The 72,089-nt window shown below is 41.3% G+C and overlaps 1 protein-coding gene across 1 annotated transcript; it reads left to right on the forward strand.

The window, feature by feature from the left end:
* The first annotated feature begins 15,711 nt into the window (after positions 1-15,711).
* WASF1 (WASP family member 1) lies at positions 15,712-44,175 on the forward strand. The gene is made up of 8 exons (XM_059835553.1): positions 15,712-15,868; positions 27,274-27,408; positions 35,976-36,129; positions 36,825-36,942; positions 37,744-37,916; positions 40,033-40,215; positions 41,674-42,311; positions 44,018-44,175. The coding sequence occupies exons 1-8, from the start codon at positions 15,736-15,738 to the stop codon at positions 44,173-44,175; spliced, it is 1,692 nt and encodes a 563-aa protein (XP_059691536.1). The 5' UTR covers positions 15,712-15,735.
* Positions 44,176-72,089: the final 27,914 nt, after the last annotated feature.

Raw genomic sequence — 72,089 nt, forward strand, 5'->3', positions numbered from 1 at the left:
TTTACTACGTCTGCCCTTCCTCTTGGCTGGCTGGGCTAATCTTTTTCCTGTATTGTAGAGAATAAACAGATTCACCTTCTTTTCTTTTCCTTTTCACATCTGTAGTCCCTGAACTCCCTCAAAGGAGCCAGCAGAGATCTCTGTTTACTCAGTGTTTTCCTTATCACAGAAGATATTATGCTTGTCACATGTAATGGTCCTGAGGGCCATGGATGTTTTCGCTGCAGACTGAGAACACCTTATTTTCCCCAGTAAATATGTACATGCAGGTTTTTTGGTCATAGTGATTTAATAATGTTGATGCTATAAGCCTTTATTAAGACATCTGATGCAAGAGGAATGCACAACTGAAAACAGTCTTCTGACGCCGTGAAGATGAGTTCCCTCACAAAGCTTCCAAATATGAATAGTTTGTCTCTGCTTGAAACTGAGGTGGCATCTCCAGTTTAGTGACTGTGGTTTTCATTCCCCTGGATTTTGTATTTCCAAGCCTAAATCAGAAAGTACAAGAATGTGTGAATTTCAAAATGTTCTTGTTTCACGTTTGTGCCTCCACTTATTTAAGCTAGTAACTTTAAATAATTGTTGTTTGAAGCATAGTACAAAACCAAGTTACTTTAAAAAATCAAGTTTCCAAACCTGGGGTCAAGAAAAGGAGGTGAATGGAGTTGTTCTTCATCTGTTTGTCTGTGATTCCTATTTCATCCCAGTGACTTTATCCGGGGAACTACAGACCTGTCAGCCTGACCTCGGTGCCAGGGAAGATGATGGAGAGGTTCATCTTGAGGGCACTCACAGGGCACGTGCTGGACAACCAAGGGATCAAGCCCAGCCAGCACGGGTTCATGAAAGGCAGGTCCTGCTTGACCAAACTGATCTTCTATGACAAGGTGATCCGCCTAGTGGGTGAGGGAAAGGCTGTGGATGTTGTCTACCTGGACTTTAGTAAAGCCTTCGACACTGTCTCCCACAGTATTCTTCTGGAGAAGCTGGCGACTCGTGGCTTAGACAGGTGCACTCTGCTGGGTAAAAAACTGGCTGTGTGGCCGAGCCCAGAGAGTTGTGGTGAATGGAGTCAAATCCAGTTGGCGGCCGGTCACAAGCGGAGTCCCCCAGGGCTCAGTTTTGGGGACGGTCTTGTTTAATATCTTTATCGATGACCTGGATGAGGGGATCGAGTGCACCCTCAGCAAGTTTGCAGAAGACACCAAGTTGGGCGGGAGTGTTGATCTGCTGGAGGGTCGGAAGGCTCTGCAGAGGGATCTGGACAGGCTGGATGGATGGGCCCAGGCCAATTGTATGAGGTTCAACAAGGCCAAGTGCCGGGTTCTACACTTTGGCCACAACAACCCCATGCAACGCTACAGGCTTGGGGATGAGTGGCTGGAAAGCTGCCCCACAGAAAAGGACCTGGGGGTGTTGATTGACAGCCGGCTGAATATGAGCCAGCAGTGTGCCCAGGTGGCCAAGAAGGCCAACAGCATCCTGGCCTGTATCAGAAATAGTGTGGTCAGCAGGAGCAGGGAGGTGATCGTGCCCCTGTACTCGGCGCTGGTGAGGCCGCACCTCGAATCCTGTGTTCAGTTTTGGGCCCCTCACTACAAGAAGGACATAGAGGTGCTGGAGCGTGTCCAGAGAAGGGCAACGAAGCTGGTGAGGGGTCTGGAGCACAAGTCTTATGAGGAGTGGCTGAGGGAACTGGGGTTGTTCAGTGTGGAGAAGAGGAGGCTGAGGGGAGACCTCATCGTTCTCTACAATTACGTGAAAGGGGGTTGCAGAGAGGTGGGTGTTGGTCTCTTCTCCCAAGTGATGAGTGACAGGACAAGAGGAAATGGCCTCAGGTTGTGCCAGGGGAGGTTCAGGCTGGATATTAGGAAAAATTTCTTTACTGAGAGAGTGGTGACACACTGGAATAAGCTGCCCAGGGAAGTGGTGGAGTCACCCTCCCTGGAGGTATTCAAGGAATGTGTGGACGTGGCATTGTGGGACATGACTTAATGGGCATGGTGGTGTGTGGTGGGTTTGTTTTTGTTTTGTTTGGTTTGGTTTGGTTTTGGTTTTGGTTGATGGTTGGACTTGATGATCTTACAGGTCTTTTCCAACCTTGGTGATTCTGTGATTCTGTGACTTCTAAACTGCTGTCTGATTTGAGCCAAATTTCATAGGGGAACAGATATTTGAAAGATTGTTGAACTTCTGCACATATTATGAAAATGTATGTCTTTGCAAATGTTATTGGCAATGGAAAGGCGACAGTGTTAGTTTACATGTAAATAGAGACAGGAAACCAGAGAGGAAAGACATCTTACAGATATCCCAATTGTGGGAACAGCTTTAGTTAAAGTTCACAATCACCCATGACACAAAAGCCTTGAGAGGACTAGCTTTAATTAGTTCCAGTGTTCACAAAAAAGATTAGTTTTCTTTGCAATATTTATTTCTTTCCTGGCAAGAATATTTCTCAGACTCGGACATGGACAGTGAAAGTAAATGCTGGCTAGAATTAATTTTAGTATTTAAATTTAGGGAAAAATGCAGATGTAAATATGAGGTCTTTAAATGCTGCTTATGAAATTATGAAGAAATCTAATTTTGTCTGGAAAATAAGTTTTTCCTTATTATATATTTTAAGGTGTTTAAATTATGGCTTGCAGAAATTATGTAATATTAGAAATAATTTATTAAAATATAACAAGTTTTAAAACTTTCATGCCGGTAATCCCTACTTGCTACATAAATTTGCTAAATGAATACTGATTCTTTTACTGGGTAAAGGATGCAGCCTTATTTATCTTTCACCAGAGTGTTGTAACAGAAGGGCAAATAGCATCACATTTCTTGTTAGTAAATATTGGCATGAGTAGTTTCTTTGATTTTCTGTAAAAGATTATTACTCTTTGGAAGTCATATAAATTAGGCTAATAGAAAAAACTTCCTATTGCAACTTCTAAATGTGGTCCTGCAAAGAATCTCATTTAACTTCAGAATAGCTACCTAAAGGACCAAGAGTTTGAGAGTCTGGACCTTGGACCTCAACCTTCAAAGGACATCCAAACTAGAAACCCACCTAACTTGCAAAATTGAATTTATGCACGTGCAAATTTGGAGTAGGTGATAGCAACAAATAATGGTATAACTGAAAGAATTCATAGAAACATAGAATGATTTATGTTCAAAGGGACCTCTAAAGATCAGGGACAGGGCAGGGACATCTTCCACTAAATCAAGTTGCTCAAAGCCCTGTCCAAACTGACCTTGAACACTTCCAGTGATGGGGCATCCCCAACTTGTCTGGACAACCCGCTGCAGTGTCTCACCACTCTCATATTAAAGAATTTCTTCCTTATGTCCAATCTAAACGTACCCTTGTTCAGTTTAAAACCCTTGTCCCTTGTCCTGTCAGTACACGCCCTGGTAAAAACTCTGTCTCCATCTTCCTTATAAGCCCCCTTTACATATTGGAAGGCCTCAATAAGGGTTCCCCAGACCCTTCTCTTTTCCAGGCTGAACAACCCCAACTCTTCCAGTCTTTCCTCATAAGAGAGGTGTTCCATCCCTCTGATCGCTTTTGTGGCCCTCCTCTGGACCCACTCCAACAGGTCCATGTCTTTCCTGTGCTGAGGACTCCAGAGCTGGACACAGTACTCCGGGTGGGGTCTCAACAGAGAAAAGTAGAGGGGGAGAATCAGTTCCCTCGACCTGCTGGCCACGCTGCTTCTTATGCAGCCCAGGATACAGTTGGCTTTCTGGGCTGCGAACACACATTGCCAGCTAAACACCATCCTGATGTTTAGACTTGTTTAGTGTATGCTCATGTAACACAAATGCATCCAGAATGCTGTTTTCACTTTTGGATGCCCCACTGCTAGAATAATGCTGATAAATTAGATGGTACTTGAGTAAGAGTAATAAACATTACGGGAATTAGTGACACTTTAATTTTTTTTCCCTCCTAAATAAAAACAAAAATGTATAACTTGGTAGAATTGCTAGCAAAGAAAGGATACAACATCTATAAATACCTGAAGGTTACAAACAACAAGAAATAAGAACTAATATGTGTAATCTGAAAGTAGAGGGGAAGAGAACTGAGGGGGGAAGGAGAGAGAATAGCCGCATTTTCCTGTGTACGAGATGTAGTTGGTTGTAGAAGAGTCTACGCAAGAAATTGCTGGAAACCCCCTGCCTAAAATGGTGAAAATTGAATGGGAAAAATACTGGAAAAATTATTGTCCCAAACAGCAGTGCACTGGGTAGGAAACAGGCACATCTGAGTCCTCCAGTCTTTACTTAGCAAATCTTGTATTCAATTCATTGGGGAGTTTTGACATTACACCAAGTGAAGGATGAAATGATCAGTTTCTAGCCTTCAACAATCTAAATCATCAGTGTTTCTGGACTGTTGAATATTTAATAACCTTTCTGTTCAAAAGTAAACAACTTCTCTGTGAATGTTAATACCTTTTTCCTGCAGCATGTCTGTTCAAACATGTTAAGTGGCATAAATGGCAGTAGACAGGGCAAAATGTTGTTTATGCGCATACACTTTTTTTACAACAAATCCTCTTCTGAGGAATTTTATCATTCACAAGGGAGAAAAATTAATCTACAAAGGATCTCAGCTGGTAATGATAAGGAGATTATTGCACATCTGTACATCCCACTTGATAATTGGCATATCTTAATTCTTCCTTCAAAACTGAAAAAGAAAATCAAACCCAATAATCTGTCGTTCATGGGTTTGGTATCATAGCACAAAATGCATTGAGGCATTTGGTATCATAGCATGAAGTGCAGTGAAAATTTTATTTTTTAAAGACGTGGCTTACCTCTGGCTCTTGCAGTGCTAACATCAGTTCTTCAAATCTCTAGTAATGTTTTGAGGCATGAAAAGCTTCTGATAGTCATTGTTGACACCTGCTTTTAGTTTTGCAAGTGAGTACTAGTTAGTATAGTGTGCATCACTGATGGATTAATATACGGGAACTGCCTAAGTAGCTCCTGCATTGTATGAGGTTTCTTAGTCACAGCCCTCTGTACATTTGTTTCGTTACTCCTGTAGATTCCCAACATTATTTATTATTTCATTAGCATCCAGTTTCCTTCTCGGATTCAGCAGTAAGGTCTACACGATGAAAGGCCCAGAATGTCGTACTCCCCTTCCTTCCTTTCCTCAGCCATGCACAGCCACTCATTTCTTTCATTTTTGGCACGTCATAATTTAATATTTACCAGTTGTAGCTTGGTACCAAAGGAACAATTATTTTTTAATTACTTTGCCTTCAGGGGGTTCTCCACTTGTGTCTGGGGAAAAAGGGCAGGCTTTGGTCACCGGCGGTGAGCGCTTCTGTGTTTCCTTTGTAAGGACAGCTCTGTTGTTAAGGCAGGACACTGTGCGCTGAATTCTAATTCCCTTGTGCGAGGGCCAGCCCGTTTCAAAGCAGCCCAGTGCGGGAGGTGTTGGCTGCGATTAATAGTGCCACAGCTCGGGGGCTCCCTCGGCGTGGGGCATTCTGGAAGTTGGCGATGCACCGCTGATGGGGAACGTAGCAGTTCAGTGCTGCAACCAGGGTGGAACACCTTATCCTCCCAGTACCCACCGGGTTACTTTTCTTAGCAGCTGGGAAGTTCAGGTACCTTTTCTTTAAATATTTATTATTTACTGCCATGAAATGCTGATCATTCAAAAGCAGGTGGTTGTATCCGTGCAATAGAAGTATATTGGCATTCATTTTACATGCATTTGGTAAATCTTATGAAATTAAGGTACAAAATTGACATGTGCATTTAATAGTTCTTACCCTGAACTGGTAAAGGACTATGTAACAAAGGTGACTTAATATATAGAATATACATTTTCAAGAAAAATTGTAGAAAATTTTCAAAGGTAGTATGTTATGATAGATAGCCTAAAACCACAGAAGCTGTACCCTTAGTTCTGGTACTAAGGTTTTGATTTTAAATTAACACTGGATTAGTTATCTGTCTCTGTCAAGACTATAATAAAGAGCTTTTGTTGCAATCCATCATAGGGCTTTTGTGTTATACACCATACGTAGAAACTGTTAACAGGAAGACTAGATTAATGCTGAGAGAAAAAATGTCATCAGATAAAACATAGGTCTCAAAAAGCAATTTCAAATCACATAGTATGTTATGCATCAATACATTTTTAGCCTTTGGGGAATGGAGGAAAACTTGTAATCAAAAATCAATTTAAGCATTCTTGGCTGTACCTAAATTGGAACCCAGGATACTTCCAAAATTGTTTTTAATGAAATGACCTGACAGGAGCTCGCTAGGAGAAAACTAATGAGTACAGGGTAATCTGAATAATATTTAGTAATGCTGGTAAGAAATTTTGCAGCTCTTTTTTCAAATCTTACATGTAATAAATTAAAAGATTTCTATTTAGAGGTGGCAGTATGTGTGTCTGCATGTATGTAATGCAAATACATTGTGCACGTTTTGTATTTTTTAAGTTAACTTCTTCAGAAAGCTTAATAGAAATACAAGTCCAAGGAGTCACTATTTTTTTTTTTTTTCTTGATTAATATCCTAGCAATAAAGTACAGTGTGGTTCCACGTGACTGAAATATTTCTCCATTAATATATGGATACATATGATGAATTTCATTATTTTTTTTTTTTTTTGTAGTAAGGTATCATTAGAACTTGTGTCTGTTTGGGGACAATGATTCTCATCTTTTCTGTGAACTATTCACAAGATTAGTTTTGTAAGTCTTCACTGTAGTTTAATATGGTAGTTTCAATATTGGAAGGAAAAGAATTGATGATTAGTATTTTGTACCTTTAAGATTTGTATTTGGATTTGAAGAATGCAATTATATTCTATTCAGTTTCTGATTGTTTACTGTTTTGTAAACTTAAAGTATCACAGGTCATGAAGGGATTGGATCATCATATATGTAACAAAAGTTTTAGTTTAAAGATACTGAGAAGTAGAATTGTAAGGAGAAAAAAACCCAAATACCAATTAATTCTAATCTAACATCTGGATGTCTTTAGTGTTGGGGGTTTTTTAATATACTTATTGATTTTTTTGGATCAGAAATCTTATTCTTCATGTGTTCTGTGTTTTTTATGTTATATATATTTTGGAAGTGAGTTGTTGTACCAAAAAAGTTCACTATTTTTTTAATTTCCATTTTTGCTTAAAATACCTAATGTGAAGGAAGTTTGTATGTCTAAATGTTTCTTGCTGTAGACATGCTAAACAGTGTCACGTCTAACTTCGTTCATTGAATTTTGTCTATGAGCCAGAAATGCAACTGGCTTAGTGCCTTATTGCCCCAGCAGTCCTACTGTTCAGGGTAGGTAGTGTTGAACCTGGTTTTTTTGGTTTTGGTTTTTTTTAGAAGAGCAATTTGATTTAAATACTTTCTTTATTAAGACAAACAGAAATGTTTTTACAATTATTAGCAAGACACATCAAATAACTGCACGTCTGGTGGCTGGATTTTTTTTTTTCACTGCAGATTTGTTAAATTTGATATAAACAACTTATATTTAAAAGCCACTTACCATAAGATAGAAGCTGTTAGTAGTGGGGAAAAATGAAGGAAGCAACAAGGTTAAAAGAGTCAATGCTTAACAAACTGACAAATCAGTAGGTACTTAACGTTCCAGAAAATCAGAGGTGAAAACGAAGGAAAAAACGTCAGTTATGTGAAATCAAGCTGAGCGTAGCCTTGTAGAAAGAAACTATCTAAAAAAGCCACAGTGTGTAAGTGGCAGTGCTCTGAATTGTTTGTTTGAATTCCACTTCATTAATAGGAATTCTGCTTAACAAAAGGGATGAGATTTGCAAAAGCCACATGCTGTTTATTTAACATTATTGTATTTTGCACCTGTATTGGGGAAAAGAAACCAATATTGAGCTGAATATTCTCTCCTTTTATTTAGGATACCTTAGGTTTTTGCTCTGTACACATGATCGGAGTGAAATCTTTCATTAAGGCTTGAGGGGAGGAGAGGACTGTATAAATGATGGTGACAGCCTCTGTCATCTGCGTACTTGAGACAAGAGGGGCCAGTGACAGCGCAAACAAAACACAGGTTGGAGGAATTTCAGACAAGTGTGTAAGGACCCTGAGGAAGCCCAGACACATACAATGGGTTGTAGCTAGAGTCAAGCTCTAACGATCTTCCCCAACGAAATGGGAAGTGGTATGGAAGCCCTGAGGGCTGGACTCACTCAGCAGAAAGTGGTTGCTGCATGCAATGCTGCTATATTTTGTTACACGTAGCTCATTGAGTCGACCCAGATTACAGTGTTTCACTGAAAATATGCTGTTGCCTCCTCTAAAACTTGAGGTAGCCCCTGTAGTTATGAATTGGTATGTCAGCTTCCTCCCCCTGAAATACTGCTGCTATTTCTGTTAATGAAGTTGTACTTGCTGCATTAGCAGTATTACTGTGCTGTTACTAGGGGGTCGTATTTTGCAGTGTTATCTATGCTGGGAATTCTGCTGTTGCTGCCATCACTGGAGTTCTCTCAGTGACAGTAAGTATTTTAGATTTTTTTGGAAAAAACTAATTATCATAGATAAAGCTCTTAAAAGTCAGCATACCAATAATTAATCATTCCATTTCTTCTCACCCATAACTTTCCAAAATTGCCTTCATTTTTATTATACTGTTTCATGAGAGTCACAACCAATATAGAACTGAAAATATGAACTTGGTTTTTTCCAGTGTAAAAAATCACTGCCACTTTTTTTCATTTATTTAGCTGAAAAAAGGTGAAACTTAGACATTTTGGCAAGGAAGTGTATGTAGCTGTGGTTTGTATCTATAATCAAAGCCATAATTTTGAAATGTTTCTTCCACGTGCTTTAAAGGTGAGTATGCCTCTGTGTGTGTGCAGGCATGTATGCGTGCATGGGGGAGAGACTGTAGTCTTTTGATACACATCTGGGAGAAAATTGGCTGGATTGTAGTAGCTGAAAAGTAATTTTCTTTTTAGCACTGTCTGTAATTATGCCTTAGAGATTTAGTAGAACTCAAGTCCTACACACTTTTTGTGACGGCGCTGTCTGTTTTCTGCTTATCTGACATGATAGATGTACTGAGATGGTTATAGATTGTTCTATAGGAAGAAAATAATTGTCACAGACAATTAAAACAATACAGAAGTCAGTCCATGTTAAATACAGAATAAAAATTACAAGTGTGTTTTAAAATACATTTTATAATTTTATGAGTTAGAAAACTGTTCATTATTATCTTGCAAATCAAATACTTTCCTATACATTGTTACTGAGATAGAAACTTCAGTGGCCCATTGACATATTAATCCATCCCTGCATAATCTTATCTTCAGTTCAGCAACAGAATATTAAGAGGACATTTGAGAGACTTCTATTGGTATTACTTCAGGAACAGTTTTTTATATTTGTGGCTACAAATAAAATGAGAAATATTTTATTAATGACTCTGTGGTTTAATAAAAGAAGAAATTACCAACTTCCTTTATGTACCCAAATGACCAGATGTGTAACAACTTTTTTGAATAGACAATCCAGTTTAGGAGTTATTAAGATGTAAACAATTCATTTTACACTCATTCTTAAACAGCAGTGATGTCAACATTGCTTTCTAGTAATATATTTTGCATTTATTTTGTTTGACACTGCTTTTTAGTAACAATAAGGTCATCTTTTCCTAGTTGTGTGCAGTTAGAAAAATTTTTGAGAGCAAGTTGCAGAAAACTGAGATTTGAGGGAAGTGTTCCAAGGAGAAGGTCTTTTGTTCTGTGACATGGTTCATAACAGAAAGGATTGCAAAACTGTAATTTTAACAGATTTCTGTTGAATTGTCAATTTGTCAGTTGTCATCTTCTCAGTTCCAAGATGTATCTTCTAAGGGATGTTAATTGCCTTTCGAGTCTTAAAAGCGTTATGTTGACTCAGCAGTAGGTGGTAGTGGCCTACTTTCTTGAAGGACACCATACTGCTGGTGTCGTGGTTTTTTTCAAACTTTTACCTGGACCTTGATCTTGCAGTGGAAGCTGCAGAGAAACAAGCTGCATGAAGTCTTTGCACACTTGCCTTTTCATAGTAGAGGTGTGTATTGTAAAATCGTCATCTTTGGATTTTCTGCAACTAGTATAACATGATGTCTTGTAGTATAATTAAAAGAAAATTTGACAAGAGAATGAGCTTATTTTGTTAACTGTCACAATTCTGATTTTACCAATTTCGTTAATATATTTGAGGATTTTTATTAGCTAATTTCATTCTGTCCTAAAGTCTGTATAGCGTAGGTGCAGTTAGTACATGATTATATAAGCAAATATAAAAACTATTGTATATTCTATTTCTGTTTCTAAGGGTGGGTGGGGGAAGTGTTAAATTGATTGTTGCGTTTCAAACTGGTCTGTTCTGCCAGCAGCTAGAACGTGATCAATTAAATGAGGCATATGAAAGGCATTGCAGTTGCACATTGTTAAAGGAAAATGACAAGAAGTATGGTAGTATTAAGGCATAAAGATACGCTATAGAAGTGGTTGGAATTAAATTTAACCCCGTGAAGGCAAGGGCATTCAGTGCTGCATTATTGGTATATTATGTAAAAATTATAGATTCATGTCTTCCATTAATGCTAAGAAAATAATGTCAAGTTTAGTAAGGATGAAATGTAACCTAATCAGAAGTAAACTTTCATTAAAAAAGGCATGTCATCATGAAATTTCATTAGTCTTCTGAAGGGAAAACTGGAGTATAGTTTAATTACCAGTTAAACTGTTGGGCAGGTTAGTTAGTTAGTTTTCCCCACCTTAATGTTGTGCTTTCATTCCTACTTGTCTTACTGTACTTGCTAGAAAACCTGAATCATTACCTGGACAACTGACATCTCAAATTTTTCCCAAGCTTCTAGTAATGTAACATTTCTCCACACATCTTGCACTCCTATTTCTACAGGAGAGTGTTGAAGGGAAAATGATGGCTGTTTCCTACACTGGTGCTGCCCAGGGCCTTCTCTTGGCACCAGCAGCGGGGTGAAACAGTCCTGGTCGGAGCCCTGGGAGCAGTGCTGCTCCGGCGGGGGCTGCAGTGTGGGCACAGGGGCAGATGCCCCGAGAGCAGGTTTCTCGGCTGCTGCCAGCAGCGTCTGAGAAGTATGAGGGAGAGGTAGAAGTGTGTCACCCGTAAGGCCCCTAATAGCTGAAGAGGGCTGTGCAGGACACTGAACAACTTGCCTTTTGGAAAGAAGTGCAGTCAAATCTCATGAAGGCTGTTCTTCTAAAAAGATAATTAACTTTCATTAGTGCCGTTGTTCTGCAGTTCTTTAAGTAATAAGAATTAATTGGAAAAGCAACTGGAGCATTTTACCTAATTCCTAAAAAATCATGTATCGAAGCATGAGAGATTGAGAAAAACATTAGGTACTCAGCATGTACACGTATTCGTATTCTGTACTCATACTCACAGCCTATGTGTGGGGGATGAGGTTGTGCCAGCCATTGTGCAACTGAAGTAGCAGAGGGGTTTTTAAAGAAGATTAGAGTTGGCTTCTCAAGTGGATTCGGAGTGCCTCAAAGGATGCATAGGCAGTGAGGGAGCAGAGTCTTCAATAGCGGCTCTGCAAAAGAGATCGGCATCTCTTTGTAAAGAGGAGCTTCAGTTTAAGATCACTATAGAGTAAAGCACTTCCAGTTAACTTGAGTGTAAACTAATGCCGCTTCTTAAGAATTGCCTCAAAGACTTGCATGGGACAGTAGGGAAGAAGAGATACTTGTCTTTGAGGATTGCCTTCCCTTCCCCTGAGTTTTGAGCTGGGGAGCAGTGGGGCTGAGGGGAGGGAGAGCTCTGAGACCTGTGCAACAGGAGGAGAACTGTAAGCCTCTGAGGAGGTGTCATGTAACCTCTTAGCCTAGGGATCCTCTTATGCTCTGACAAGCATCTTTTCTCTTCTGCCTGTTTGGGGTTATGAACAGTTTCCAGGGCTTACTTGGGAGCAACATGGTAACAGGATTTTATGATCTAGGAATGAATTTTGCCTTTGCTGCCCAAGTGGCTTGGGTAATGTATGGTTTGGCAGGGAGGGTGGTGGCATGTTTTTTTTTGCTTTTAACCTAAAGGATCTACGAGATTGTAACAATGCCTTTTTTGTTTTTTCCTCTTTCACAGCTCTAAAGCTGCATGATAAATATAGTTATTTCAAAATCTTTCAGCTTTCTTGTTAAGAACTGCATTAGGAAAGACGTCTTTTATAGGAGTGAAGAAATTGTTTGGGTACGGTAAAGTTCAGTTTGCTGTTGCACACCCATTTTCATGAGCGAGGGCTCCCTGTGCTGGGATCGCTAAATACAGTTGGGGAATCATCAAGATCTTCTAGTGGTTGCAACAAACTGCAAAGAATATGTGGTCTGTGGTGGACAAATTACCAGCAGGTATTTTTGTTCTATACAGCGTCCTGTGGCAATGAGTTCCACAATTTATTAAACATTGTGTAAAATGCCTTTTGCTTTGTTTTAAGCATGGTTGAATGATGTTTTCCTTCATTGCCTCCTTGTTCTTGTTTCTGTGGGAAACAGGGAAATATTCTCCGTTCAGGCTTTGCATAATTTTCAAACATGATGCATAATTTTGAAGGTGTCAGTTGTATCTTCTGTCATTTGTTTCATTTCCAAGTTTATTCTTGTTTTAAAACTTTACCTTTTACCATACTTACTGTTTCTTCTGCTACCTTTTCTGGTTGTACTGTATCTTTGGGTAGGACAACCACAACTGTGTTATTCAGATATTAGAAAATGGTATTTGTGGGTTTTGGGGGATTAAAAAAAGGTCAAAGAGTAGATTTTCTGCAAATTCTAGAGAGGTCAATGCAAGAAAATTTCTGTTGTCTTAAATTCAGGTTTGTCTTTTATTCAGGTTCAGAGTTGTACATTTTGAGGTCCAGGAAGTTCAGGCTCAATTTCTGCTTATGCAGCATCTTTTTATGCCTGTTGGAGAAAATGTTTGGGCCAACATTGCGTCTTTTCAGCTATTTTGTTGTCTTCTATCCTAGACACAAATCAGACCAGTAAAGGGCAGTACACACTCAAATGCTGTTACTTATAATCTAGCTAGCAGTTGGCTGGAATTACTTTCAAGATTTTTTTCTTTTCTATTTATTGCTATTACACACAGTTTTCTGAAGAATCTGTCACAAGCATCTGAAGCTTTACGATCTTTACATGCTATAAATTGGGCAAGTTTTTTCATGAATGATACAAAATGAAGGAGGGAGAGCAATATCATCACTTACATCTTGGTTATATAAGAAAACAAAAGAAAAAGTGCAGTAGCCATCAGCTGCTTTTATGCTTGTTATTTACAGATTTTATTTAACCTTTGAAACCCAGATCTATATTAGATAAATAGAAATAAGGACTATTTCAGTTTCTTTTATACTTAAATTTTTAGTTTTTCTGTGAAAATGTTTCTTTACGTATTTGTGGACCTCTTTTTAAAAGACTTGCCCACTGTGCTCTTTATGCCACAGTATCATTAAAGCAGTATCAAGAAAGGGCTTAACTCTGGAATTAATATTTAATTGCTTCTGTAGAACATTGCTCACATATCATTTGTTGTGTTTCTTTTACAGTGACAGAATGGTTCCATTATTTTCTGTTGGGGAATCATGATAACGAACCTGTAGTTAAGGGTTTCTTTGGGGTCTTGTCACTGGGGGAAGAGGGGTTGCATGCTCCTAAGACAGTAGAAGCTCTGCTGGTGGGGCCCGTTTGATCTCCCTTACTTTGTGCTGTACCTGTGTCTTGTATCAGCAGGTGTAAAGTGTCACTTTAACTATAAACACTTTCTCATTGCTTCTGGCTGAGACAATATTCAGATTTGCACTTTTTATTTCATTTAGCTTGTATGTAGCAGCTAGCTTTTTACTACTTAAGTAATTAGGGACTAGAAAGACTTGAGATATTCCTAGAAAATAAAAATCTGTTCTTATAATTTACCCCTGCCCCATGCACACTTTCATAATTTTTACTGTTAACATTGAGAAACTAAATTACAAATTTTTAATAGCTGTATAATCTTCCCCTTAAGCCAGTGACTAGAAAAATTATTTTCATTGGTTTTTATCCCTCACAAGCGTAAAATAATTTTGATTGTTCTCTCAAGAAAATAAGGGCAGTAGACCTGGTGTTTAAAATGCAATGAATAAAGTCTAATCAGATCCTGGAAACACAGAGCTGTTTCTCAGGTAGACTTAAGGATCCTGCCTGGATCCCTCAGCTATGAGCCCTGGCTTCAGTGAAAGAATATACTCCCAGGAAGAGTGGCAAGGAGAAATCTAAGCAGTGTGGGAGAGGAAAACACTTCATTACAGTCATCTTTTACTCTTTTAATTCCCTATGCCATTCTAGGTCAGCAAAATTTCAGCTCTACCACCATGGCCTTACGTTATCCAAAAAATCTCTCCATTTCAACCAAGCAGAGATAACAGTGGCTAAATACATACTGTAGGGAAGATGCATTCTGTGGCGCAACATGAAGCCCTAGCTGCATCCTGGGAACATTTTGGGATACAGCTGCTAAGCAGAGGATGGATGAAGCTGTGACAAGCTGTCCGGTTGAGGGACTAGGACTGCAGGTTGCGTTGTGGAAAACTTCTCTGCCTTGCTGTCTGGAGAAACTGCGATCTCTTCTGCACTGGCAAAGGAGACTAAGTTATACTAATATCAAGTGTATCTGTTCTCTGCATATCAAATGGGAGTTTTGCATTGGTCATTCAGAGTTTTACATGACAGATGATGGAAAAATTACAGAATTTTAGGGAATCTATTTTTCATGAAAAAAAGTTTTAGTAGACAGATCTTAATAAGCAACACTAATAAGATGAGAGGCATAACTTGCCCCCTGGGAAACTCCTTCCAATCAGTGCCATAGGTGCAGAAAATTACAAGCCTGGGATTCACAGCCTGAGATGATTCTTACACTGTCTGCAGAGCTAGTAAAGACCTTGATTAATTTAGATTCTTGATTAATTTAACATACGTGGATTTGGAAAGGTGTGGAGGGGTAGGATTTCTGAGTTGTGGAGGACTTTGCACTACAAGTTTACTGAGGAGACTTTTGTATTTGGAAGATGCGTTCTTAGCTGAATTTATTGCCAGTAGCAGTGTAAGTGGAAGGGAAACATCTCTTCTCTTCTCTTACCTTGATCAGGTATGATTTATAAGTGACATTTAGACTAGAAGGGTGACTCCTACTAGTAACATGATGTTACATAATGAATGGATCATACCTACCTTTCAGGTGGAATAGACAACTAGTTAGACTTTGACCTCATAATAAAGGGAATTAAGGGAATTTGTTGTTGGACTTTGCCTGGCTTGAATAAGGAAGTAGTCCATCAAGAAGTAAAACATTCTTTAATGTTTTTTACTGTGAAGATTTTCCTGTATTTTTTTTCAGGGGGAAAAAGAAAAAATCATTAACTATAAAAAATTATTTGTCACTTCACTGGCATCTAAGTCAGGTAAAGGTTTAAAGAGAGAGAATGAAATAGTCTTTCATTGGGCAAAGAAGATAAAATTTATCTAATCACAGAGCAATGAATTCCATCAGTACTATGGAGGTATTTTTATCATGTTAGGATTAGCCGATTTAACTTTAGACATAATCTGAATTTAAAATATAATTAAACTTATAACAGTATTTTGTCTCCTTTCTTTACAGGTTTGCTGGTCCTCTGGTACATTTCAGAATGCCACTGGTAAAAAGAAACATAGACCCCAGGCACCTGTGCCACACAGCTCTACCCCGAGGTATCAAGAATGAATTGGAATGTGTCACCAATATCTCCTTGGCAAATATAATCAGACAGCTGAGTAGCCTAAGTAAGTACTTTGTCCTAATAGCTGTATTTAGAACTAATATATTTTACAGTCATAGTTTTTGTGGTTGAAGTAGGAACACCTTTTCAAATTATCTGAGCCTTGAATGTACTCCTTTTGTGGCTAGTGACTAGCATGGACTTGCATGAAAGAAAGCCAGGAATTTTTCCAAGAGCACGTCTTAAAACTGTTTAGCCATATATTTCTGTTACCAGTGGAACATGACAGAAAAAGGTATCTGGTAGTTAATGAAGTCAGTAATTGCTAGCCTTAAAGCAATTCTTGAGTAGGGAATATGATATAATGAGGAATGTGTCACTGGTTGCTTAATTCTCTTAACTTAAGCCCTTGGTCATGTTGTCGTCATTCAGAAAAAAAGTAGTTGCCTTTTAAGATAGTAAACCTAGAAATGTAATTATTACCTAGTATTTCAAACAGCTAAAGATTTTTTTTTTTCTTCCTTCTTCTCCCTTCTGTCAACAATTTTTCCCTCCAGTGCATTTGAGAGGAGTGATGCTTCTCAAGCTCTAGAACTCTGAAGGAGTTTTTCTCAAAAGGCTGGTTTCTGGGTTGTTTTTTCTTTAAGTTACAGCAACTTTAAAAAGTTGTCAGATGAACCAGCATCACAGCATTTTGAATTTCCAATACTACAGGTGCTTTTTAATTACTAGGACATTAGTAAGACTACCAACACATTAAATATTAAAATGTGCATGTGTATACATCTACAATGTGAAAGCCTTTCAGCTCTGTCAGTATCTTAGGGTCACAGGTGATGTAGCCTAATTTGTTAATTAGATTGATTTTAGTTATTGGTTTGATGGTATACTGTATGGTGACTCTGTTTTGGCAGCCTTTCAAAGCTGTTAGGGTGCTATTAGGTTGAAGACTCTAATTGAGGACGCTGAATTATGCAATTGAGACAGGAACGCTTACAGCACATAAATATGAACATTATTAGAACAGCTGCTGCAACAGCAAGGAAAATAACTTAACTATTTAAATTGTTTTCAGTGAATCAAGAGCATATCAGATTAGGATGCAGTATATGATCACCATCTGTGGTCTTGCTTCATTCTGCCAAAAGCCCTTCTCAGACTAGCCGTTCGTGTACTAGCCTCCCCTTCCAAGTCACTCTTATTAATATTGTATTAATTTATTTTAGTTTGTTTGTTTTAAAAATTCTCACTTGATTATATACTCCATCTGGGGAATTTCCTTTCGTAGGTAGCATACCAAATTTACATTCTATATTTTCATTTGGAAGTTTCATTTGACCTTTTAAAAAAAAAAAATCACTTGTTTTTTCATTTTTAAAGAACACCAACCTCTAACTCAACATCATGGTCTCAGTGCTTTCCTATTGAGATTCGTCTGCCTTTGCTATGTTTTCTTGGTATACAGAGCTTATGCCTGACATTGTGTATACAGCTGCTCAAGAAGAGGTCGGGATGAAGCAATACCAGAACAGAAAAAAATTAATTAAGGGAGAAAAAAAGGTATTGAAGAATACCCACTGAATGCTCCCACATTTGGTATATGGTTTGCCTAATGTATAGCATAGTTAGTTACATTCCCTTGAAAGTGTCTCTCTGTAATTATGCAAACTCCTTTTCTGTAAAAGGAATGTGGTTCTATGTGAAGCATGCATTCATAGGGATGAGCCCTAAATTAGCTGTTTTCACTTGAGAGGAGTTTCTGTCATGAACTTGTGACTCACTAGTGGTCAAAAAGGCACGCAATGTTGGAAATGCAAGGAAGGTAAAAGAGGAGGGAAGATGCACTAGTTTACTCTGCAACAGCAAGCTCAGAGTAGGTCATTCAGAATTTTTTATAAGTTAAACACTGATGAGCAGGACCTGGTACTTCAATCTTTTGTTTTTCCCTCTAAACAGCATCATGGTGTTTGTAGGTTTTCTATGGGCAGTGTTTATACCAACTGAATTACTGAATGACAAATGTTCATTTTCTGAGTTTCATGCAGTCAACTGACTTAGTTCTTCAACCTGTAAGTTTTTGGGTTATGCTGTGTATGTTTTCAACAAAAAACATTTTTTCCTACAATTAAATAGACCATTGCAAAATAATCCTTGTTTCTCAGCAATGTTAAGGATTGCTCTATAAAAATGGAGATCGTGTTACAAAGGTATGAGTACCTGTGAAAGTATTTTGCTTCAGAATTCTTTAAGCTTTTCTGCCTGTTCGTGCTAGTAGCAATACAAATTCAGTAAGATTTGGGAGTTCTGGTGTAGGAATTTTGTCTCCCATGCGCTTAAACCCAAATAACCAGTCTTCGCTTGGCGTGTTACTATAACCGGTGTACAGCAAGGCCTGCTGACATGCAGATAAATTTTAGTAGTTGCCTGTGAGTCACAGCCAGCAGGCATGGTTTCGCAGCAGTCCCCTGGCAACCAGCTTCTCTGCAGTCCTTCCCTTTTTGTTTTCTGTGGATGATGTGTATGTTTGAAAATCAACCTTTAAGTTGTAGACAAAATGAGGCTTCACTCTGAGAGCGGAAACTGAGTGTTGTGGTAGGGTTTAATTTCCTTTAAACTAAAGCTGCTTTTGCTTTTGATGGTAAAGTTATGCAAATTTAAATGAATGGTCTTTGACCTGATTAGCACTTAGTCATTTCTGCCTCTAAGATTTTTCAGTTACCGGCCCTCAAATAGAGGATTTATCTCATGCCATTATGACTCTCAAGACCAACCGCTCTTAACCTTTCTTCTGATATGATATGGACAAAGAGTGCTGTGATGGAATTAGAGCCTCCAGTACTTTAAATGATACCAAAACCCATTATTTAGAAAAGCTAAGTGTAGAGTTTTGTCATGTATGTGGTTAGATCTCCATTCTTGGACATACTAGTAACTCGACTGGATTAGTCAAGCAACTGGATCTAATTGGATCTGCTTTGAGCAGGGTGTTGGACTAGATGACTTCTGGAGGTCTTTTCAACCTGAACAGGACTGTGTTTCTATGATCTTGGATACTATGTGTAAGTAGGACATGCCTGCAGAAACAATACCTATTAAATGTCAGGAATTCTGTTTTCCTGTGTTTTAATATAAAATGAAAAGAGCCTTACATCAGTATGTCAGCAATAGCTGCTATGTGTCTCCATACAAATTCTCAATCCTTTCATAGTTTATTTGATGTGTTGCTTTTAATTGTTCAGTTTGAGAAATTTTTTGACCTTTAAAAGAAGTAGAGATGAAAGGATGATATATTTATTTCTGCTTTGAGTGATAGTCCTTGCCTTTCTCCCTGGAGCATGAAAACACATCATTCTGTCTTGATACAACAAACAAAATTGCCAGTAAGTAATTTTTTTTCCCCTCTGTCTATTCCCAGTCTTCTCTAACTTCACAAAAGGATCTGTCTTCTGACAGCTTTTCTTAGCAGTGTGGCAACAGAAACTCTCTGGACAACAGCAGCAGCTGGTTCAGTTTCCTAGCCATTCTTCCCTGTATTTCTTGCTTTCTGACTGTATCTGCTTTGAAGAAGTGCTTAGTTATGGTTTTTTTCAGCAATACTGCAGATACATTAGCAGTCCAGGTACTGCCTGAGTTGGTGTATGTTGGTGTATGTCAGGCTATAGCATTCCAGCATATGTGAAACACAACTGATAGCACTGTGCAGCTGTGCCATTGTTAGAAGATGGACAAATAGTTCTCTTGTGCATGTAACCTCCTCATTTTGTTCACAGCTATTGACTAATCTTGTTTTTCCTTTTATTCAGCTGTTCCCTGTACACAGAATCTCAGTACCACATAAGAAACCTAACTGATGGGGTTTGTTCTTGGCCCTGGTCTCTGACAGATCCATCTGGGGAGGAGAACATTTCTCCTTTTGAGTATGTTCCTTTAATGAATATTTATATTGCAGGCATTCAGACCAGAACTTTTATTCAGCCATAGCAAGATGTCATTTCCCTTTTTTTTTTCTCCTACATCTGTATAAAGAAAGAGAATGCTGTATAACTCTGTTTGCTAAGCTGGAGTGCCTTTTATGTTAGTGAAAACACTTTCCAATTAACATTGAACCTCCAGTAGCCTTTCCCCTCTTTCTATCTTTTCTTTGTACTATTTCCTATTTTTACTATGTTGTCCTAGTTAGTTATTTTCTTTCCTCACCCCTTATTTGTTAGTTTTCAGGAATGAAACGCTGACTTTCGAGCATATTATTTTCCCCCTTTTTTTCCCTCTTAGACGCTTTTAACTTTTCTTCTTTATTATTTGGTTACCATGCCATCCCCTAGAGGGTTTTAAACACTGTTCATCTTGTGAGAGACATTTTCTCACCTCAGGAAAACCTTCAGTTTGCCATGGATTAAGGTGTTAGCATTCAATAAGTAGGAAATGTTTCTCCAGAAAGGAGAACAAGGTGTACCAACAAGGTGTCTGGACTGCAACTAATCTTTAGAACCAGCCATCTTCAGCTCAAAGACCAGCCTCTCTCTCTTCATCCTGTCTGGACAACATCTTCAGCACATGGTGAGGCCCCCTGCATCTTGCGTGATCAGAGGTAGGTCTCTGCAGATCTGCAGCTAGAGCTTCAGCCAGTAATAGAGAACCAGCAGAATCCCTATGGCAGGTCCTGCCCTGGGAATACTCCTTCTCACTGTGCTCACAAGCATATTCAATATTCTCTGTGAATTTTCTTCATTAGTCACCCTTCTTCCTTCATTATTACTGTGATTGCCAGGGAACACTAAAGAAAGTGTTCTTCGACACATGAGATAAGGGAACTAATGGACTTGAAAACTAAAGGCTTACTCTGCTTTTCAGAGACCCCCATCCTCTCAAAGACTTCTGTCTGATTTCTTGATGTTGTCTCCTTAGTAGTGGCAGTATTGGTGATGTGATGCTGTTTCGTCTCCACCTCAGATGATAATAAGGGGATGAACAAATGGTCAGTAATTTCTCAGTGAAAACAACCACGTGTTAGCAGAACAAAGTCCTATGGGTCGTTAATTCCTTGCGTAGATAGAGCAGTGAATTCCCGTGATGTTAAAAAAGGAAAAGAAAAGCAAGACTTCCCTGTAAAATGATCTTTAGGACTGGTGCCTTCAACATCAGGTTCAGCTCTCAGCAGTCTCTTTCACAGATTTCTCAATACCTAATGGCTAATCTCAGCCAGTTTACTTGATCGTGTCCTCAGTGGGAGAAAAGACATCTCAGATCTCCATGACTGGAGAGTTTTGAAGGCTCACGACTTCTTGGATGTCAACAAGAACGTTCAGACCTGCTCCAGAGCTGACCTTTACCAGAGTGCTTGATACTTTTGATGCCCTGGTCAGGTTGTTTGATAAATGCCTGCTTCCAATTTTGCTGGCTAAAGAAAACAAATTATCTCATCGGTACTCTGATGTTCCTGTTACAATCCTTAAATCCAGTCCTTGTGGACTGCGCTTACACCTTCATAATGGTAGGTTCCTAATTAGCATTGCTGAACTATATTTAGTACATCATTTTTCAGAGCTCGTTCAGCCATAGCCACTGAAGTTCTCAAGGATCTCCCAAGGTTCTTATCTCCAAGCCTGGGAGACAGTTCAGTCTCCTAGCTTTTAGTCCGTCTCCTAGCCACTGAGCTGTGAGATTGAAATGATCCTGATGAGAAACAAGCCTAGTGTTTCAAGTGGAACTCTGATATACCTTGATTTTTGCTAAAACATTCAATTAAATAAAATTAACGTAGTGAAGATCTGAAGCTGAATCAACAGGCAATGGGTATGTTAAATTATGTGTCAGAATTAATGGAGGAGGAAAAATGTGTTAATAGAATAACTTTCTTGTTTTGCTTTATAAAGGGACCCTGGTTATATATTGTTAGCGGCTTATGTGATAACTAATCATCCTGAAAAATTATTTTCTAATATATACACTATATTGTGTAGGAAGGAACTATTCAGTAGTGAATAATGTAATTTTGCATAGTGTAAGTGTATTGGGAAGGGATTGTACAGTAGGACATGAGACAGGTTTTACATCTGCTTTTGTTCTAGGCTTTTATTTTTTAGAAAATGTACGGGGCAAAAATATTGTTTAGTGTGTGAAAGGGTTGGAAATAATAGAAATCAAGCAATGATAGTGTATAGGTGGGTAACAGACTGAATTCTTAGCTTATTCTTTCTGGTGTTTTATCAATTTCTACACCTTTTAAAAAAATCAGATTGCCAAACCTATGTTTTTAAACTGTAATAATATTTTGAGGTTTGTACGTTTCAATATATCAATGTTTACTATTTTAATATTAAAATAACATTTAATAATATGAAATTTAATTATATAACGCTTCATTATATATTGTGTTTAATAATGTCATTACATATTTAATATATTAAATATTTTTATAATTAATTCAAATTATAAGTATGTTGGATTAGATTTTGTTTCTGTACATGTTAATCCCGCCCCCTCCCCCCTCTGCTGAGTTCCAGAAGTTTGACAGAGTACTTAAGGCTAAATTAAGATTAATACTTTTGGCAACATTGAACAATTGTCTCATTTTGATTGTCCCACTTGATGCATCTCACATTGGCTTGAGATTTACCAGTCATCATCTTGAATTTCCAGAATTGATGTTACTTATGGCATTGAGCACTTTAGGTGCTCAATTTATTTATCCAGATAGCTACTTAAAATTTAGACCATGGTTCCCAGAGGCTGCTGATGCCATAACCGATGTGCAGGATGCTGTTTCAGCTTTAGGTGCAGTTGAAGGGTTTGGAATTCTTTTTCTTTAAAAATGGAAAAGCATAGTAAAGAAGTGTCTTCTTCCATAAGTCCTGCTTCAAGACTCGTGTCCTGCTCCTTGTCTGAGAGCCTGTAACTAAATCTCATGGTAACTGATCTGGTGTTATAAAATAATTAATTTAAATGCCCTTTTCTTAAGGTTTCCTAATGGACACAGCATAGAGAATGTAGTTCAGGTGAATTTAAGGACTGGAGTTTTGAGGGGACTGCTAATTTATGCCCTGATCCTGCAGACTGTTAGTGTGGTTCAAGGAGTTTATACAACACAATATATGATTTACAAGACCTCTCTTTGCCATGCTTTGTTTAATTACCCTGAAATGAGGTTCAGAACCTTATGTGCTGATTGTAGTTGACTGCAGTTCATCTGATATATACCCAGTCTCCCAGAACAAGACAAACATAACCTTTCTTTTACCTTAGTATCCCTTAATATTAGCGTATTTGAGAGTTAGAAATTATTCATTTGTGCACAGAAGCCAATGCTGAACACTTGTTGAAGAAATTATGGGGGAAACTTAGGAGATAAAAGAAATTAAGAGAAACAAATGATGAAAGGGGAGAACTGTAAAACTGATAGCTGCTTTTTCATATCTTATAAACTATTGTACACTTACTGCCACGGTAATGAACAGGAGTAGATGATACATGTTTTGGTAGTTTTAATTTAAAAGAAAAGAGGAAGACTGTGAGCAGTATTATTTTGATTCTATTTTCAGCTAGTAGCTACTAGCTAGTATTCTATTTTCAGCTCATTAGGTTTGTTTTAAATGTCAGGAAAATAATTGTTCAAAAAAGGCTATCAAAACACACGCATGGTCTTAGGGGAGGAAGGACAACACGTTGCTTCCAAGATGTTTTATTTGGCTGTCACAAAAAAGGGCATTGACTGACACCAGAGGGAGCTGCATTCCTGTATCCCTTTCTTACTGAAGGGTTAATTGTAAACAGAGCCTTTTGAGACAAGAAAAGTGGAAAGAATAATAAGGTGATTAATACATTCCTTAATTAAAAATAAATAATAATGTATCCCCTCATTTAAATGAAAAACACTTGTGCTCTGTTAATAAAAATAAATGCCAGTATGATGGACTGAGAAGAACAGCTAGTAATATTGGAGGGAGTATGACTTGCCTTTTGAAAATGGCAATTTTTTTTATATTTCTGGTCAATTAAGCAAGTTTTGCAAATGCAGTAAAATAAGCGTTTCACAGATGTTAAAATAATTTATTTTCAGAAGTCTATATTGTCATTTAACTTAATAGGCAAACAAGATCACTGGTCTTTCTAATCTGGTATTCTGTATCCAGCTGTGACCAAGATCCTAAGGCATTATTATTTTAATTGTCATAGTCAACTGTCATTCTCTTAGTAATAATTTGGAATATTCATTCTATATAATAGAATTAATTTTGATTCCTTACTGTTCTAACATATTAACCATAAATTAAGTGGAATGAGATCAGCTTTGCTTATTAATGTATTTTTTCTCATCCTTTATTTTTTTTTAACTTATTTGAGTTTGTGACTCTTTGGTTCAGTGTAATCATCTGTAATCTTATCTTTTGTAATCCATTCAAAATTGAGGAGACATTCATATAGAGCACACACAGAGATGGCAACATACACAAATACTGGATTACAAATGTTGTATACATATATAAATTCACATAGAGTATTCTTTTGAATGGAAGTTGTACATTTCACTAAAAGCAAACATTTTGCTTTGCTTGAAAAAGCATTTAGTTAAATATACTTCAGGCTAAATAAAGAGACTGCCAACAGGCATGTAGGTAGAGACATTATGGTTGGCATACCACTTCAGACGCGACAGGTTGTTTTTAATGTATTTTCCATTTGAGGATTAGTGTTCATAAGCATAGGCAAATTATTCCTTGCAATATGTTTGTGGCTGTATGCAACATAATGAAAAGATTTTTGAGACAGGTTATTTGCAATTGGAGCTCATTAATGAGGTAGGTAAGCCTGATGAAATGATACAGCTAAAACAAGCTGTAGCCTTATAGTACACCTATAAAAGGGAAGTTTTTGGATTTTAGAGCCCTGCAATTTATTTTTTTATTCTACACATGAAATTTTACACTTGATTTTAATTTTAATTTGCATGTCTCTGAATATTACGTGAGTTGTCTAATTAAAATGAATACTATATCTGAATATATTATCTGAAATACATTAAATTTGTAGTAAATGTATATTAAAAGTTTAGTGGATCACATTTTTAAGTAATTTCTCTTGCTTCAGATACAGATTAAAGAACATAAACTTTTCAGACTTTCAAGACATATATTAGAAAGTCTTATGTTAGATGAGTTGCCAGCTAAGCAGACTTTACTAACTTTCCATCTCTATTTTATTGCGGACTGGTACTTAAAGACAAAGGTTCTAAGAATAGCTGCGCCTTTGATCTGCTTCTCGCTGTGTCTAATAGCAGATGCTCCAAGAATGAGAGCAAGGCAAGCATGTATGATACTCCTACTAATCTCCCAGCCTCCAACTCTTTCCAGCGTGGAAGCCTCTTCAACCAGTTGGGGTTTCCGTGTATTTACTAATGCTCAGTGTGTTTCTTTTCCATGTCTTAGTATTGCTGGCAAACCTTAATCTCATTTTTTTCAGGTTATTTACAGATATCTTGAGTAGCATAGGTCCCAGTACAAAACCTGTGAAAACTCATCTTTCTCAACTGTGAAGACTGGTGATTTACTCCTATCCTCTGTTTTGTACCTTTTGAGGAATTATTTATCTGTGCCATATTGTTTCTTTTTTATGCCCCATCTGTTAAGTTTTCCTAAAAAGCTTTGATTAAGGACTTTCAAAACTCTCTTGGAAATCTAACTAGATCATAGCTCTCCATCCATGTGCTTATAAACCCTTCAGAGATTTCACTTTACATAAGCTGTGTGGTCTCTTCTCTAACAAGTCATCCAGGTGTCTGCTAATTCAGTTCTTCCTAATGATTTATACTAATTTTTTTGGATGTCAGGCTTACAGGCTTGTAGCTCTCAAGGTGTTCCATGAAAAAATTTTTGAACCTTACTGTTGTGTAATACACACTTTTCAGTGTGTATTAAGGAGATTTACAAATTGTTACTAATGCTTTACTAGTCATTTTGTCGATTTTAGTTTTGTAATTTTTATACAGTCCCTTCAGTTTCTTTGAGCCTCCCACAAAGAGTTCTGGCACAGGGGTCTCTCCAGTTCCTTTCACTGAACACCAGTGGAAGGTGTTAAATTAGCTTGTCTGCAGCAGTCTCGTCTTCTCTGAATACTCCTTTATACCTTGATTACCAGTTGGCTCTGCAGACTCCCTGGCCGGCTTTCTTGCTCCTCGCATCTTTGAGGGAATATTTATTATTAGTTTGCTAGTTGTTCCTCAGGCTAGTTTTTTTTATTTATATTTAATATGCCAGAATTTATGATCCTTTCTATTTTCTTCATCTGTACATTTCTTCTGATATCCCCTTTTATATTCTGTTGTTTACACTTGTGCTGGTTTTCTGTTGCTATTACCTAAATGTTAATAAATGGTATGCACTGGCCCTGTGCTTAGTACATAGTATCTCTAAGTAGTTTCCACAGTACCTGTAGCGATTTTATTTTTGTCCTTTTGATGTGTTTATTTAGAAGTGTCCTTGTTTTTATGTATACTTCCAGATGTATTGTTCACCACAGGCAAAATTTTTATAACTATCCTTTTCTATTGTACCTGTCAGAACTTGTGTGCAAACCAGGTAGTTAGAAATTTGTGAGATTTATACTTCCAAAACCAACGTAAGTGCACAAACAGTACACAAATTACATATGCACAGTATGGTAGAAAGTTTTAAAAGCTAGCAGGTGGTACTTCAGAAATGTGGCTACAAATTTTGCTAGGCATTCTGGTGGTTCTTTTCAGTGGCATTGGCAGACTACTCGAGTCCGGGGGGCATTAGAAATGCCATATGGAGTATTCTGTCTGTAGAAGAGAAACTCATTGCTGATCCTTTTCTCGGGATACTTGAACCTCCTGCTCTTTTGGCCTAAATGTGATGTTCATTGAAGTGAACAAAGGAGATTCTTCTTTTACTTCAGTATAGATTGGTCAGTTACTAGAATTTTGATCCTTCAAAGTAGGATTTATTATTTTAGTGTGTATTTTTGAATAGGCTGGTTCTAATTAACCTACATGTAAATATTTGATCTTCTGTTTTTGAAAGGTCCTCTGTACAGTAGGAGTGGAGGCTGTGCTTCATTTTGAGAAATATTGAGATAAATTTCACTTGGAAAGATTGGTTATTGCTCATACAAGAGCAGCTTCAGATGCTGGAAATCATCCTTTTATACATGTCCAAGAGACTAATCAGTCTAGTTCCTTGCATACCAGCATAGTTACATAAATTTATACCAGCTGAATATCCCTCCTGTAATGTATTAAATTATTTCATTTCTGATAAATCAATTACAAATGAAATACTTTTAGTTACTTTTCTGAAGCATTCTTAATGGGCTCAGTAAGTATACGTTGTTACAAGGGATACTTACGCATCTTAGATTTACTTACTCAAACAAGAGTTAGAAATCTTTTTCCAGGCAAACTCATTTGGCTGTGTTGTGGTATGCTTGAACATTTCTTTTTTTTTCGTATTTCAGGTAAATATGCTGAAGATATATTTGGTGAACTTTTCAATGAAGCACACAGTTTCTCATTTAGAGTCAACTCCTTGCAAGAACGTGTAGATCGCTTATCTGTCAGTGTTACACAACTCGATCCAAAGGAAGAGGAATGTAAGTTAACTCCTGCATTGAAGATTTTTTACTTTGTCACCCAGGCACCACTGATACATGAAATAGAAATAAAAATAGTTTAAATTATATTCATAAGAACACAGAGCAAAGCATCATGAGAAAGAGGTCTACTTCTATTTCTGCTACAGGTTCTTGTATAGCCTTAAAGAGCTTTCTGATCTCAACATTTTCATGGTTACGGAACAGTACTATTACCAATGAAATTACATAAAAACTGCTACAGAAGTATATGTCACTTCAGTAGTGTCTTTAACCTTCCTACTAATTCCCGTAGGATGTAACCATTTGTCCAAGTAGGGTTTTTGTATTTAACTTGTTAGCATCTTACTTTCTGTATGAAGTTATAGTTGTATAGCTCCATTTATTGATATTATATATCCCCTTGGAGTCTTCCTAAATAGCTTTAAGTACTATAAATACTGCTTAGCATTGAGAAAACAAGTACTTCCAAAAGTCAATAGGGTATGGCTCATGCCTATAAGATAGAATTTGTATGGGATTTAAATGATGCATAGGCTTTGTGATGACTGCAGGAACTGCATGTAAATGCCATGAAGCTTTTTTGCCTTCCTGGATATCTGTTGGTTACAGGTGGAACTGTGAAAGGTCTTGTAACCCTAAACAGTTTTAGGGTGCTCTAGACTATATGGCTAAGACCTAGAAAGTAGAGCAACATCCTATCATGAAAAATAACTTCAGATTGCTCGTGGGATCCAATTTTAACGCATAGAAAGCTGTTTCAGTTCTGAATGCCTAGGTATAATAGTTGTGTGTCATTCAGGAAAAATGAAGTGTCAAACCAGGAGCATGGTCTTCAGGCTGTCTTTAATTAGCAATGATGAAATTTCACTAATAGCAAAATTAAGCTAAGGAAGTTTTGATTCTGCATTTTGCGTGACATTAATTTTCGAGCAGATTTCAAAAGACAACTGTTCATAGCTAGTAGTGGGTTTTCCACAAAATCGTGACTTTCCTAGGGGAATTCTTACATTAATGGGATTTTCCAAGTGTCTTGACAACTGAGCATAAATCATACACATACACCTCTTTTTCCAGTAAAATACCATGTTTACTAGGATTGGATAATAACAAAAATCCTTTCTGTGTGCAGTAACAAATTGTCAGCAATTGTAATCTTGTAAGAGCTGTAATACTCCAGAGTGTTAATGTCATTTCTGTGTTTACTCTTGACAGCCTAGTTTTTGGTTTAAATCAGAGTGGGATATATGTTGAGATGGCATATCTAGTATGGCAACCATTCACATTTCAGGAAAATGGAGAGACGGTTTTAAGTCACTGAGTTAAAGCATCTAAGGATGTTACAGGGTACAAGATGGAAAATTGTACTTTCCTGTGTAAATGGCCTTTGACAAGTTTGGCTGTAGGTTTCAGTACTAAATATCCGTAACTGTTTGATGTTAGAGAATTGCTAGAAATATTTTTAAATAGTATGTAGTCCCAAATGCACCAGATCAATAGCTTTTCACATTACTGTGTATACTGTAGCATTTACTGAACTGTAGAGCTAAAGAAAGGGACAGACACTGCAATTAAAGAAAACAGGGCTGAAAAGAGGTCTACTTGATCAAGTCCAGAGTGGCCAAGTGTGACTCAAATCTGATACCCTGGATTTGTCTCTCACGCCATAGAATAGCAGTGACTGCTGATACTTCAGAGGAACACATGCAGTCCTCAGTGTCATGACTATTTTTATTAACCTAAGAATATTCAGTCCTTGAGCCATACCGGGTGTTCCTTATTCACAAACGTCTGCCCAGAATGAGTCACCAGATGAAGACAAAGGAGATGAAAGGAAGTTCGATAGTATGTTTCCTTAAAAATTAGGGATCAAGAAACTTTTTCTCCTTCAGTATCCTGTTTTGGGCTTGAAATTTAGAAATTCATCACAACTAGTTTTGTTTTAGTCCTTATCTGGGCTAAAATAGCTGGAGGATGTTAATGCATGAAGGTGTGGGGAAAACACTTGGATTTACCTTTCTTAACCCTCTATGCAAGAATTAAGCAAATTTCAGTACTTCTGCTTAGCTAACAGCATGTGTAAAATGGGCTATACTTGTAAAATGAGTCTCATTTGCTAGTTCTTTGCCAGCAGGCAGTAATAGAAGATTTAATGTTTTCCTTTGGGCCCATGCTATTACACAAGAGGAAGAAATTAAGATTCATTTAAAGCTAAGTAGCATGAACAAAACCACCCCAAGTCAGATTCATTGAACAAGGTGCAGATACTTGACAAGATGTTTTTGTTAGAGTCAAAGTAATAAAAAGCTCTGAATTTTTGGAATAGTCTGTGTGTTTTCTCATTTTGAATTATTACAGTATCTCTGTGAAAGAATAAAAAATGAAACCGAGGTGAGGATTGTATCCTGAAGGAACTAACTCCTGGTGCACAATCTCTCTGTCACAGAAGAATTGCTATGAACTTGATTTGGTTTGAATTTTTACACTGTTTTCAAATTCTTGATTTCTCAGAATTATTAATTTCATATTGTAATCCAATTTTTTACATACTTTATTCTTTTTACATACATGTGTTTTTCCTAATAAGATACTAAACTTGCATACAGACAAAAAGAAATGCTCTACTTTCCTTCAGTAAACTGAACTTTATTTCAATTGTATGGGAAACTAGCCTGTATGTATTCAAGACTTATCATAGCTGGGGTCTTTCTAGGACTAGGAAAATACATTCTTGCTATGGAGGTGAACTAAGGTTGTTGGTTTCAGTAGCCCTGCAATATAAGTTATCCTCATAGGTCAGAAAATAAACCCTAAGAGTGTAGTTTCCTTGCAACCATTTTTAATTTCAGTATTTACTTTATAAATAATATTACTAACTCTCTCCATATATATGCAAATTTTATAAGTATAGAATAGATTTTTGTTAATTTACCACATTTTTGTGAATTTATTTGTGCCATTAAGCTTGAAGTACTATTACAAGTAAATAAGTTCTTATCTGTAGAAATCTGACAGTTTTTAAAAGAATATTCATTTTAGCTTTTATGTTCTTTTTTGAAACGCTGAAACACAGTACAGCCCTGATGTACAGTGTAATGAAGTAGTAGAAAATAGTTGTGTATCACTCAGAAATAAATGGTATCATGGCAGAAGGAGAACTCATAAACTAACAGTTTATTTGCATATTTGGGATATTAATTTAGTGGTTCTTTAATATGAACTGCCTAATTTAATTAAACCTCAAACTGGAGAGGATTTTAATCTCAAAGGCTGTGTATCAAGTTCTTGATTTCTACAGCATATGTGTTACAACTGTGACAAGCAACTTAAAAAACTTAATGGCAGAAGTACTATGGGAGGGCAGCCTGGCGTACTTCGGGAAAGGAATCAAACAATGTTGTGAATTGTATTTCAGTAGGTTTCTGGCTTTGAATATATGTGCTTGGTTTTTTAAAAATTTTCTAGAAATACTGCCCTGTCATAAAAAAGATATTAGTTCAGAAGTTTTGCTGGATTAATGCTAACGAGAGATTTGACAGTTTGCTGTAGGCAAAAAAGGTGGCATCTGGTGGGGAGAAACCTAAAAAGTTTGACAGCTGATTGTGGTCTGTATACTTCTGAAAATGCGAGACTCGGTCAACTTTCAAATCAGGATACTCAGCCCATTGTGAGACTTAGAAGAAAAGGGTAGTAAATTCCATTTTAAGGGGCAGCTCACTTACCGTCTCTAGCCTCTGAAGAGGAATTTGGTGACTGGACTATAAATGTAACCAAAGTTAAGAACAGGGAGCACATGAAAATTGGGTCATGACCTCTACGTGTAATATGTTAATGTGGAGAATAACACTATTGTCAATTCATTCATAAGAATTTTTATCCCCAAAGCCAAATAAAGAAAAAAGACTGTTAAATTAAATCGTCTAGCAGGTCACTTTTCCTGGCACATCTCCACTTAACTGAATGTTGGATTTGAGTGCGTCTCCCTCTCAAAGATCTGTGCAGATGGGCTGCGTTCCAACTGCTCTCTGTGCTTTTTCTCCAATTTTCTTAGCCCTCGATTCATTTTATGGGTTACTTAGTAAGTCAGTCAGTTTTAAATTATTGTGTCCAAGGCTTAATAGTTCAGTGGTAAAGCCATGATATTGCATAATTTGTATTTTGTATTTAAAAAGAGGGATCTGGACAAAATGTAATTTGCTAAATAATGCAGTAGTTTTGTTGAGACTCACCAGCAGATTCACTGCTTGATGCAGCTGGGTGATTCACATCTTCCCTAACAGGCTGCTTGGGGCTCCCTGGTTCTACATGCTGCGTTTAAAGCAGCTTCTGAGTCCTCCTAAAATGATTGCTCCGGCATTTACATCTTCTCTTTGTTTACCTGTAGTAGTTAAACTCCATACATTCTTTATCCAAAGAGTGCTTGAGCTGTTTTGGATTTTTTAAAATCAGTGTTTCAGAAAACTTGAATTTCTTGTGTTGGGGACAAACCCAAAGGAAAGTAGTTTCTGTTCTGCAGAAGTAGTCTCTCTTCTTAGCGACTATTAAACCTGCAGTGACCAGTCAGAAGTATTCTGATGGCAGAGAAACCTAATATGTGTGCCATTCTAGGCATTGTTGAAGTGGCTAATAATTAAAAAAATAAAGTATATAAACTAGAAATGAGACTTGAAGAATGCAGTGGCTTTGGGAACTGAATCACACAAATCTTCATCTGAAGAGAATTTTCAACTCCCCCCAATTAATTACCTTTAATTGGACTCTTATGACTAAGTTATTCATTCGCTATTATCATTCTTTCTTGCCTGCATTTTCCAAATCGCTGGGTAAGATTTTGAACAGAGAAAGGGGATTGTGGGCAACTGAGTCCATTGATTTGTATATAATTTCCCATAGTCATTCAGTTCTGCAAGGAGTCATAACTGTGGCGTTCAAGAGTTCATGGTCTTAAAAGTTGTCAGGATGAAATTCTGCAGAAAGTGTTGAAAGAACAAGCTTTTAAAAGGAATATATATTATTTAATTATTTACCACCCTTAGGAGAACAGCATTTTTTGGCCTAGAACCTCATCATAAATTGTACATTGGAGTGAGTTTAAAAGAACAAAAAAATCTAGTAACAACTTTTTTTTTCTTCTGGTGAAGTAAATAAAATGTAATGTTTAATATCTTTGAAATATAAAAGTAGCTACTTTCTGTCAGTACGCCGATGTGCTCCATACCTGACTTATACTACAAATTGGGGATTGCAGTTTAATGAAAGGCTTAACAGGAGGTAAAACGTTATTATGTGTGTATATATATTACTGATGTGTTCTTTCATTAAATTTGTAGTTCAGCCCAAAAGGAACCCAGTTATTGTATCTTATTAGAGTGCAATTTAAATACCTTTTTTTTTTCCCAGTTCGTTGTTGGTTACAAATAAAAATGAACTGGCATCTCTTTTTCAAAACCAAATGTGCAAAAGGTTGGTAGTTCACCTTTCTGACAGAGATAATTTTTAATTATGTGGAAAATGTTGTTGTGTACAGAAAGTTAGACTGGCTGATACAGTAGGTCTTTTTGTACAATCCAAACAACAGACAGAGCAAAGATAAACTGGCATTTGTTCAGAATGTTGAATGAATGTTTAACAACTTCTGAGCATCTCAACATTTAAGGAAATTATTATTATTTAAGACCTCATTTTTTGTTCATTGCAGAAAACAGAAGTGGTGTAGCAGATGGACTTTCAGGAAAATGTATCCATATGAAATTTAGGATCTTGGGCTATACGAAGGTTCTGGTGCCAGTTAGGAATTAGGCAACTTAACCAAACTTAACAAGCTTAAATTTATCAGCATCAAGTCAAATGCCTGCAGCGTTTCCAACTCCTCCTTCAATGTTTCATCTCTTTTCACACCTGAATTCATACATCCAATTTGTTTGACCTGTCCTCTTGCTGTGCCAGTTTGTCAACCAGCCAAAGCTAAGTGACTGGATGACCAGCCAGGTTTTCACGTATACTCCCCGCTGAGGTGGCAAGCCATGCAGAGCTTCTCTTTCTTAGCCAGCTGGCAGGCTAAACAAATGGCTTTGTAAGCCAAACCGCACAGCCCAGGATTACGCTGTGCTTGCAACGTGGGATTTACCAGATCCCTGTCTGTAGGCAAGTTGTATCAGCGTCATGATTCTCAGTATTTTGTGTGCCACGTCCTTTCATTTCCTTAGTGATGTTGCCCTAATGTAGTCAGTTGTTTTGAATAATCGCATGCTTTTCAGTGAACGCCGGTCATTGGATATCAGCACAGGAAATGCTGTTAGCTGTTTGAAATTCCACAGTGTATGTTTTCTGTGAAGACCTTTGCTATGTAGCTTAGTTTTAGAGAGAAAGTAATTACGCTTATTGTTGGGGCCTGATTGATTATCCTCAGGTGTGTTACCCCTTGTACATGTTTACAAAAAGTGGAGATTGAAATGAGAAAATGGAGATTATGAATTAGACTGACTGTGTTTGCTCACTGATGAGATTAAGGTATGCTAACAAAGAGTTTATAGAGCAATGTACTTCTCAATAATATGGTGTCACATACTCTGTGAGCATTTTAATATTAAAACAAAGAACTGTCTTTATTTATTTATTGGAATAAATTAATTTACTTCATTGCCTTCAGAATGTACACAGGTTCAAAGAGGAGTATACTAACTTCTATTTTTGTTCACATAGTCTCCAGTAAGTGACAGACAGTTTAAAGACTTGCATGATTGCCAAGCAACTCTGAACAAGTACATTTGGTAAGATTCGTAAAACCAACAACCCAAAGGAAAAACAGCTGAAATATAAAAGAATCTAAGACTAGGTTTTTACATGAGGTAAACCCCAGTTCTAATCGTGAACTTTTGCCAGCAAATAACAACCTGTACTTCATGACAGGTACAAAATATATATGGTTATTTATGACTGCAAAAATACCTGCAGAAATCGAGAATCCTAGCTGACATTCATACATTATAATACTTCTTTCACATACTTAAAAAGGCTTCTGAACAGCTAATTAAAGGTATTAAAAAGAATAAAAGACACTGTAATGAAACAGAACCTAAGGGTAAAAAGGAAGAAACTTACCCAGGAACATACAACCTTGCCAACTGTAATAAACTTCAAAAGCCAAACTGAAAATCAAATAAATCCCATCTTTAGCCTCACAAAGGATGCTGCCAATACGCTTAGGTAAGAAGATAGAACATTCCAGGAATTGCAAGCCCTCCGGAAAAAATCTTGCCTTCTGCCCCTTTGTGATCATACAATAGAAATCCAGCACGGGGGGGTGGGGGTGGGGTGGTGGGTGTGGGGGGGGGTGTGTGAAAAAATTGTTGCCGAAGGCCCCAGTGATGGGGGGGTGGGTGGTGGGGGTGTTCCTCTCATTTTGAGTAAAGGGGCACTACTATCAACCTGTTTGTATAAAATAAACATAATTATTTATAGATAAAAATGCATGTGCTGAAAATACTCTCTTTGCTAGTATGCCTTAAAACTGTTTTCAGTATTGTTTGTGATTAAAAAAAAAAAAAAAAGCCCAAACCAATGAAAAGGGCTTCTGCTTTATCTAGTGAAAGTCTAACACTGGCTGCCAAGTTAGTCTTGAGACACACCTGGACTTCACAGATGTAGTAACTGAAGATCAGGGAGGGAGAGGAATATGAGACTTGAACAGATACACTGTTTCCAGAATTAAAAGTGCAAGTTTCATCAGTTACAGTCACTTTTCCATTAATCTTTTTCTAAATTTTAATGATTGTGAAATAGAAAAAGATACATGGGCTTTAACAGCAGTAAGTCAATACATTTCAAATCCCTGTTTAATCTATCGTGTTCACCTACTGCTATTTTCTTTGAATCCTGCATAAAGATAATGGATTATTCTTAACTACCATGCTTAAAAACTCAAGGTGTCTCACCTGAGTTAAAGAGACAAGTCTCATCTTGATTAAACAGTCTGATTAAAAAACATTTGACTAGTTTCATGCGTTGGAACATAGTATCACCTCCCATTAAAACTCACTGATATCAGTAGCATAAGCCTAAGTGATTTGCTGGTTTGGCATCTCAGTGGGCCTTCAGCGAAACTACATGCAAGGAATGCACAGTTTGGCTTGCTGATAGTATAAAGGTAAAATCTATACCTCAAGATAGAGAGTAACTTTTTGGTACCAAAAGGATTGTGAAATGAAGTTGTTAAATGTTATTTATATCAGTACTTCTGAACTACAGAATGATATTTTATAGCTACAGTAAGCAATTCGTTAAACTACTTTGCAGAGACAGAGTTCTGATATCTATCCAGGTGAGCAAAAATTCCCTGTGAAGCTAAATGGAGGATAATGTGCTAGAATATTACAAGCATGTTTTTCACATAATCTGACTATCTTGCCATGGCAGTAGGGCTAGATGAATTTATATTTGCTGTAAAATGCGTACGATATTAGTGGTAATGCTTAATATTTATATTCTAACCAGCATTAAGAAATTCCAGATTAATCCAAATAAACTATCTTTGGTGGTTTTTTTTAAATGGCAATATCCCTTTTCAGTGTCACTACAGGACATTACAATGAGGAAAGCTTTCCGGAGTTCTACAATTCAAGATCAACAGCTGTTTGACCGCAAAACTCTGCCTATTCCTTTGCAAGAAACTTATGACATTTGTGAACAGCCTCCTCCACTTAACATTCTCACCCCTTACAGGTTAGTAAAATAAAATCAATCAAAACCAATTTCTAGCTTATTTTATGTAACAGAGATGCTATATCCAGGCACCTTGCTCATCTTGAGTAGCACTTGAATATTTAAGGAGCCACACTAGAAAACTGTGAAGCTGCTGGAGGAATACAGGCAGCAGAAGACATTATAAGCATTAAAGCTTTGCTCCACTTTACTCAAATTTTACCCCAGTGTAACAATGGTAAGAAAAAGCCATTTTTTATTATCTGTATTTATTAAACTGTGTAATGCTCTTGGATGTGAAGAAAACAAGCCATTAAGTATGTGGAAAGAAAGGTCTTTAATGGAAATGAATGTTGTTTGCTGTCCCCAAGTCAATTTGAATCAGTAGTTGAACACGATCAGCCACACAAATTTGCTCATTATTTTAAGAGCAAGATTTGAGTCGTTGGAATGGGACTTCTCTCATTTATGATACTCTTTTTATCTACAGCTTGCATTAAAGTTACTTTTCTAATATCAGGACCTTGAATACAAGGAAAGATAGTAAAGAATGATGGCACAGGAGGTCAATGTTCATCTTTTTAATGTTCTTCAGTAAAATATTTCAGGGTCTGACATACTAGGTATTCCTTAAATACGTCTTTCCTTTGCCTTAATGTTTGGGTTCATGTGTTGTCAAATAAATAGTATGCCCTGTTTGCGTCATTGTATTTCAGGGATGATGGAAAAGAGGGTTTGAAGTTTTATACCAATCCTTCATACTTCTTTGATCTGTGGAAGGAAAAAATGTTGCAGGACACTGAGGACAAAAGAAAAGAAAAGAGGAAGCAGAAGGTATATATGTTAGCTTTATATAGCTTCTGGGTTTTTTTTCCTGGAAAAGGTTTACTTGCAGGTATGGTACTTTTTTGGTTATGCAATTAATAACAATCCAAACTTTACAGTCTCATCTTTGTTCAACTAAAACTACTTGTATTTATTCAATTCCATCAACTTTAACAAATAAATATTTAATAATATAGAAGGGCCTAGGGATTTCATGCTGTCTTAATGTAGCTAACAGCAGGTTTGCTGAAACTTGTAAGTCTTTTAGCGATGACTCAAAAAGGAGAAAAAAGGGGGACTACAGCAAGAATAAAGAATTTCACTGGAATACTTTTATAATACAAAATTCGGCAGTCTTACAGGTGAAAAAGCTTGGATGACATTCTAATAGATATGTTTACTCTAAACGAGAAAGAAATTAGTAGGAATAGAGCACTTTGTTTATATTTTCTTAAAGTTAAAAAAATACTTTTGCAAAGGTAATGCTACTTTTTTGTTTCACCATTCTGCATATTTCATACATAGAGACAGTAAATGTAAGTGTCAGATTCATTATTTCATTTCAGACTTAGAATAAAAAGCTACTTACACAGTTATTTTCCTCTGTATTATTCAGCTAATTATCCACTAGACTGAAGTTTCTGCCTCTTACAAGTCTTTTTGATTTAAGTATCAAATTTAGATTGAAAGTAAATTTTTCTTGCACTTGAATTGGGATTGTTTTTCATTATTTTGTGGCTGATGTTTAAATGCAACTAATTAAAAAACACTGTCTTAGTTGTCAGTTTTGTTTGCACAACTCTCCTACAGCAGAAAAATCTAGATCGCCCTCATGAACCAGAAAAAGTGCCAAGGGCACCTCATGACAGACGGAGAGAGTGGCAGAAGTTAGCTCAAGGTCCGGAGCTCGCAGAAGATGATGCTAACCTCTTACATAAGCACATTGAAGTTGCTAATGGCCCAGCTTCACATTTCGAATCAAGGTTTCTTTTTATTTTTTCTATCCTTTATTAAGTACAGATATTCATACTACATAGTGAACATGCTTGAGAAATAGTAAATGATGAGATGCTACTGCTATTCTTGAAATGCACTGGAAATTATTGATTTAGCTCAGTCAAAACTCAGTTTTGAAATACTTAGGGTGTCCTTAAAGGAGTCGTTATTATCTTCTTATTTTTAAGAGTAGCATGTATCCTTGGAGTTCATTGTATCCTTGAGGATGTGTTGTCGTCTGAAACTTGAAAAAGGTGTACTGTCACTCTTGCAAGCTTGCACCCAGGTGTGTCACTATATTCCAGTCTTGACCTACAAAATACCTATTATTCCAGACTCTGGATTTTTCTAAAGCAGACACTGCCAAGACTATATCACAGAATCACATATGGTGGGTGTGATATGAACAAATGTCCACTTGGAACTCAAATGAGAATGCTGAGCTTCTCTTCACTCTTGAGCAAATCCAAAATTTGATTGACATGTCTGGTTATAGTCTATTATAAAATCCAACCTGTTGGATTTTCATTTGACAGCATGTATTTGCTGGTGGCTAAAAGTAGCATTTCACATGATAAACACCTGCTGTGTTTATGCTTCTGGTGTTCGTGCAAAACCAAGTCCATTTTACCAGCCAAGAAACATCTGATAGGAAAGAGGGCTCACAAGTACTGTTAGGAGTTTTGGGGGGTGTATTTTGAGGGTTGTTTTTTTTTTTTAATTAAAAAGTGTTCATTGCCCTCCAAAAAATAGTTACTATTTTCCCCCTATCCTTTGGTGGTCAACAGCACACCATAAGAGAGTGTTTTGTTTAGCTTTGTAAGGCCTTCAAACAAACTCAATATTGATAGTGGATAATTACGACAGCTCTAGAAGCTAGTGTTTGCTGTCTGAAAAATGGAAAAACCTGCTTGTAGAAAACTTAGCTCAATTCAGAAAGTAAAAATGGTCACAGTGCATTTCGGTCAGTAGGGTATAACTCAAATTATGGTGATTAGCATTTTTCTGGGGATGACTTTATAGTATTTTATCTTTGTAAACTGCTGTGTCAAGTCGTTGGCAGAAACATCTGCTTTCCTGCTGTCCTTCTGTTTTGTTGTACATCAGATTCCACATTAGACACGCTTGTTGCAGGACTCCTTTTATATCCAGGACCCTGGCCTAAACCGTGATTATCTCAGTACCAGTAATGCAATTATGAATGATGCTGTAGTGCTTGGGAGCACTACATATGCAAGACATGTTGTTCAGATACAGAACAGCACCGTGCTTTTGAAAAACAGAGTAAGAACTTCACCCCCGAAGAATTTAATAGGCTTAGATACTACACTGGTGGCAGTATGCGCAAGTGTAGAAGTATTGCTTTACTTGTTGGAAAGTGTTCTGCAAACACATTTCCTCTGAATTTAATAGAGAAATTTTTAAAAAGTCTTTAATTGAGTAGTTAATTAAAATTTCCTAATTGATCAGATCCTTGAGGTGTGTCTAAAGTTGTCATTAACAAGTAAGTTGAATCATCTTTATGTACTGCTACTACTCAATAATAGATATTTAGATTATCGTCCTTATATCTGTTGTATAGCTACAAAGTATTAGGTCTAAAGTAGTGAGTTCTCTGTATGTATTGAAATACAGATCCTCTGACAGAAGTTCAGCTAAATTAGTCAGTTGTAAATTCTACCATTCTAACATCGATGGATGTTTCATGAATGTTATAAAAGAATATGGTTGCATATATGTAGGGATTGAGGACCAGAAACGATTACTTAGTATAATGTCTGTTTCATAATGCACTTTCGTATCTGTATTTCTGTATTGCTATGTTTGCGTAACTCAAAATAACGTGACTAATAAACACTAAGATCACACTTGTGAAATTGTCTGATGTATCTGTCAAAATCATTAAACCCTTGAGCTGCTAGAAGCAATGGCATGGAAAGTGTGATAAATCATTAAAAAGTCATGAAGTACAATATGCAACATTGGTGCAGAGAAGGTACTTGAATTCAGAAATCAAACTGAAGTATAGAACAGTAGCTGAGGGCACTGATACTTAGTTTTACTAAAGGTTACGTTGGATCATTTTCCACTATTTTTCTACAGATCTCAAGCATATGTGGACCATATGGATGGATCATACTCGCTTTCTGCATTACCCTATAGCCAGATGTCTGAACTTCTGAACAGAGCCGAGGAACGAGTGTTGGTCAGACCACATGAACCACCACCACCACCACCTCCAATGCATGGAGCAGGAGATGTGAAACCTGTGCCTCCCTGTGTCAGGTACAAAGTGGTCAAGCCACATGTAGACTTATTGGGGAGTTTTAGTTTTCCACCACCTCGCTAATAATTGTTAGTATTATTTCACAGAATCACAGAATCATTAAGGTTGGAAAAGACCTATAAGATCATCAAGTCCAAACATCAACCCAACACCACCATGCCGACTAAACCATTTCCATGCAGCCCAGGCAGTACACACATCCTAGGGGCTATGTCAGTCCACAGCCCTGACGCGTCTGCAGCTGCAGGGCCATGCAGGATTTGGAGAGGAAGGTTGGCATCTAAACCCTGTAGGATGCCATTGTGGAGACAGGCCTCACCTTGCCATTAATATTGCAACCATGTCATCTTCTGAGTTAAATGGCAAGACAAATAACTATGGAAAATGTTTCTGTGAAAGGTGTTGGAATCTCAGGATTTAGCTTTGGAATTTTGGAAATTTCAAAATCTGAAATTTGTACAACTGAGCTATGTTTCAGCCTACATGAAAGGAAGACTATCGCAGTAAGGCAGTCATCTCTCAAAACTATATACTCATCACATTTGCTAAATTGCAAGTGCTTCCCCCCTCCCCACCCAAAGTGTTCTCACTTTGTATTCTCAGTGCCTTTCCAGAACTGGATACATACTTACAGTATTTTCTAGAGTGAGGCTGTGGTTGTCACTCCCCTGCTGTTTTATGCCCAAAATCTTACTTTATGGTCAGGTACGTACAACTTGGAATAGAGGACAGTTAATTCAGACACAGTTGTTACATCAGCAAGATGTTAGTCTCTTGCAAAGAATGTCTTTTTACTGGTCTGGATATTATACACAGAAATGCATAATTCTTTCCATTAATTTTCCCCAACAGCTGAAAGAAATCCTCTAGTGGTCTTTTAGGAAAAAAATTTTACTATTCCCTTTTGTTTTCTTCAATGTACTTATTCATTGCACTGTAATGAGTATCTAGCATATAAATATACCTCTATATACATAGAACTGATGACCTTTGATAATTAGCGTCACTCATCTTGTCATCAAACTTTAAATATGTATTTCAAGTGTAACTCATCCTCATTGCTTATACTCTTTTGTTTTGTTTCTAAAGTTCTGTGAATCGAAGCGGTTAATCAACTGCTAGTTCCCTTACTTCAGAAATATAATTTGGATTTACTTAGGGATGGGAGGGGAGAATTATACTAGTATAGGAAACCTTTGATAAGATGCAGGTTTGTGTAAGAGCATAAACTAGGTTAACAGCTGAATTTGAGTAAAGGTCTGTTGGAAGACCGGTGCATACTCCATACTGAGAGTTAGATTTCCTTGTATATGAGGTATGAATACCTTGAAATCATCATAGTACATAATGCTCTTTAATCCTCAGTGTTCAATATTCTTAAGTTGCGGAAGTGTATCTATTACTATTTTTTCCACTCTCCAGCTCTAATAACTTTGTCCTGTTATTGGATGTTTCAGTTCTACTACTGGCTTGGTAGAAAATCGTCCTCAGTCACCAGCAACAGGCAGAACACCAGTGTTTGTGAGCCCCACTCCTCCTCCACCACCACCACCACCTCTTCCATCTGCTTTGTCAACTTCATCATTAAGAGCTGCAATGACTTCTACCCCTCCACCTCCAGTCCCACCTCCCCCACCCCCTCCCACAGCTGCTCTGCAGGCCCCAGCTGTGCCACCTCCACCAGCTCCTCTCCAGATAGCTCCTGGAGTTCTACATCCAGCTCCACCTCCAATTGCTCCTCCCCTAGCACAACCCTCTCCTCCTGTCACTAGAGCTGCTCAAGTGTGTGAAGCTGTACCCGTTCACCCAGTTCCTCCACAAGCTGAAGTACAGGGACTTCCTCCACCACCCCCACCTCCTCCCTTGCCTCCTCCTGGCATTCGACCCTCCTCTCCTGTCACAGTTGCAGCCCTTTCTCACCCTCCTCCTGTTCTGCACCCTCCTTCCACGACCATTGTCCCTGGCCCTCATGCCCCCCTAATGCCTCCGTCTCCACCATCCCAAGTGATTCCTGCTCCTGAACCCAAACGCCATCCTTCAACTCTTCCTGTAATCAGTGATGCTAGAAGCGTTCTGCTGGAAGCAATACGGAAAGGTAATGTTTGGCTATTAAGGGGCAAGAAGAACAGTCTCAGAAACTTGCTAAATATACATTAGCTTTGAGAGATGGAATATTTCACATGTGTAAGAAGTTGGTTTAGAGGAATGCACCTTAAGTCTGTTTCTGCTTTCTATTCTCTACAGTGTACGTGTTGCCAAGAAGACAGATATTTTTTTTTTCAGTTTGTAATTGCACTTATCAGATGTTTACTTTGGATGGCAAAACTGGTTCTCTGTGGAAGTTAGATTTTAAAAAGAAAGTACATGTGTTTATAGATGATCTGTGGAGATTATCTCTTAATTTATGTCTACCTGAAAATGTAGCTGTTTCTGATAACCTACAGATTATGTAGAAGACAAAAACATTGTTTTTCACAGACTGTTAGCTAAAAGCAGAACAGAACAATTGGCATTGGAATTTTGATCATATATTGGTGTATTACAACAACATATAAATGACATTCAGAAATCGTTGCTTAAGACTTAAAGCTGTTAAGTATCTAATCTTGACATGTCTCAACACAGTAGCAGAGCAGTCTTTACATTGCAAGGTGCCCCGCTGGCAGAGTGCAAGTGAATGGCAGAGGTGCAGGGCAACGTTTTCCTGATGACCTAGCGAGGAGCTGTATGTACAAGCTGTACCTTTCAGCTTATGTGCCTACGGCCAGAAAAATCCCCACTGTACTGTGAGTGCTGCTGTTTGACCGTGTGGTATCTTTGAATAGTTAATCTTTCTTAAATGTTTCAAGTACTACATTCTTCTGTTTTTCCCCTGCACCTACAACACAATACAGAATCTGTATGGTACTGTCATATCAGTAGATAGGCTATAATACTAATTCAAAATATTTTTAAAGCATCTATATGCACATGAATTGATAACATCATTGACTCTAAAGAAGTATCAACAGCAGTTGAGTACAACAGCGGTGTGTGAACTTTAGTAGAGAATGTCAGCAAAAAACTTAATAAAGGACAGCCTGCTGGTATAATTTAGGTGATTCCTGAAAATGCTTTTGACCAAGTCTTGCACAAGAAACAAAGGCTCAAGTTACCACAGCTTAAATTTCGCTAAGGACCTGTGCTTGTGTTGCCTGTCAGTTGACAACAGAGAGGATTAAGTACAGGATGTAGGTCGTATTTCGACTGTGTCAGTCTGTGGTGTCGTGAGTATAAAACCAAAATGTATAATCTCTGTCATGTTTTTAACTAAGTTACTGGATTTAACTTTCTCATACTATCGGTATGTGTTATTTCTCCCTTGTGTTTGATCTTTAAGTAATACTTTATCCCAAAACAGATCATCACATGATCAAAACTGAGTTACAAGAAATCCTATCTTGTTAGGATTCTCAAATAGCTATAATTCTTAATTGAGACCATGAAGAGAGAGTATAAAAGCATTGTTTGGAAATCCAAATAGTAAAATGGCTTAATCACTTACAGTGGTACTAAAAATTTGGGTGTGTTTTTAATGGGAAATCAGAAGCAGGATATTATAGCAGAAGGACTGATGATCTAGTCTACCATTGCAATTCTGACATTCCTCACTTTAAAAACTTGACAGAGAACTTCTGTCTGAGGAGGACAATGTCCTCAGCCTTCATTTTTGCTTGCATAGTGTTTTGTGAATCATGAGCTAAATACTTTGTATAATGATAAAGGAGGAGAGTAACACGTTTGTGATTTGATGTTCTTTAGGTATTCAGCTACGCAAAGTTGAAGAGCAACGTGAACAAGAAGCTAAGCATGAGCGCATTGAGAATGATGTTGCTACTATACTTTCTCGACGCATTGCTGTGGAATACAGTGATTCAGAAGATGATTCAGAATTTGATGAAGTGGATTGGTTAGAGTAAAATTATTACATTGCTGTACACTGCAAAATCGAATGCTAATGTCCATTGTGGTGCTTGTTCTTTGAAAGTTTGATGGTCATTTCTAGTGTTTTTTGTATTCTTTTCTTTACATAATTAATCCATGTTTTTCTACTTTTCAGTTTACAAAAAGCTCCTAGTGCATCTTTGAAACTAAATGTTTCACAGTGGCTTTTCTTACACATCTTTTTTTTGAAAGAACATACTTTGTTCCAATAGACCACTAAGTATTAAGCATGGGCAGCTGTTGGTAGAGTAGCAGTTTCAATTTTTTGGCATATCTTAACTGTGCACTTTGTGAATTTTAAGTTAATGAAGGCAACTGAGATTGACATTCCAAGGGCAGCTGTATGTACTAATGAGCCTTATTCCACCTCTGATAGTGTTTTAAAACTTTAAACCTAGCTATCAAAATATCACTGCCTCGATTACATCTGTACACTAACAGTACATATAGTTAGCAGCACTGAACATACTGAAAGGAAAACGGATCTTTGGGGGGTTTTATTACTGTTTTATTGTTGTTTTTAAATAATTATGGCCTTATTTGAATGTTTAGAGATTCCTCTTCCCTTCTTCCCTCCCAGGTACATATTGTGTGGTACTATTTTTGCCTGCATAATCAAAGTTTAATTTTTTTTTCCTTGTGAAATCTTTTGACTTAAACATGCCGTGTAACTTATGTAACTGTTAAAATAACAGTTTGATTTAATAAATGGTTCATTTTAAATGTTCCTAGTTGTTGCTTTTTCAATGAAGTTTGCTATTCACTGGTATACCTTGAGGGATCCTTAGATTTCAAAGGTTTAATCTGTGGTCTACAAAGTTACAATAGATATTCTGCACTTGATCTAAGGACCCATATTAAACAAGAAAACATGTATCATCAAATGATATCTATATGCATATCTACAAAAAAAAGCTGAAATATTACTGTGATCCATTAGTTTAAAAAATTTTTTTAAAAAATTGGGAGCTTGTGGCTTACATGATTTAGGGTGGTTCTTTTTCAAAAAAACCCTTTACCATCAATATATCTGGAGAGGAGATGCAGCAGTCAAAATCATGGTTAATGAAAGATGATAAAGAACATGGGTGATACTGCAAAGTAATTTTTTAAGTGCTACCTAGCAGTGTAATGCATGTTGCACAGGGCTTTTGTGGTTCCCTTCTCTGGAATAGCTCCTTCAGCTCTGAGCACATTGTCAAAAGCCTATTGAGAAGGGAAGCGTGAGAGAGTGTGAGAGCACTCTTAATCTTGCGAACTTGTTCTTGGAAGACGGAATTGTATAATAGAGGAAAACAAGTGTTGAAAGTCAGAATGAGATTTCTGAACATGGAACATGGAATGATGTAGAGAGGCATGTGGTTATTAACCTACTCTTGGGACTGGGCAAAACTCCAGAGGTACAGGCTGGAGTAGGATTACTGGACAGCAACCCTTCCAACTTTGCTGTCACCATCTCAGCCTCCACTATAATTTTGTACATGGCCTACTACATTCAAGACTTTTTCCACTGCAACAGTAATGCCGTTGTTGTGTTTGTGGGAGAAAAATCATTGTGACAATTTGTGAATCTGCATCTTTATAACTATGAACACAGTTCTTCTCTATACGCTATTCTCTTTCATAGTTGTCTTCACAATAACACCATCTGGTTTATTCTGCCATTCTCGGTTAACTTTCAACGTGTGTCCCCTTAATAGCTCCTCCTAAGTCTTAAAGAAAAGATGTTGGAAGCACCGCTGCATGAATATTTGATAGTGTTTAATTTAGGTGTTTTCTTGGATCTTGGTAATTCTAAATTGCCAAATCTGTCCCAATAACTAAATGTGAGAGATCTCATTTACACAACTGAAAAGGATTGATCCTCTTCAAGCAAAAGTGCAATATAGATACCTGCAGCTACCCTTTAAGCAGGGAGCCAGATCCACACTTTAGGCAGCTGAAAGAAGAACTTGTGCCTAAATTCCATGTGGAGGTAGTTCTGCCATTCACAAAATTACTTTTCAGCTGATGGTTATACCCGTTCCTTGCTGAAGTCTCTAAACTCCTGATTGCTCTGGTGGATATTATAGACAGCAGCCTGTATCGTCACTTAAATGGAGCAGCAGTGTGTCTGTGCCCAGGCTGTAACTGTTCGAAGTAGAGGATCTCCTCATCCCACCATCATTCCTGCACTGTAGGTATGCTCTGAATGCATCCAGGTGCTGTGAACAGGGCATAACTTCCCTAAAGCAAGGAGACGAGTTAGCAAAAAAAAAAAAAAAAAAGAGAAAAAAAACAAGAAAGAAAAAAGGCCCTTACGTGACTGCAGCTATCATATATTGGATTTGAAGGTATAAAAAAAATCCTTATTGACAAATGGTTGCTAGTGACTTGCTTTGCTGTCCCGGTGATTAACAATATCCCTTCCAAACTGGTACCTGGGGCAGACCAAGCACTCATTTAATACAACACAGTCACACAAAGTAATGAACCTTGTCTGAGAAAAGTCAAGAGTTAAATTCAGCTAACGTTTCAAAAGCGGGATTCTTGGCCTTCTGCCATCGCTACAGCTTTCTGCCATAGCAACTAGTCTCCAGATAGCAATAGCGTGATTCGCTAGTAGTGAGAGGTGATTGTTGAATTTGAATATTTGCATTTATAGATCTACTCCAAGGGAGACTTTTGCAATCTTGGTGATTTGTGTCCCTCTTCCTATGGTCTCCAACTGCCCTTCTCGTTTGGTGGAATGCTGTGCAGAAAGAGGGCTGCTGGGCTATTCATGCCAGTGATTAGATGCGTAATAGATTATTGATTGCTTTGTCTTGTAAGGTACTAAATCAAGTCTCCTGTATTGAACTGTTTATAGATTCTGTTGTTTACTTCTGTACATTTACAGCAGCTGGTTAAAATCAAAGGCTCAAAGTCTGCCACAGAAGTAACGTGTCAGTAATGTTCAATATAAGTGAAGAGAAAGCTTTGTTCAACTTCACGCCTTTCTGGTGGAGATGCAAGAACTGTAATCTGGGACAGTTAAAAATTATCTACTTCTGCAAAATGGGGAAAAAAAGAACAAAATAAAAAGTGTAGAAAGAAGAAACAAAAGGTATTCAGTGGCAGAACCGAAGCAGAAGACTAGGGAGGTGCAAAATTGGTCAGTCGGGGTTTTTGTCAAAAGATAAAGTAGTAACAATGACGCAGCCATCATGGATAGACCAGAAATAAATAGCTAAGTGGAAGAGAACAAGTACTAAAGAAACAAAAATGACAAAGAGACATAATTCTGTTTTAGTGTTATATTGTGAACAGCAGCTGTTAAATACTAGATATCATTAAGGGATTATGTAATCTGCCATTAAACTGGGATTAAACAAGCAGGAGGCATTTTAAAAAGACCTTTAGTCGATAAAATCATCCTTCCCTGCATGTGGCACAGGGGTGCGCTGCGCAGCATTCAGGTGGATGCTGACATACCATCATTGTCTGTCTGATGAATGTGCAGACTAATGCAGAGTCGGCTTCAAAAGGTGCCATGGGACCGGAGCGTGCAAACAGGTACCGACGGCCCCAGTTTCATTGCGATGGGCGTTCCCCATGATGCTGGGACCGTCTCGGCTTGGAAGCGGCTGCCACCCCTGGAGCACATCCCCGCTTGCTTTACCTGGTGGCCGTGAGCCCTCGGCCCGCTCCGGGGGTGCAGACAGAAACAGGCTCTGTAGTGGGCTGCCACATCTCAGTCTCCCCAACCCATGGATCACCACAGGGAGTGGTGTGTCAACACCAGCTTCGGAGCATGGTGCAGAAACCCCTGTCGACAGGCAGGTACAGCTCTTTGCAAAGTTGCTAGCTCGAAGAAGCGTACCCATAGCAGCACAGCACCACGTCAGCATTCCAGCCCCGAAACCCAGCATTTGCACAAACTAGAGCGGTTCCAAGAGGACACACGGAGGCAAAGCCTTGCCACAGCCTCTGCAGCCAAGGTCTGCATCAGCAAAAGATCTGACAGAAATTCGACTCGAGCTCCATCAAGTGTCTTGTTCTCTCTCTTCCGCTACAGGCTAGAGTGAGAGAGGTTTACTCATTCTCCTTTGCAGGTGGCAACATTAAACACCAGGAGAGGACTCGTCACTGAAGGTCTGGGGCAGCAATAGTGGTCTCTCTTTTCGGGGCCACTCAGCTGCTTTTTCCCTCTCCTTTTCACTCCTAACTACTTTTCCCACTTGAACGATTCTCAGGGGCAGTAGCCTGCCCCTAGGAAACTTTTCACACACCCTTTGTGGCTGCAGCTGGGACAGACCTTACTGCTTCCCGACTGCTTCTCGGGTACATCATCAGCCCTTGGTAGACATTAGCGACCACCGTCTGCCCCTTGAGCTGTCTGGGACAGCGCTCCCTCACCCGATCCAACCATAATGAGCTGGGATAGGTTTGAGTGCTTAAAAAGCAGGTTCCTGGCAGCCCAGCTCGTTTAGACAGCACATGTACAGGGAATGCTCCCGTGAGCAGCTTGGCTGTCAGCTCTGAGGGCTTAATGACGGTCTGGCAGCACACCACCAGGCAGCTGCGGAGGAGCAGGCAGGGGATGGGAACCCCATTCCAGCTGCTGCTAGAAAAGGACATGTGGACAAGCCCTCGGAAATGGGCGCTGGGGTACAGAGCAGAGACCCCACGAGGCTGGAGCTGCACACCCCGTCCCATTCCCGTTAGAGCAAGAAAGCCTGTGCTTTTTCTTTGATCCCTGCCATGCTGCGAGCAGATGTTTTTCCCGCAGCTGCTAACCCCTTTGCCTGGAGAATGGGTTCTGCCGCCTTAGTCATTGCTTGCGTTCCCCGACTGACAGCAGCCCCTGACAGCAGCATCAGCAACAGCCTCTGAAGAAAATCACATCTGTCCCACTTCTTCAAAATTCTTATTTTTAGAGTAGTCGCAAGCTCTGGGCAGTTGCTCCAACTACCTTCCTTTTGGCAGCTGGAAACATCTGGGTACGGATCAGAGCAGGTATCAAGCGTCTTTCACCAAACAGGGCTGAATATTCCCCTCCTTATGTTTCTTTCTCTGATGGGTCAATAGCTTCACTTTCAGACAGAAGATAGCTGAGGGCCCCCCCTGCAGACAGGTTGTTTCCATTTTCCAACACCCGATTTCAATGCTTTTAATGACAGAATGTTTGTCATTGCAAAACCCATGTCATTTTAATACAGCTTCACAGCAGTATCACTCCAAGAAAAGCTTCAAAACTTATCTCCCTTCAGTGTGGTTTTATACTGCATTTTAGCCCCTTCCACTGCTCTGAGAGGCATTTTCTTCACCACAATTTTAAAATCTCAGAACAGGACTCCTTGGGGCCCCCCCGTGCTCAGTGTCGTATTATCACAGCTTGATTTTGCACTTCACTACTAGCCAGAAATAACTCCAGCAAACTGCCCAAGACTTCTAACCTCATGAGAAAGCAGCACACAGCCCAGGTGTCGGCATGCCGGCATAGCTTTAGCGCTGCCCCTTTGTGCCAAGCGAATGGTGTAGGCTGAATTTTCCCAGCTGCGTTTTGGCAAAGCCAAAACCAGTTTGTAAGCATTGCCAGCAGGACACGTGGCCAATACATGCAGGGATGCGGGGGGTTGTCAAGTAGCCCAATCTGAGGACTGCCCTCCCTCACTGCACCCCAGAGAGGGATGTGTCTTCTGGGTTTTAAGAGCGCAAAGAAGTTACCCGTGCTCCTAAATGGGACAGGTGTTGCCCATGAGCCAGCATCGTTTGCTGGCCAGCGGGATTCCTGGCAGTAATTCAGCAGTGATTAATTAGAAGAAAACACTAGGATAACTCCTTTGCGTCCATATACTTTGTTCTCTGCATGGCCACTGTGCCCCAGCACCTGCCGGGAGGAGTTTCTGTGCTGATGATTCATCTTCGGATGAATCAGAGGTAGAAAGCAGCGACTCAGCCCTTGTGCCCTGTGCAGGGAGAGCCCAGTTTTGGGAGCAACCGAATATACGTGGGGTCCCAGGCAGCTCCTGCAGGTCACTCTCTGTAGATGTCTCTGATGGCGATCTCCAAGGTACCACGGAAAAGTTACAAACCTAAATCCAGGGATTTCCAGGCCAGGCTTGGATGCCTCTTTGGTTTTTGAAACCCTCCACTGATTTGCCACCTCCCTGGAGCATGCAAAATCCCAGGGTGTGAGGGTCCCCAGAGGACCCTGCAAGTGTGGGGTACAGCCAGCCCAGCTCCCACAGCTGCAGCAAGGCTGAATTCATGCCCCTGCAACCAGGAGGCAATTTTGGGAGCATCGGGGCCAAGGCCATGCCCCAGCGGGGGCCGTGGTGCCCTCTGCCACGAGGCCTGGGCAGGTCCCACAGGGCAAACCGAAGGGGTTCACGTGGCTGCAGCCGCACGTGGCCATCACCCCGTGTTCAGGCTAAACAAAAATCCTGCTGGAGCACCTTGCCGTCATCCACACCAACTTCCAGTGCTGGCACGGTCAGTGACACCTGTAAGGAGGTGTTTAACAGAAGTCTGCTGGCAAAATAGCCTCCCAACACACATGGCAGCAATTACTTTTGCATTTTTTAGCCTGATTTTAATAGTCCTTATACTCTACATAAATTTCATTAGCTGGATTTATGTGGTCACTAAACTGCTTGATACAGTATTATATTCACAGCGGGAAACTATTTGCCATTCTGGTGAAAATGAGCATTTCTTAGTTTTGTCAGCACAGAGAATTACATTATCAGGGAAATAATAACCAGCTGAACTGAAGGAGGGTTTGATTCATGGTAATTACTGATTATATGCAGATTACTTTATGGCTTTAATTCTTTGGTCTCTCACCGTTTGCTTGCTAAATCTCTATTAAAAAAAAAGGGAGTGAGCGTATAAGCATCTTGTTTGTAAGGTAAATTACAGAACCTAATTTGTTGATTACATGAAAGGAAGCAGAGCTCTGCACAGACCAGGACAGCGCTGGGAAGGAGCCGGCAGTGAGCCACGCTTACATCCATCGCTGACTGCTGCCACTTCTGTGTTGCTCTTCAGCACCCGGTTCATATCCCCATGACTGCAGCCCTCAGCTGTGCTTGTGGCTGCTTTTACTGGGGCCGTGGCAGGGGCTGGCCCCGATGAAACACCTGCGAGCACAGGTGAGGGCATGTGAAGGCAGCTCTTTGCTTCTCCAGCCCACAGCCCCCCGAGACTGTCCCTTTTCTGCTTTCACCCCCATTCATCAGGTGGAGGTAAGAGGATGTTATCAATTCATTTGTGCTCAAAATGCCCCTAAAAACACTTCTTCCAATTAAGTGCAACAAAAAAGCCTTTGCAAACCTTCAGTTTTAACTAGCACCATGCTTTAAAACATCAGAAGCTGGGCTGCCTTTGACAGAAAGCGATGCAAAAATAGAGCGGTGCATCGCCACAGTTTCTCAGCCACTCAAGCCTTTCCAAAACAGCTCTTCTCTTATTTCCTACAGCAAACCTTCAGCAGACTCACAATCCCTGGAGACGAAACAGGCCTTTTGATCATATATATTATTCTTAGCATTGCTGGAGCGAAGTTTCAGCGCCTGCTCTCTCTGTAATGGAGAGATGGGGAGCGGGGCCATGCTCCCGCTGCCCCCGGCTGCCTCTTTGCCTGGGTGGGGACCACAGCCATCCCTGTCGTGCCTGGGCAGCATGCTGACTGCACGTTGCACTTATTCTTAAAATACATATCTACACTCTCTTAAGTGAAAAGCGGGTTGCTGTGGTTTGCATCCAAAAATATTGCCCTGTGTCGGAGCAGGCTCAGAAGCGCAGCTGGCGGCTCGGTGCTCCGCAGGGCTCGGTGCGCCTGTCTGCAGCCGCTCCTGCGTGTGCCGGCTGGGAACTTCCAGTTTCGAGTGCTTTATCTGATAGATGAAAGGGAGAGAGAGGGAAAGCGCTGTAATTACCAGCGCAAACGACAGTTCTCTACGCCAGCCCAGCCTGCCCGCGCTCCCCCCAGAAGGCAGCGCAGGGGAGCGGGGGTGAGCAGCACCCACCAAACCCATCAAGGATAGCCTGGAGTGGCACTTGCAGCCCATGTGAGCACTGTCCCCACCGTGGCACGGTGCAGGGCCAGACCCAGGCTCTGGGATGGAGGGCTGGCACTACCAGCACCCCCATGGGAGCCTCCAGAAAAGCACCCTGTCCCCTTGGTCGGTACCAGCATGATGGCTCCCCCAGCCTGACCATGGGGCAATGCTGTTCCTTCAGTCCACGTTATCACCCTTGCTAGTAAAGATCCCCCTCCCGGATGCAAAATCGGATCCTCAGCTGTTCCCGAGTGCCCCAGCAGATGAAATGCCCTGACTCTGTGCCTCACTCGCTGCAATGAGCAGCCCCAGTCACGGGACAGCATCTTCAGAGGTGGTCCCCATTCCTGCTGTAATGCCGGCAGGGATGTTTTAGCCTTTCTGTTTTGCACAGGGCGAGCTGAAGGTGGGCAGGTGGACCCATCAGCAGACTTTTATCTGCCTGTGCAGGATGGCCACCCTTTGGATTTCTGAACTTTTCCTTGTGCCTTTGCAGGTCATAAGCCTTTAGAAGAACGATATACGCCACTTTGCTCTGAGCAGTAAGAGCTATCCATCCCCACATTTATCACCTTATTTCTCTGCCTTCCTTCAGTGCAAGGATAGTCATTAAAATGTAATCATAATGAAATAAATATAATTAAGAGAGAGCTGCTTTCCTTTTGGCTGTTTGCTAAGGAAAGGCTGCTTCTTCCCTGTCTGCCCCTCTTGTTTCACTCACACCCACCATCAGATAACGTTTGATCAACCACCGCACATTAGCAGGACGCCGGTGATGCACAATTTCTGTGCCGTTGGTGCCTGGAGACGGCATAAAGCATACACCACTTCAGGCGGCGCTGAAAACCACCTGGGTGATGGTGTTTCACATGCACCAAGCAAACCCCAAAGCCTCAAGCGCTCCCCCAAATTCTGGCCGGGAAGCAGCCGCCGCAGCCGCGGAGCGGCATCGGGAGGTGGCAGCACCTCCCCGCCCCGCAGAGCCCGGCCCGGAGCGGGGCCGGGCGGGCACAGCCGCCCCCCGGCAGCCCTCCCGCAGCTCAGGCGCTCTCTTCGGGAGAAAAGCAGCCATTTTTATTACTTCTCCTGTCGAGGCCCACGTTTGGCACCTCATACCTGCCATTTGCCGCTTCCTCCTACTTTTAGCTCTCCCTTTCTTTCTTTTCTCTCCCTTTTCTTCTTTTCTCTCGTTTTTAATCTTTCTTAAGAGATGGGAAGGAGTTAAAAGAGGTACCAAAAAGGCAGCAAACTGCCTGCAGCAGTCGGAGCGGCATCCCAGGGTCTCACCCAAGCCGTGCTCGTCACCCCAGTCCCCAGCGAGGACGGGCATTGAAGGAGAGGGCTCCCGGGGCACGTGTGTCACCCATGGGATGCTCGCTGCAGGACCAGGGCCCCCGCCTGCTCGAGGGGGTGCAGGCTGGATGCTCCAGCATGGGGCTGTGGAGGCGCTCCCCCAGCCTCCTGCGTGCCCAGGGGTGGGGGGACAAGCCCTGCAGGAGTCCTGCGAGAGCCCCCAAAGCGAGTGAGAAATCGCTCTCCTCTGGTCGTCTGGGAAAGGGAAGAAGGGACTGCTACCACTCTGTGAGCATCTCGGCACCATGGGCAGCACGAAGCCCAGGGGACCCCCGAGAAGGGACCCGCAGGGGGCTCGGCACAGCAGCCAGACCTGCACGCATCCCTCCGTGCCCCTGGGCCTGCTGCAACGCAGGCTGGGATGGATGTCACAGCCCCACTGTCCCGGTCTCCTTCAACTACCGGGAAGGCCAGAAACCACAGGAAAAACAGTGAGAACATAAATCGGGGCTGGTTCCTGTAGCAAGAGCTCTGCAACACCTTTCCTTTACAGGAGACAGCAGTTTGATGCAGGAGCAATGCCCATCCGCTCCTCCCTGATGCTGAGCTATTGCTCCTCTGGGAGATTTAATCAATCAACCCATGTGTCCTATCAGCTGCAGAAAATGCTCCTAAAACCCAAAGCATTTCCTTGCCCTCCGTGTGCCAGCTTCAGCCTCCTGCAGACCACAGATCAGTTCGAATCCAAGGCAGCTTGAGAGCACTTAAAAAAATGCACCCAGACAACTTTGCATAACCTGAGATCTCTTTTCCAAAAGGAGCCACAGTGCTTTGGAGCCCGAGAGGTCATTCAGAAATGCCTGTGCCATTTCTGCAAATGGGGCACAGGTAGTTTGAGAATATTTTCCCTTGTTTGCAGAAAGCTTCCCAGTGGAAAAACACCCAGCTCTGCCACGGGAAGGGCCACAAGCAGCCACACTGCTAACCCACAGCCGAGGTCTGGTGGGGGTGGGCACTAGCTGAAGATATTCTCCTCACGCAACACTGAAAAAATAGAAAACGGCCTCATCTCTTATTTCAAGAATCTCTTGGCACATTTCTAAAGGTCTTTCTCAAAAACTGCGACTGGGGCCCTTTTTGTAGACATGGCCCATCACCATTAATCTTTAGGATTCAGATATAGGAAGGCAGGTGGGACAGTGCAGGCATATAAATGCAGAGGAGCAGCAGAGCCAGAGGCCACACCTTGACGTAAACTGGTCGTAAACTGGTCAGAGGGATGCTGGTCCCCACAGAGCAGCAGCACAGCCCTCAGGCTCAGGAAAAGGCACTGGGAATTTGCAGAAGTGCTAATCGCTAAGTAAACTAGGCTGGCCAGAAATGGCAAAAGGCACGTGCTGCAGGATAAGCAAGTTGTTCCCTAAGGATGAGCAGAACACCGCTCATACATGGCTATTCCTCTGCACTGAAATGTTTTTTCTGCAGAGGCTCTTACCTGCCGAAAAGCTGCGATCTTCGCAGCACAGACGAGGAAATACAGCGGTGTTAAGGAAGGTCTAAATCCTAATAGGTTGGTATCATCTTTTATAAATACTTAAAGACAGGGTTTCCGTCTCATTAAGTTTCACTTATACCTGGCAAGTAACATAATCACCAGGCACACATTTGTGAATTCATTATGTCGTGGCGCTGCTGTGTGGGGCTTTACTTGCGCATCCTGACCACGGTCTCAGGTTTGTGGTGAAGCCCCTGTGGGACTTGCCGCTGCAGAGGTGTGTTTGTGGGGTGCTGGGACATGCCGGAGCCCTGCTGCTGGGGTGCCCTGTGCCTCTGCACCCCTCCCAGGCTGATGACATCCTTCCAAAGCCAACCCTCTCCCCAGGGCTGACCAGAAGAAGGGACAGAGGGAAACACCTGTACTCCCTTCCCCTTTTCTGTTTGCTTTTGCAGCATTATTTTTAGTGGCGGGCTGGTGGTGCAGGCCTGGCTGGTGCTGAGGCTCCCCGAGCAGCCGCCCTGGCACAGCTCTGGCAGTGGGCACCGCCACGCGGTGCGCCTCCGGATGGATTCACCCTCAAGCAAAAGCATCTGGGGCTGCTCCTCTTGCTTGAAGCCTCAAGCCCAGAGCCCTGGTTATAAGCCCCTGATGACTTCATGCCTGCAACCGGCATGGCTAAAAATCTCCCCAGTGTGGGACCAAATACCCCAATGGAATAAGTGCTCTAACACCAGCGCCCACACAGGTTTGGGGGCGTCCCACATCTGAACCCCACATGTGTTTGCTGCAATGACACTAACTGTTAGGCAATGCCAAGGCAAGGTGAACCCTTCCAGCTCTCAGGCACTGCATGGCAGTACTGGTCCCTGGGGCTCAGGCAAGTTGGTTTTTTCCCGAAGAGTTTCCCTGTGCTTTTCCTACCCTGTGTGACCCTCAAGCGCGGTCTGGGGTTGCACCACCAATGCCACAGAGGCCATGATCGCTGCGCTGAAACGCTGTGGTCCCAGTGACAGAGGCTTTGACATCGGCTTCTTCATTTGCGCAAAGATAGCAGTGTGGCTCATACCCTCCTGTGCTTACCGGAGATAAGAGCTGGTGGAGGCTGCCCGTGGGCTTCAGTCTCCGTACACACAAAGAAGCTAAAGCAGGTGCCTGGTGCAGTGCCTCCACACCCTGGCATCTCTTTGGGGAACAGGGGTGAGTTGGGCCGCCCGGAGAAGGCAGTTCGCTGTGCTGGGGGTGCTGTGGGGAGCTCCCGCCTGCCACCGTTAGCGGTCGTGGGGGCCCCGACTGGGTCTTGCCCGAGATCTGGCGCTGGGCTCGGCCGTCTCACCCACTGTGGCAGTTTGTCTGCTCCTGGCGGTTTGTCAGGTCAGACAGCACGAGCAATCCCACACCAAGCTCCCCAGGGCTGCCTCCTGGGGCAGACCCCTGCCCCAGGGTAGAGCCAGCGCTCTCCCCAGGGCAGCTGGTGGCTGTCAGATCCCACCTCCAAGCATGCATCTTTGCTAGGTGTTACATACAGCATACGTGCTCTGCATACACTTACACCCCCCCACCAACACACGAGTTGTTTTACGATGTGCTGGATCGTTACCACCATGTAAGTGTTTGTATTGGGGGGGAGGGAACTGGGTCTTGGCCCCTGCTGCATTAGGCACAACACAGCCATGTAAAAAAATAGTCCTGCCTGGAGCTGGCCAAAGCTGAGCTCCTAGGTCCTGGTTGAAGCATATAAATAGAGGAGCTGATGATGTGACTAGCTGAATGCCAGCATCTCCCAGAGATTTCAGAGGAGCAGCCTGGGAAATGGCTTTTATTCTTCTGTGGAAACACTGGAAAGCGGGAAAGCATGGTTTGGCTGAAAGCATTTGCAGTACTCAAGAAAATTAAAGTCTACAAATGAATTTTTGAATATCCGTTTAGTCTGCGGGCATGACACATTGCAAGAAACCCTATCTTTTTAACCAGGTCTTTTGAGGACAGCTGGGCTGCCACAGGGACATTTAATGCAGGTTAAAACTATGGGCATCCTACAGGCAAGGACACCAAGAAATCCCCGGGCTTTTACTCATTGCTGATGTATCTGCCTCCTAATGTGCGCCCAGGGCTGGGGAGGAGCAGCCCCGACGAAGCGGTTCTTTCCACCCCTGGGAAGGAGAGGAAAAATGGCAGGGACGATGCCGAGAACTGTCTGTGTCTCAGATTCCCAGGACAAGCCCCGACCTCCATCCAGGCAAAGCTGCTTGTCCGTGGTGACCGGCTCACAGAGGTGCTTCTCCACGTGGAGCCAGCAGAATAGGCTATTTCACAAAAGGAAACCAGAGAGTATGTGTAAATTCGGAGCCTGCTGCCCCACAAGACTGCTGCGTGCGCATGGGGTGGTGTTACTCCCTGGTTTGTGCCTGTCTTGCCCCTTTCAGTGAACCTGGGCAAGCGGCGGCAGGGCTGAGCTGCGGCACGAGGCAGCGAGGCTTCAGCCGAGAGGCCAGCCTGCTCAGACATAAACATGGCTGGCAAGGCAAACAGCCCCCTGAGTCCCTTTAAACGAAATAACTGATCCCTCTCTCTTGTAAATGTTTTCATGCAAACAGCGGCGGACGTACCTTTATCAGCGACCGGATATTGAGGCATCGGTGCCCGTGACTTCAGCAGCGTGTTTAAGCGCAGATTTTCCTTTGACGGGTTGCAATAAATCAGGTCAGTGATGTTGGCTAAATTACTAGTTTTCTTCTGACTAGTTGTCTGTGGATTAGAGTTTTACTATCGCTGATAACTGGACATATTCCTGTGTCACATACCCTTCTAACATAAATGTTTTTAGTAGTATGGAAAGAAAATGCTGTAAGAGTCTCCCCTCCCCTTCTCCTCAAGGCAAAGCCAACACAAAGAGCCAGCTACAAACCAATATGAACGCTTATTGCAATCATGTGGTTGTGCTAAATGTCTTTATTAACCTGATGTCCACAGAAAAGTAAATGCTCTGGGAAAATATCAACAAGGGTAACACATTCTATTTGGCCGTTGATCACATGTGACTGCTATGTGCTTTGCTACGACCGTTTTAAAGCTGGTCACCAGTACCACTGGGTATGCACAGTGGAGATGATAGTACAGAGAGAGTGCGTTATAGATGTGCGCTGCCAAAAATGGAAGACCAATGAGTCAAGTCCATAACCCTAATCCAAACCCTGGCCATGGAGCAGGACCATGTACGAGAGACTTGGCCAACCTAATCATTGCTGAAGACACAACACTTGGAGTCCTGCGGCAAACCCAGTGCTGTGAATCTTGTATCCTGCTGCACCCATGGCAGAAATGTCCTTTTCGGGTAACAGCCACGTCTGCGCAGGCACTCGCTGCCACACACTGCCCTGCCTGCCCCAGAAACAAGGATCTCCGTGACCCCCCTCACACCATTTCCGCTGCCCAAGAAGCCTTCTGCCTTTTCTTCCTTCGTTCAGTTCTTGCATCTCTTTGCACAGTGTGTCCCAGGGATGGTCCTGGGGCTCACGCATCCTTGGAAAGATGCACCCAAGCAACACTGGTCGTAGTGAACTTGCTCTGTAACACAGATCTTCTAAGCCATATAAAGACTTTCAGACAACAACTATTTAGGGTAGTAAATGAGTAGGGTTTATGCATGGGGTGATCAGTGCACCACGCAGCTCTGTGGGTGTTGGACAGCATCTGGCCCCTGATCCTTATTCAAAATACATCCTGTCAGCATCACTCAGAGGGTCCAGAAAACTGAATTCTTGCCTTTTTTTTCGCTAACAAAGTTTGACTAGTTCAAACTCAGCAGCATGAACATCCGAACAGAATGCCTTCCCCCAGGTTTTCTACAAGGTTCTTTGTCAAAAGTTACTATAATTTAGATAAATGTCTACTGTCGTCACCAAGCCTATAGCTTTGACAAAGGCAGCTATTGATTTTGTCTGATGTGATCTATCCAGTATAAACACACGCAGCTTCTCACTCGTCAACCTGTTATCTGCTACATTATTACATATTGATTCCTTTATTTGCTTTGTATTTACCAGCTGTAGAAGTTGGTGGAGTTGTTTGGCAATTTTGGGGACTAATCTTCATGAAGACTTTGCTTTACTCCAGTTTTCTCAGCAAAGCTTGGCCAAAGTTTGTCGGAGGGATGGCATTATTTTCTGCCAGTTCCCACAGGTTCCCTGAATGGCCTGAGCAGAAGGGGAATCGGGTGATCCCTTAAGATCCCTCCTACCCTGACCTTTCTGTCAAAGCCATAAGGTCTGTCCTCTGAGGTTGCAGACACTGACTTGTGCACGTATGCACGTGCACACCTACCTTAATTCTGCTGTCAGACACCATTACATTACGATTACCACTAATTAAAATGAATGGCTGTGTCCTAATGACATGGACTAGAATTTGACCCCATTTGTTCATCCACATCATTATGATTTAATTTGCAGTCTCTATAGTGCTATGCCGGTTGCTACAGAGCACGTACAACAGACCTCAGCATCTCAAGGAGATTTTCTTCCACGCCCTGCTGTTTTTGCTAGCACCAGCCCCTGCTTGCCAGAGGCCCTTTGCTTCTCCTGGCAAGCGGTCGCTCACCCCATATCGATGGGAAGGGCTCAGACCAGCGGCGGTGAACAGGGGCTGGCAGTCTGGTATTAGGAGCCCACAGTGATTCAATAACGCTTCCCTCCCATCGGTAGTAGATAACCTAGAATAAAGGACTTCTCCATGGAAAACACTTTACTTGGGACACTTTTCCTAGACTGTTATTTTTTTGTCACCAGTTTCCAAACCCAGCTTTAGCTAAAGAGGAAAGATGGTTTACTCCATAAGCTTTTTGCATGGCATCTCAAAGAAAAAGAGCGCTTCAGCTTGTACCTGCAGGTACAGCTGTCCTCAGACGACTTCAGTCATTTCTCTATAACGACTTGGAGGTCAGTTGGGTGTAATCGTTATAGGAAATGTACCAAAGCACCTCCTACCGTGAGGGATGATTTGTAGCACTCCCTCCTAGCAATGGGCTTGCACGCAAGGAAGTCCAACAAAAGAAAACTTGATTTAAAAAGATGTGTGTATACACACATGCAAACTCAGAGTTCAATGCTTGATTAAGAGGATACTGGCACTCTGCAGGAAACATTTTGGTGAAAAAGCCTGTCGTATTTATCCATAAACAGTTCTGCTCGTACAGGCTCCATTCTGGTGTCTAGAGATTGTATGAATTAGGAGAAGAATTGCTGGCCCTAGGAGACCAGCAATATATAACAAAGTAATCACAAAGTCTGGTCTAAAGAGAAGGTAGAGAACTGTAGCATCTGTAGTATCTGAGTACCTGCTACTTAAGCATTTGCAAGACAGCAAATTAAAGTAGTATATGGGACTATAACAGAGACATAGGAAAATAGCGCTGGAAGAGACCTCATGAGTTTATTCAACCTGTCGCTCTGTCTGGAGACAGACTCACTCTCCCTGTGTTGTTCCTAGTGAATGTTTGTGACTTGCTGTGAGAGGTTTCCAATGAAGGAGGTCCCACAACCACCCTACACAGCCTGTTCCAGTGCTCCATTATTTCTGACATTTTTCCAGTGTCAAGCCTGACTCTTCCTTGCTGTTATTTAAGCCCATCATTCGTTGTTCTACAAACCATGGATACCGGATGCACAAGATTTCCTTCCACTTTTACAGCAGCTTTCATGTACTGGACAGCTCTCCTGAGCCTTCACAAATGGTGAGGTGATGCCGTTGACCAAGATCAGCTCATGATATTCCTCCATGGGTTTGCTACATGGCTGGTCACTCCCCATCCTAGATTTGCATTGCTGATTTTCCCTCTCAGGAGTTGTGCTTGCCCCTAGCAGACGATCTCTTTTTTTTCCAGACTCTCTTTCAGACTTGATGTGATTGTGTTGAACACCAGGTCGGTCCTCCAAGGTAACTGCAGCCCCTCCCAGCTGCCTGACAGCTGCACACAGAGTAAGTATTCTCCCTGCTCCATTACCCAAGTTATTTATGAAAAAATTGAATCACGCTTTGGCCGAGACAGACACCTGTGAAACATGACTCAGTACATCCTCCTGCTCTGGCAGCACACCCGCAGTGATTGCTCTCACAGGGGGTTTTACAGAGAAATTTCACCCAAATCAAGTTCTCCTCCCTTGCTTGCTCACAATGCTCTTGAGAGGTTGCACAGAAGAATTAGGGTTTGTGTCAGGCTTTCTTCCTCCACTGTGGTTATGAAGGACATCTGCATAAAGCAGCTGTCATACCTGTAGAAAGAAACGGAAACAAAATCAACTCAGCAATGGGCGAAGAGGCACAAACAAGCAATAAAACGGCTCTCAGGCTCTGCAGATCCACTGGTCACGCTGCCTACATCAGCTCCAAGTACTTTATCTGCAGACCTTAACAATCAAAACCAGAAGAAGAGTAATACAAAACATAAAGGTTTCCACTGTATCTCTCTACAAAGGTACCTTTTCAAAAGTTAGAAACAACCACTATCGGGTCACGGCATAAAGAAGCTTGTAGAAAGACGGACAACATCTATATGATGGATGAAGTGTGCAAGCAGCTCTTGAGAAACGCAGCTTGATGGGAAACTGCGCCAAGCGATAGTTCTTCTCTCTCCTTTGCTTGATGTGAACCGGGGGGACGGACCCAGTTAACCACATCGCAGCTGATCGATAGCCCAAAGTGCTGGAACAGCTGAGAAATCGTTGCTGTGGATTTATATAGGGCTATAAATTTTGAAGGGAGGTCACCTGAGAGTAATCTTAAGAAGCAGGAACAGCAACTTCTCTTCTATGTGGAAGAAAAGAGAGGTGATACCGGGACAGACAAAGTTGTAAATGTCATATTAAGGCATTTGGGAATGGAGCAAAGGCAAGATGATGTAAAAGCTGGCTTAGGTTGTTTAAAAGATATTTTTATTGCCTGCGGGTGATACATTCAAGGACATAAACGTGGGTTTCTCATTCTCAGTTTCTGACTAAGAAAGCCAGCAAATTACAGACCACGACTGGAGCCTCCCTGAGAGGCAGCAAGACAGAGTGATCCACCCTTGGACCCCACTGCCTGCCCCTGCCCGCTCCGCTGTCTCCGCGGGGAGAGAGGCCCCCAGCGGCACTGCCCCAGACTGGGGGTTTGTGTGACCCCCCCCGAGCGGGAGAGACAAGACACCCACCTCCCCGAGGGAGCCGCAGAGGCGCTGGTGGTGGAGCTGGCTGCCGCAGCTCCCCTGAGCCAGGTTGCCCTCCCTGTCCTGCCCGGTTTGCCCCCTCCCGCAGCTCGGCAGCCCGGCTTGTGTGTCCATATTAAAAGGGAGCCATCAGCAGAAGCGCTGCTACAGGGGGAGAGCATTTACCTCCACCAAAGGGTCCGACCGACCTCTCTGATGCGTGCAAAAGCAGCTCGTGGCGTGTTTTTAGACCAACATGTGCCTGTGTGTTGGCTGTGCTCTGTAAGTGGGACTTCACCACTATGCCTGCGTTAATCTGTTCTGCTCCTACCCTGCCACCTGGAAAAAATGATCCACAGGGCATTGCACTGCCTATCACACCCCAAAGGCAGGTCTTGAAGATGTCCTTCAGGTAGCCCAACGGCACGGCCACAAATCCTTATCCTGGGCACAAATCAGCACATTACAGTGAGGCGGGCTAAGCCTTCAGAGCTTGCTCTGAAGACCTTAAGGATGTAACATGCTGGATATCCTGCAGACTGTCACTCCTGTTGTGTCTTTTCACCTCTGGTGGTAGGTGACTTTCAAGAGACAGAGAATAAACTCCACCAGTAGCTTACAGACCCTTCTAAGGAGTGCTAGGAGACAAAGCAAGCTGCAGTTCTGATACAGCCAGGCATTTTTGATTGCATCTTCACCAGATTGGCCCACAGATCCCTCTCAGTCACGGTGTTCCCAGGCATAGCAAGAGCAGAAGTGGCACAGAAGTGTTAGGGGAAAAAGTCCCCTCTGAGGTGACGTCCACCTGACTCCTCACACATGAAACCCCTCCAAGAGAAGTGGTAGCGTTGTCTGAAAAAAGAGGAAAATGGAGATGCATCTGAGGAAAGGTAGTTCATCCCAAGAGCAGGAAACCCGACATTTTCACAGTGCCTTCAGGGAAGAGAGAAGGAAAGCCAACCTCTGGGGCAGAAATGAAGGCAAATGGGGGTGTCAGGGCAAGAAGTGAGAGAAATAGGAACAACAGACACATATGGATGTTCCCAAAGTGGGAACAGAAGACATGCAACCTATCTGTGTTTTGTACTCAAACACCTTGTTCTAGAAGAAAAATGACTTTTCTGATGTTCTTTGGCAGCTCCTAAGCAAGTTTCACTGCTACCTCATTTTCTCATATCATCATTTTCTGCCCAGCAGAAGGGGAGGATAACAAAGCACAGGCATTTGTGCAGGTATCGAGCTCTCACCTCTTACTACATAGGGATGCTCCACAGAGTGGGATAGGACACTTTCCATGTCTTGATCTGTCCAGTGGTATGCTGTAATCATGAGAAGCACCCACAGCACTGAGGGCCACCGACACACCCCTCAGTTTGTGGCAGGGATAAAATGGGGAAGGGGTGCTGGGGGGCTCGTGCCCTGCTCAGCACTGGCTGAGGCTCCAGGGAATTGCTGGAAAGGTGGAAACACAGGCATCTAGCTTGGCAGGCAAATGCAATAAGCAACTGGTTGGGCAGAAAACCAGTTCTGCTGCATGCATGATAGAGAAGCTGGACTGACATCGCCAAGTCAAGTATCAGACAACATTCAGCGTGTTTCTGCCTGCTCAGATAAAGTAACAAGGGCTCATTCCAGACCAAGCATGGCTGGATGGAAGAGTATTATTAGGAAGCTTTTACGGATCTGACCAATATTACGGACATGCTATGGTTAGGCAAAAGGTCCCAGTTCTAATGACGATGAAGGCAGAGCCAGAGCCTTTCCTAACTTCTAAAAATGCTAAAATGTTCTGGTTGGCACAATAAGTGCCGCGTGCTGCTAACGTAGCAGTGGCTTTCAGCAGACAAGCTAGCAGCCGGGGTATTTACCTAAACATGGCTGGGACAGTTGTGGTGCTTCACAGCACAGCAACTGCAGCGAAGTATGCTGACCTTTCCAATTTCATTTCAAATGAAAATAACACAATTAGCTGTTCTTGTTCATGAATAGGCAGTATCTGATCACTCTTAGGGCTCACTATTCCAGTGTTATGAGCGAGGCCCAATACCATGGATTGCTCTGCAAATGCCTGTCTCATACGTGACGGTCTTTGGCTGCCATGGAGCAGCTCAGATCCCCGGGAGAAGAGTCCATCTTCAGCCGCGCCAAGTTGGGGAGCCACTCAAAGTCTTGCATTTATGTTTGGCACACAGATCAGACTTCATCCCCAAACTCTCCCTGCAAAAGGCTTTCTGATGAGTTTATTTTGACAGCATAATTCAATCCATTTTATTATTTATTTTCTTTGAGCCATTTACAGAACAGCAAGTGTACACAAAAGTGGAGCCCTTAACTTATTTGTCTCCCATTTTCCTTATTTGCCACTGCACAATGACATTTAAAACGGACTACACCACTGCTTGGAAAAATGATAAAGGCTTTAGGAAAACCTAACTTCCTACTGGTTAAGAAAAATTAGAACAGTATTAAAAGTCAGAGACTGATATTGGGAAGCAGCAAGGTCCCCATATGTACTGATACATTCAATTTCCAACAGAAGAGACTTCTTTTGGCAACATCTTAATATTACCTAGGTGCACTTCTTTCTATAAAAAGCAGCGACAACTAGAAGTGACAAATTATATCTGCCTGCAGGTATACAATCACATTATCTCACTGTGATGCAAAGGATAATGTGTCACTGAAGGTGATGATTAAAAAAAAAAATCAGTCATTCAAAGTGTGTCATAAATCTAATTACATTTTATAGGAGACTCAACCTTTATTTAAACAATCTTCATCTTGGAGAATGTTTCCAGAGCCTCTCCTTCTGCCTTGGTTTTAAATGTAATTATTAATCTGCATGCCATCATCTTGTCGGTGAGAAAATGAGTATTGATCCATACAAAATACGTTTTATCTCAAAAAAGACAGAAGTTTCAAGATAATTTTTAAAAAACTTTTTCCAAACCTTCCCTGAAAAATCTCAGTCTTTCAATTAAGCTACAGACTGAAGCAACCACACGACAAGCAGGCCACTTGGAGAAACTCCTTCCCAGGAAAAACAACTTTGTTTTAAACCAACCAGGAGTTAGACAGCAAGTAGCAGGAAAAAAGCATGAAAATATTCCCCCCGCTCAGAATTTCTTTCCTTCCTCTGGAGCTGATTCACCTCCTCCTGACCCCGTTCAGCCCCTGTGCCTGAAGCACTGCAGCCAGCCTGCCCCTGCCGTCCCCATGTCATTGAACCAAAACACCCTGTGCTAGAGAAACAAGTCTTTCCAATAGTGCTGAGAAACCTCCATTGCATAAAAAAACCCTCTCTGCCAATATCCTGGGCTCAGCCTCTTCCTCTGCTGGAGGGAATTTAAGCCCGTGGAGACACTGACCGTTGCAGAGACAGAAAACCTGGATTGTTCTTATCCCACACAGTGTTCCCATGCTTTCCTAGCAAACAGAGCCATGTGGGAAACACAGGTGTAAGGACACAGAGCTCCTCAATCCCTGCCAAGATGAGGGGGGAAAAGCAGCTTCCAGGCTGCTTGGGCTGTGAAAAAGGCAAAGCACCCTGTGCACGTGCTGCTGCCCGGCTATAAGGGCAGGGAGGACAAAAATGTAAAGCAGCTGTTTGATTTGGTACTTGTCAGCCCAGTCAGCAAGCAAGATTGCTGAGAGGCCCACCTTTAGGAATATGGGTGCTTAAATCCTTTTCCTAATTCTGCTCCTAAGCATCTAATTCTCACTTTTAAGTGCCGACACATCTTTAAAAATCTGCCATTGTACAGATTTTACACGCTAACCAAGGAAAATGAGGAACCCTCTTTCCTTTTTGAGTAAAGCTGGAGAGGTAGATATAAACTCAGAATCATGAGCTCAATTCACACATTTTTGTTACTTTTTCTTGATTACAGAACTGTAACTCCTATTTACTTAGTTATAAAGAAATGTAGAGAGATACAGCTTGATTCAGAAAAAAGTTCCCTTAATAGTTATTCAGATTTGCTGGTTCCACTCAAGACCTCCTGTAATGCCAGTGGGCACGAGCAACAGGCAAAAGCTGGGAACCAAAGTGCAGTCAGACATTGGCAGATATTTTCCCAGGTATTTTCCTCATCAGCCAGGTTCTGATATAGTGCCCTGCTGTGAGCGAGATCGAGAGCAAGCTTGCGTCGTCTTGCACTGCTGTAGGAAACAGCACTTTCAGGAGATGCTCCAGTAACCGAAAGACCCATAACAAGGGTGGAGGCATGAACCAGAGCTCAAGTCAGGTAACACAGTAGCGCAGCAGTCCGTCAGTGTGGCTGACTTAAAGCACATGGAAAGACAAGAAAAAAACAGCAAACATGAATAGGATGTAGCGAAGACACTGAGGACACCTCTTTGTTTCTGTACCATTGGGGCATTATGATTTTTGTTTCTTTTTTTAAATGTTTTTGGTCTTTTTCATGTGTTTAATGCACCATAATTGGATGCTAAATGTTCCTGCTCTGGACCCAAACATGCATGACAGAAATACAGGTTCCTTTGTTTGAAAACAAAGGAAAACTTCTGGTTTTTAAGGAAAACAGCAAGGAGCATGGACTAACCAAGACCAGCTGTGCTCAGGTGCAGGGGGCGATGGTGGGCGCAGCGCCTGGCTCCCACTCTGGTCTTGCCTGTGTGGAGAGAAAGCCCCTGCCACAGGAGAAAGTGCTAGGAACGGTGCAAAGATGCTCTGCCCCAGCACCTTGTGTCAGGGGCAGAGAAGGCAGCAGGGCATGGAAGAGGCATGTTGTCTTGTAGGTGATTGCTAAGTCTGGGCTTGCAGCCGGAAGTTTAACTGTGTTCAAAAGCAGGGTGAAAGGTGGATCTGGACTATGTTTTATTCCTTCACAAGGCTGTACGGTAGGTTGGGCAGCCCAAGGGATCTGCCTGCACTTGCAGTTGTCCACTTGAGGGGTCTAGGATTGATGATAGCTCAAATGATGCTGCAGTGAAGAAATGTTTTCAGTCTTCTGTCTTGTGTGCAGCACCAACCCATTGCTGGAAGGGTGTACCACGTTCAGCTGATATATCTGTGGTACCTGCTGGAGGAGCTGTTTCCGTGTTGTGCATCATACCTTGAACCACTGTGCTCTTCCCCTAATGCAGATATTAGCACATTCGTCTTTTCTCTTGCTTTTTCTCTCCTGACACTTGTATTATGATGCCAACAAAGAAGAATGGTAAAAGAAGTATGGGAACCTGCTGGAAAACCCCCTTCGCTATTGGGCTTTGCTGTAACGTGTGGACCCTGCACAGGGACCACACCATTGCTTCACCTCCCGCTGCCTTCTGTCACTTCTTTGCAGCAGACAGAGCTGACACGAGCAGACCTGCCGCTGCTGAACCAGTTGACACATCTACTGTCAGTGCTGAGTCAGCGCTTACGGCTCTCCAGGCACCCTGGCAGCAGCTGGATTATTTCCATGCCACGTTACCACCCTCGATAAATGAAACTGCCCCTGGGGGAGATGTTTTCCCTGGGAGAGCTTTCTGTATTCAAAGGAGAGTTTAAACATCGAGAGGGCGGTGAAATGCATGTCGGTTTTCCACCCGGGGGAGTTTAGTGTGGCACTCCTGAGCAAACCGCAGCAGCTCAGGAGCTGCTCTGTGAGCTTCCAGGTGTGGCATGTCCCAGGGCGGAGTTCACTCATGAGGACCAAGCAATGGGGAGACACCTCACAACTCAGAGTGTCCCCCAAACAAGCAAACCCAGCAGGGGTTAAGGTGAGCTTCAGATGTGCTCATCCTCCATGCAGAGCTGAATCGCACCCGCTCAGTCACTCCTTGCCCTCCCAGTCGCCTGTCTCCGTCATGAAGCAGCAAGAAGGAGAAAACACAGCTTTTTGGTTTGCCCCTTGTCTTTTTTTTCTTTTTAAATGACTACCACAAAAGCTAGCTGAAGAGCTTAGGAGCAGCTGCACTATCAGAAATTATTTTTAACTCATTAAAAAAAATTATCCTTTTAAAATGAGAGCGGCAGAATGGAGATTAGAGCTTCTAGTGCTTTGCCGGGTGTTACTTAGTATCTGTGGATCATTACATTGATAAAAATATGTACAGACTCACTTTTCAGGTTTAAAAGTGTTTTGTCCTTTTGTTTGCTTAGCTAAATAAAGAGGTTTTGTTTGACCTGTGATTTCGAATCCAGCTGGCTTTTTAATATACAGTGACTCATACAAAGCAGCCTGCGGAGTCGGTCTCGTTTCCACCGTTACACCGCTGATTTCGGCAGAAGCCCCACAGAAAATCAAGCGATGTGGGGGGCTTTCGGCCCGGCTGCCAACCAGTCCTTCCTCACCAGAGCTGTGCTCTTCTTTCTGTAATTGCTCCCACCAAAATGAGGGAGCTAATCACGGAGAGAGGTACTTCACGCAAGCCAAATTGCCAGGATCTGGCCTTTCAAGGCACTGCAAGTCCCATAAGATTTTCAAGGTTAGTAATAAACCATTAGTTTCTAATGAAAATTGGAGCTGGGGCCCAGGACTTCCTGCCTCAAAACGGTAATTTTTTATAATGAGATACTGTCATTGTCTTGGCTGATGTGCAATAGAGCATCACTGGTTTTAGTGGGAGCAGGCTGGGAGTTCTTTAGACCAAGACTGACATTATTTTATCTACTTCAGAATAAGCCAAAGAATTTTTAAGGGTGGCAAAGCAGGAAATCTCATTTCCATTTTCAGTAAAGGCTACACAGAATATATCAGTACCAGACACTGGGCCTGATCCTTGCACCTAACTCAGTGTGTGTTTTGTCCCCTTGCAGACTGCACCATTGATGGGAGAAGGTAAAAACCATTGAGCACACGGGCCTGCAGGGACAAGGAAAGATCTTGGCTCACCAGTGGTAATGGCAATTTCTATTGCAGTTCTGCAGTCTCTATGCAGGCAAAGTTGCCTGTTGACTTTTGGAAATACAAGATCAGACACAGTACCTGCTCGTTCCCCTAGCTGGCTCCCCACTGGGGGTGCATGGGGGTCACAGTGACGCACTGCCCAGCGACTGGCAGTGGGGGCTCCAGGAATTTTTGTCTTCTACAAATCATTTCATGACCAAGGTAAAAGTGCCATCATCTGGCAACAGGAGGAGTTTGTGGGTCCAGATGCTGCAGATGTAACACCATTTTCTCAAATAAATGTCTGCTGTTCCGATAAAAAACTCAGCAAGGAAAATATAGGCATCATGCTAGACACAATTCCTGGACTTCCTCCATCAGGAGGAAGCTCTTCTTTTTCTAAAGTGAGATGTTATTTGGGGAGACAAGAGATTATGTAGCCTGCTTTATGTTATTCTGCTCAGGTATCCCTGCAGATCAGGACTCGCTTTGAAAATGAAAGGCCATATTTTACTGCAAGTGAGTTGACGTCAATTCCACTCTCAGGGCTAACCAAAAACCATCCAAATAATCTCTCCTCTTTTGCCTTAGTCTTTCCCAGAAATTATGAGTCAGCAAAAGCTTTCTGAACGTGGTACATATAGAAAAAAACCCCACATTTGTATTATCGCAACAAAATGAATGGCTAAGACCACTGTAACTCAAATTTGCTTCCTAGAAGAGGGGAAGAATGCTCGGGGAAATACCTTAAAAGTGTTGCATTTTTAACAGGAGGGATCCAACTTTATTTGCAGGTACAGTGAATCATTGGGGAAAGTGCTAAACTGAAAATGCAGTCATATAGTAAAAAAAAGAAACAAAGCAAATAACGTTTTGGGCTAAAAATGGACAAGTAACTCACCTAAGTCCTTTTCGCTCCTGGATTAAGCGGTTTATTACTGAAGTAGGATTCTATCCATCTAAGTTTTCTATATTTAATTTATACCCAGGTTGTCACTGCTTAATGAATTTATGGTGAAAATCCCTGATGCCCAGTTGCTGACAGAGTTAATGGAGGGAAGTGGCATCAGGGGTGGTCTCCAGCAGATTCTGTCTCCCTAACTTCAGGGTCTAAAAGTACGTGTAAGAAATTCTTCCTAGAGGCTTTTAGAGCCAATACTGGTCTTTAGAGCCTGTACAGGGCTCCCAGGAGCCTGCTCAGGTCCTACTCAGCATCTTACACCTGGATGCAATTTCAGTGCCGGGCTGTGAGGACCTGCATCCCGGCGTGGAGCGCTGCCTGCAGGAAACACTCAGTAAGGGAACAGATGGCAACCCTGTCCTGCAGTTTTACTGTGGTCCACACAGGAATGACAAAGATTTATGAGGCTAAAGCCTAGCAGATGGCAAGTTTTCCAGTTTTACCAGAAAGTTTTGCCAGATTTCACCAGTCCGAGGCACTCGCTGGTCTTTTCTCTCAGCAGTTACTACTGTGGGTGATGCAGCATCTTTGGCTGAGTCTACGCAGGTTACTAGAGCAGGGCCAGGATGCTCCAGCCAGCAGTTTGGTCCCTGGCTTGGCAGGGGAAAAAGAGCTTAGGCACGCTCTGTGCCACCCGGTCGCAGGGCTAGAGGCAGGCCTTGCCCTCTTTTATCTACTAGCTCAGACAGACCGTATGAGATGAGGGCTTAAAAGAGGGGGGAAAAAAAATATCTTGCTCACTAGCAACTTCAGAGTTCTTAATCCGAGCAGTATTTTGACCTATCGTAAGATCTGGTTTAAATCATATTTGTAGCATCACTGCAACAGTGCCCTGACGAACTGCGTGCCTGAAGGTATTCATCAATTACAATGTCACATTTGTGATTATTAGAATTGATAAAAATAATGGGGCTAGTAGAGTCTGGAATACAGGGTTTTTTTAAAAAAACGAAATATCTTTGTATTATCAGTGAAATGATACTGGGTTTCATAATCCTTGCACTCACATGCATTACTGATTCACAGCCTCGCTGAGGCTTGTTGCATCCTTGTGGCTCCAGCTTCTCCACCAGGCAAACGCTTGATGCATTGCCCAGTCATAAGCTGGGAAACACATTAGTCCAAACTTTTTATATGGTACTATGCACATAAAAGTAACCTGTTTCAGCCCTTAAATACCAATTGAAATGATAGTGACAAACTAGAACATAACCAGGATGTAAACGTAGCATAACTATAAATAAATAAGCAGCATCACTGCTTCCGAAATCTGCGGCGCATGTTACTGCTCTAAATAAATGATTCACAGGTGAATTTGAACCTGAGTGAAGAAGTGTTTCCAAACTCTGAACAGCATTGACCTCTGATGGGCTCTTTGAAGCCACTAAGCCGCGGGATTATCAGAAAACTGTATACTGCTCCGAGACGGGCAGACAGCAAAAATGCACTTAAATGATTTTTCTACAGCACACAGTCCAAAAAAAGGAGGGGAGGAACAACTCAAGTTCCCCTCAGAACTGCGGATAATGAGGAAAGGCAATTTATTGTGGCATTTTGCAGGCTTTTAGGAAAGAAGACTGTGACTTTTTTTCTTTTTTCCTTTTTTCCCCTCCAGCCTTACATTAAAAGAGGAAAAAAAGAGCCCAGCTTAGAGTCCGGTTTTCCCCCACATTTGATAACTTTTTAATGGAGCATTACCAGAAAGGGTAACTTATAACTTGAAGATGAAAGCTACTGGAAACCTGGCGAATAACTGTGAGCAGCAGCCTATTTGACTTTTTGTTTCTTGGATTACTGGAGAATAAAAAGGAGATTGTGCTCTTCCTTACTCTCTCTTTGCCAGACTAAAGAAGAGAACAAACAAGCAAGCAAGCAGGAAAGTGCCTTTCTTGGTGCAGTATTTCATCTCCATAGTGAATGATGATCCCTTCAGGCAGAATAACACGGGGAGCTTTCAAAAGTAAACAAAGGGACTTTGCTCAACTGGCAAATTTGCCAGATCTCTTACTTCTAAAAGCATCTAAACACGCAAAGTTCTATTACATCTTACATGTTTTTATTTGTATACAAAATGTTATAATTTATCAATATTGTGCA

This window comes from Gavia stellata, chromosome 2 (assembly GCF_030936135.1).
Source record: "Gavia stellata isolate bGavSte3 chromosome 2, bGavSte3.hap2, whole genome shotgun sequence".
NCBI lineage: Eukaryota > Metazoa > Chordata > Aves > Gaviiformes > Gaviidae > Gavia > Gavia stellata.

Excerpts from the sequence above, each read along its gene's own strand:
- WASF1 (XM_059835553.1), top strand. The coding sequence starts at position 15,736 with ATGCCACTGGTAAAAAGAAACATAGACCCCAGGCACCTGTGCCACACA. Across the intron at positions 36,943-37,743 it reads AAGAAAAGAGGAAGCAGAAG|CAGAAAAATCTAGATCGCCC; the intron begins GTATATATGTTA and ends ACTCTCCTACAG. Across the intron at positions 37,917-40,032 it reads GCTTCACATTTCGAATCAAG|ATCTCAAGCATATGTGGACC; the intron begins GTTTCTTTTTAT and ends ATTTTTCTACAG.